Source organism: Cetorhinus maximus, unplaced genomic scaffold, assembly GCF_964194155.1.
Source record: "Cetorhinus maximus unplaced genomic scaffold, sCetMax3.hap1.1 HAP1_SCAFFOLD_603, whole genome shotgun sequence".
Classification (NCBI taxonomy): Eukaryota; Metazoa; Chordata; class Chondrichthyes; order Lamniformes; family Cetorhinidae; genus Cetorhinus; species Cetorhinus maximus.
Genome location: NW_027596545.1, coordinates 63,211 through 135,299, shown reverse-complemented (window position 1 = coordinate 135,299; position 72,089 = coordinate 63,211). Strand labels below are relative to the sequence as shown.

At 53.0% G+C, this 72,089-nt stretch overlaps 2 protein-coding genes and 1 pseudogene across 2 annotated transcripts; all 3 read left to right on the top strand.

Moving 5' to 3' along the window:
• Positions 1-5,306: 5,306 nt before the first annotated feature.
• Positions 5,307-11,733, top strand: LOC144674271 (erythroblast NAD(P)(+)--arginine ADP-ribosyltransferase-like; annotated as a pseudogene).
• A 14,547-nt stretch (positions 11,734-26,280) lies between these two features.
• Positions 26,281-28,745, top strand: LOC144674270 (erythroblast NAD(P)(+)--arginine ADP-ribosyltransferase-like; the record flags this gene model as incomplete). The annotated part of the gene is made up of 2 exons (XM_078535697.1): positions 26,281-26,344; positions 27,889-28,745. Coding segments are annotated over exons 1-2 (921 nt in total), but the record flags the coding sequence as incomplete, so codon positions are not given.
• Positions 28,746-41,762: 13,017 nt separating this feature from the next.
• On the top strand, positions 41,763-47,975 carry LOC144674276 (GPI-linked NAD(P)(+)--arginine ADP-ribosyltransferase 1-like). Its single transcript, XM_078535703.1, has 2 exons — positions 41,763-41,826; positions 47,206-47,975. The coding sequence occupies exons 1-2, from the start codon at positions 41,763-41,765 to the stop codon at positions 47,973-47,975; spliced, it is 834 nt and encodes a 277-aa protein (XP_078391829.1).
• Positions 47,976-72,089: the final 24,114 nt, after the last annotated feature.

Here is a 72,089-nt window from a genome sequence, read left to right as displayed (position 1 = left end):
CTAACCCAGGGATCACTGGACAGTGATCAGGAGCAGGAACCCTGGCTGATTTCCTCTCTCTCTCTAACCCAGGGATCACTGGACAGTGATCAGGAGCAGGAACCCTGGCTGATTCCCTCTCTCTCTCTCTCTCACTCTCTCTCACTCTCTCTCACCCTCTCTCACTCTCTCTCACTCTCTCTCACTCTCTCTCACTCTCTCTCACCCTCTCTCACCCTCTCTCACTCTCTCTCACTCTCTCTCACTCTCTCTCACTCTCTATGACCCAGACATCACTGGACAGTGATCAGGAGTAGGAACCCTGGCTGATTTCCCCTCTCTCTCTAACCCAGGGATCACTGGACAGTGATCAGGAGCAGTTTTGATCTCCCTCTAGTGTCCGATCATTGCCAGGGCAGGTACAGGACATTGATAAGGAGTAAAGCTCCATCAACACTCAGCACATCCAACGCATCAAACCCACCTTCCTCTGATTTCCCCAACTCCCACTTTCTCCCCATGATCCTCAATCCCACCTGCTCCTCATATCCTTCATTCCCACCTTACGACACATCCCTCAATCCCAGCATCTCCCAGTATCCCTCAATCCCACCTTCTCCCCGTATCCCTCAATCCCACCTTCTCCCCATATCCCTCAATCCCACCTTCTCCCCATATCTCTCAATCCCACCTTCTCTCCATATCCCTCAATCCCACCTTCTCCACATATCCCACAATCCCACCTTCTCTCCATATCCCTCAATCCCACCTTCTCTCCATATCCCTCAATCCCACCTTCTCTCCATATCCCTCAATCCCATCTTCTCCCCGTATCCCTCAATCCCACCTTCTCCCCATATCCCTCAATCCCACCTTCTCCCCATATCCTTCAATCCCACCTTCTCCCCACGTCCCTCAATCTCACCTTCTCCCCATATCCCTCAATCCCACCTTCTCCCCATATCCCTCAATCCCACCTTCGCCCCACGCCCCTCATTCCCACCTTCTCCCCACGCCCCTCAATCCCACCTTCTCCCAACGCCCCTCAATCCCACCTTCTCCCCATATCCCTCAATCCCACCTTCTCCCCATATCCCTCAATACCACCTTCTCCCCGTATCCCTCAATCCCACCATCTCTCCATATCCCTCAATCCCACCTTATCTCCATATCCCTCAATCCCACCTTCTCTACAAATCCCTCAATCCCACCTTCTCCCCATATCCCTCAATCCCAACTTCCCCCCCACGCCCCTCAATCCCTCCTTCTCTCCATATCCCTCAATCCCACCTTCTCACCATTACGTGTGTTTTGGACACTATCATTTTTTGCTTCCATTTCTGTTCACCTCCAGGTGAAGCACAGATTCTGTCTTTGAAACTGGATAAGGTTATTCCCTGGAAACTGGCTCCATTTTTCCGATATGAAGGATCTCTCAGCACTCCGCCCTGTACGGAGAATGTCGTTTGGACTGTTATGGAGTGCCCCATGTCTATGAGTATCTCACAGGTACAGTTCTGTTAGCAACCCTCCGCACGTCCGCGACAGAGACCAGGGGAGAGATCGATGCATTGGGGTAACTTCAGATCATGTGGAGAGAGGAACAGGAGGAGGCCATTCAGCCCCTCCAGCCTGATGTCTCTTCCATTCGGCCACGGCTCTTAACCCCAAGATTTCCAGCAGAGGGTCCGATGATCTTCTCCTGCCCCGAGAGACAGGTCAGGCATTTACCGACCTCACTGAGTGAGACTCAGTGCAGAGGAAAACTCTGGCTCATTCCAGGCAGTTTGTGGAGAGCTCACCTGAGATAACACAGCCTGATGTACACCATTGCATCGAGGTGGTCACAGACAGCATGCTCCCAAAGACGTGGAATATCATCACCTTCCTACAGGATAACCACAGTCGAATGGATACAGCCTATGGGTAGCCTATGCTCATGTGTTAAGGGGTGATCGTGCTAACCACTCCCTCTATAACCAGGTCATTGCTTGAAATGCACTCAAATCCTCCTCACCTCCTCAACTCCTCCTCACCTCCTCAACTCCTCCTCACCTCCTCAACTCCTCCTCACCTCCTCAACTCCTCCTCACTGAATTGGACTAGCCATGTAAATACTGGGGCTACAAACGCAGTTCAGGGGTTGGGAATCCTGTGGTCAGTAACTCACCTCCTGTCTCCCCAAAGCCTGTCCACCATCTACAAGGCACAAGTCAGGATTGTGATGGGATACTCCCCACTTGCCTGGATGAGTGCAGCTCCCACAACACTCAAGAAGCTCGACACCGTCCAGGACAAAGCAGCCCCGCTTGATGGGCACCCCATCCACAAACATTCACTCCCTCCACCAACCCAGCATCCGAGGGTTTCCAACCTCCAATCTCCAAGACCTCGTCTTGAGGGCACTCGCTTGAGGGGGCAGGCGGAGGCAGAGAGTGTGCGCTGGGCGCCGGCAGTCGGAGGGCTGCTGGAGACCAGGGCCATGCTGGGTCGAAACCAGCTGATGAGCCTCTGGAGTTGTCCGTTAGGCGTCAGATGCTGGATGTGCAGTGGGATGTCCGGGAGGATCTGGTGGAGATCCGTGTGGGTCTGAGTGTCAGGCTCTCTGCTGTGGAGGAGTCCATGTGGAGCATGATCACTGCGTTGACCCTCACGGCCGAGCGCCCTGACTCCACCATTGAGAGAGCGGCCACTCTCATGGAGAGGCAGCACCAGCGACAGAATCAGGGGTTACTGGGGTTGCGCTCGGACCTGCAAGCCCTCAACACAGGCACTGACCTCAGGTGGGCAGTGCCCGTGTGGGAGATGGATGAGGCACACAGTATCCCAGTGAGGTGCCCGTCCATCAATGGTGAGCCGGGAGGTCCAGAACGACCTCGCGTTGGTGCACAAGCTGTCTGACATCTCTGCGGGCTCCTCTGTGACCTTCAGAGCCACTGGCATTGGGTGTCCACCCTCACAGTCAGAGCTGATCCCAGTCCCACTCGTCTGTCCAAATGGAGGTCACTGTCTCCCTGGAGAGAAGAAGCCTCCTTCGGCACTGCACCTCGGACATATTGAGGTAGCTGCATCGCCGCCTGGAAACTCTGGCAGCAGGATAGCAGCGCTCTCTGCGGACCCTTCCGCCTTAGACTACCAGCTGGCCCTGCTCCCCTTGTGCCAGCGCCTCTCCTCCCCACAGGTACCCTCCCCTGGAAGCTGCATTGGGATACCCGGCCTCCTCTCCCTTCTTCCCCTCTCTCCCTCCTCAGGCGGGGTGCGTCCAGCGGAGACCACAATCCCCATTCCCAGGGTGATGGAAGGCTGTCTGGTACCCGGAAGGGTCCCACACGGTCTGAATCCTCCGGGGTCCTTGGAGACACCAATGAGGCCTGAAATGAAGCCTGGAAATGCTCAGAATGAAACCCCGAATGGAGATGAAGCGACCAAGTACCAAAAACACACCAACAGCAAACGATCTCCTGAACTCCTCACGACTCGCGCTGGCAATGCTGCTGACCCTTTTTATCCCACCCGTGGAGGAGGGTTTTGAAAATGTCGGCTGCCCACCTGCCCGTTTTGCCCATGCGACAAGGGCAAAATCGCACTCTGGCAACGCGGAATCGGATTTTAACGGCTTAAGTGACCTTTTAATTGATGGCGGGCGGGTTTTTTTCTGACTTTTCTATGTTTCTAACTGGACTCCTGTTGCTAGGTAACAGCACAGTTTTTTTTCCTACCTTGTGCTAGTGAGACCTTCCCTTCAAGTGTCGTAAAACCTCATTAGTAATGCAGGTATACAAACAGAGCTTAGAAATGCCATCTCCACTGAAAAATGAAACTGGGCCACAGGTTTCATCTTTTAACCCACAAATAGGGAAAAATATACATTAAACTATCTCTAGATCCTAACACCTTGAGCAAACTGACCCCTCCTGGACCATATAGAGTCCAGGATACAATCCCCGCTCGGATCAATTCCTGCCATGTCTGTGAGCTATGCTTCGTTCAACTTTGACCTTTCTCCTCGTCTGACCTCCTGTTGAAACCACTCAGTGAGAGACGTGCTCAGTTCCTGTCTCCACAAACTGTGCTGAAACCACAAGTGCTGGCCCATGACCAGGACTCCACTTCACCTGTGTCTCTCCCCTATCTCATCTGCTCCATGAAACTGATTCTCTGTTTATATCTCGCTCTCTCATTCCCCCCACCACCAGCCATCCCAATCGCTCACCAGGGCAGTCTCTCTGTCACATCCAGGACCTACAAACATCCCCATCTCTACAACCAAATCCAGCCCCTACAACCCTCCCTATCTCTACAACTAACTCCAGCCCCTACAACACCCACTATCTCTACAACCTCTTCCAGCCGCTACAACCCCCGCAATCTCTGAAGTCTCCTCCAGCCCCTACAACACCCCCTATCTCTGAAGCCTCCTCCTGTCCCTACAACTCTCCCTATCTCTATAACCTCCTCCAGATCCTACAACCCTCCCTATCTCAGCAACCTCCTCCAGATCCTACAACACTCCCTATCTCTGTAACCTCCTCCAGATCCTACAACCCTCCCTATCTCTGTAACCTCCTCCAGCCCCTACAACCCTCCCTATCTCTGTAACCTCCTCCAGCCCCTACAACCCTCCCTATCTCGGTAACCTCCTCCAGCCCCGACAAAGTCTCTCTGTCTCAGTAACCCTCCTCCAGCACCTATAAACCCTCCCTGTCTCTGCAACATTCTCCAACCCCAACAACCATCCCTGTCTCTGTAACCGCCTCCAGCCCCCTACAACCCTCCCTATCTCGGAAACCTCCTCCAGCCCCTACAAACCCTCCCTGTCTCTGTAAACCTCCTCCAGCCCCTACAAACCCTCCCTGTCTCTGTAACCTTCTCCAGCCCCTACAACCCTCCCTATCTCTGTAACCTCCTCCAGGCCCTACAACCCTCACTAACTCTGTAACCTCCTCCAGCCCCCTACAACCCTCCCTATCTCTGTAACCTCCTCCAGCCCCTACAACCCTCCCTATCTCTGTAACCTCCTCCAGCCCCTACAACCCTTCCTATCTCTGTAACCTCCTCCTGCCCATACAACCCTCCCTATCTCTGTAACCTCCTCCAGCCCCTACAACCCTCCCTATCTCTGTAACCTCCTCCAGCCCCTCTTGTTTACACACGAATCGGGGTTCCAGGAAGTACAGTGCACCGAAGGGTGGTGCACGTTTCTCATTGTGTGGGTTAAACAAACTATCACAAAATGTAGGTGCAGCTCAGAGCCAGGTACTGGTCACGTACAAGATCGGAAATGATAAAATCAGAGTGAGGTCCATTTCCAGGACTGTGAAAGTTTAATGCATCAAATGTGGAGATTATCCAAGATGAGGTGGTTCATTTACGTTTACCTCCTGATAGGCTGTGAGTATTTACACACTGACTGCAAACCTCAAAAGAATCCGTCCCATAACTTTGAGGGGGTTATCTTTACAACATTTTGGTGTCTATCTCACTGGGTTTTACTGTCCCTCTCTCTCCCTCGTAAAGGTGACTCTGAAACTGGTGGGTTTGGGACCTGCACAGTGACAAGTCCAGACAGACATCCCCAGGCACTTTCTGATGGGGGTTCATACGGACTCGAAACGTTAACCTGGCTCCACTCTCCACACACGCTGCCACATCTGCTGAGTTATTCCAGCATCTTCCGTCTTTATTTCACATTTCCATCATCAGCTGGATTATGCTGCCTGTACTGAGGGAATGCAGCACTGTCGGAGGGTCAGTACTGAGGGGGTGCAGCACTGTCGGAGGGACAGTACTGAGGGAGTGCTGCACTGTCGGAGGGACAGTATTGAGGGATGCCGCACTGTCGGACGGAAAGTACTGAGGGAGTGCAGCACAGTCGGAGAGTCAGTGCTGAGGGAGTGCAACACTGTCGGAGGGACAGTACTGAGGGAGGGCCGCACTGTCGGAGGGTCAGTACTGGGGGAGTGCTGCACTGTCAGTGGGTCAGTACTGAGGGAGTGCCGCACTGTCAGAGGGTCAGTACTGAGGGAGTGCCGCACTGTCGGAGGGTCAGTACTGAGGGAGTGCTGCACTGTCAGTGGGTCAGTACTGAGGGAGTGCCGCACTGTCGGAGGGTCAGTACTGAGGGAGTGCCGCACTTTCCGAGGGTCAGTACTGAGGGAGTGCTTCCTTGTAGAAGGGCCAGGAATCAATGGACACTGCACTGCAATGCACTATCTCTGTAACCTTCCTCCAGACCCTACAACCCTCCCTATCTCTGTAACCTCCTCCAGTCCCTCTTGTTTACACACGAATCGGGGTTCCAGGAAGTACAGTGCACCGAAGGATTGTGCAGGTTTCTCAGTGTGTGGGTTAAACAAACTATCACAAAATGTAGGTGCAGCTCAGAGCCAGGTACTGGTCACGTCCAAGATCGGAAATGAGAAAATCAGAGTGAGGTCCATTTCCAGGACTGTGAAAGTTTAATGCATCAAATGTGGAGATTATACAAGATGAGGTGGTTCATTTACGTTTACCTCCTGATAGGCTGTGAGTATTTACACACTGACTGCAAACCTCAAAAGAATCCGTCCCTTAACTTTGAGGTGGTTATCTTTACAACATTTTGGTGTCTATCTCACTGGGTTTTACTGTCCCTCTCTCTCTCTCGTAAACGTGACTCTGAAACTGGTGGATTTGGGACCTGCACAGTGACAAGTCCAGACAGACATCCCCAGGCATTTTCTGATGGGGGTTCATACGACTCGAAACGTTAACCTGGCTCCACTCTCCACACACGCTGCCAGATCTGCTGAGTTATTCCAGCATCTTCCGTCTTTATTTCACATTTCCATCATCAGCTGGATTATGCTGCCTGTACTGAGGGAGTGCAGCACTGTCGGAGGGACAGTACTGAGGGAGTGCCGCACTGTCGGACGGTTAGTACTGAGGGAGTGCAGCACTGTCGGAGGGTCAGCACTGAGGGAGTGCAGCACTGTCGGAGGGTCAGTACTGAGGGAGTGCAGCACTGTCGGAGGGTCAGTACTGAGGGAGTGCCGCACTGTCGGAGAGTCAGTACTGAGGGAGTGCCGCACTGTCGGAGGGCCAGTACTGAGGGAGTGCAGCACTGTCGGGGGGACAGTACTGAAGGAGTGCTGCACTGTCGGAGGGACAGTACTGAGGGAGTGCTGCACTGTCGGATTGACAGTATTGAGGAAGAGCAGCACTTTCGCTGGGTCAGTACTGAGGGAGCGCCGCATTGTCGGAGGGTCAGTACTGAGGGAGTGCTGCACTGTCAGTGGGACAGTACTGAGGGAGTGCTGCACTGTCAGTGGGTCAGTACTGAGGGAGTGCTGCACTGGCGGAGGGTCAGTACTGAGGGAGTGCCGCACTGTCGGAAAGTCAGTACTGAGGGACTGCTTCCATGTAGAAGGGCCAGGAATCAGTGGACACTGCACTGCAATGCACTATCTCTGTAACCTTCCTTCAGACTCTACAGCCCTCCATATCTCTGTAACCTCTTCCAGCCCCTACAACACTCCCTATCTCTGTAACCTCCTCCAGCCCCTCTTTTTTACACACGAATCGGGGTTCCAGGAAGTACAGTGCACCGAAGGATTTTGCACGTTTCTCAGTGTGTGGGTTAAACAAACTATCACAAAATGTAGGTGCAGCTCAGAGCCAGGTACTGGTCACGTACAAGATCGGAAATGAGAAAATCAGAGTGAGGTCCATTTCCAGGAATGTGAAAGTTTATTGCATCAAATGTGGAGATTATCCAAGATGAGGTGGTTCATTTACGTTTACCTCCTGATAGGCTGTGAGTATTTACACAATGACTGCAAACCTCAAAAGAATCCGTCCCTTAACTTTGAGGTGGTTATCTTTACAACATTTTGGTGTCTATCTCACTGGGTTTTACTGTCCCTCTCTCTCTCTCGTAAACGTGACTCTGAAACTGGTGGGTTTGGGACCTGCACAGTGACAAGTCCAGACAGACATCCCCAGGCATTTTCTGATGGGGGTTCATACGGACTCGAAACGTTAACCTGGCTCCACTCTCCACACACGCTGCCAGATCTGCTGAGTTATTCCAGCATCTTCCGTCTTTATTTCACATTTCCATCATCAGCTGGATTATGCTGCCTGTACTGAGGGAGTGCAGCACTGTCGGAGGGACAGTACAGAGGGAGTGCCGCACTGTCGGAGGGTTAGTACTGAGGGAGTGCAGCACTGTCGGAGGGTCAGCACTGAGGGAGTGCAGCACTGTCGGAGGGTCAGTACTGAGGGAGTGCAGCATTGTCGGAGGGTCAGTACTGAGGGAGTGCCGCACTGTCGGAGGGTCAGTACTGAGGGAGTGCCGCACTGTCGGAGGGCCAGTACTGAGGGAGTGCAGCACTGTCGGGGGGACAGTACTGAAGGAGTGCTACACTGTCGGAGGGACAGTACTGAGGGAGTGCTGCACTGTCGGATTGACAGTATTGAGAAAGAGCAGCACTTTCGGTGGGTCAGTACTGAGGGAGCGCCGCACTGTCGGAGGGTCAGTACTGAGGGAGTGCTGCACTGTCAGTGGGTCAGTACTGAGGGAGTGCTGCACTGTCAGTGGGTCAGTACTGAGGGAGTGCTGCACTGGCGGAGGGTCAGTACTGAGGGAGTGCTGCACTGTCAGTGGGTCAGAACTGAGGGAGTGCCGCACTGTCGGAGGGTCAGTACTGAGGGAGCGCCGCACTGTCGGAGGGTCAGTACTGAGGGAGTGCTGCACTGTCAGTGGGTCAGTACTGAGGGAGTGCCGCACTCTCGGAGGGTCAGTACTGAGGGAGCGCTCCACTGTCAGAGGGTCAGCATTGAGGGAGTGCTGCACTGTCGGAGGGTCAGTACTGAGGCAGCACCGCACTGTCGGAGGTTCAGTACTGAGGGAGTGCCGCACTGTTGGAAAGTCAGTACTGAGGGACTGCTTCCTTGTAGAAGGGCCAGGAATCAGTGGACACTGAACTGCAATGCACTATCTCTGTAACCTTCCTTCAGACTCTACAACCCTCCCTATCTCTGTAACCTCCTCCAGCCCCTACAACCCTCCCTATCTCTGTAACCTCCTCCAGCCCCTCTTGTTTACACACGAATCGGGGTTCCAGGAAGTACAGTGCACCGAAGGATTTTGCACGTTTCTCAGTGTGTGGGTTAAACAAACTATCACAAAATGTAGGTGCAGCTCAGAGCCAGTTACTGGTCACGTACAAGATCGGAAATGAGAAAATCAGAGTGAGGTCCATTTCCAGGAATGTGAAAGTTTATTGCATCAAATGTGGAGATTATCCAAGATGAGGTGGTTCATTTACGTTTACCTCCTGATAGGCTGTGAGTATTTACACACTGACTGCAAACCTCAAAAGAATCCGTCCCTTATCTTTGAGGTGGTTATCTTTACAACATTTTGGTCTCTATCTCACTGGGTTTTACTGTCCCTCTCTCTCTCTCGTAAACGTGACTCTGAAACTGGTGGGTTTGGGACCTGCACAGTGACAAGTCCAGACAGACATCCCCAGGCAATTTCTGATGGGGGTTCATACGGACTCGAAACGTTAACCTGGCTCCACTCTCCACACACGCTGCCAGATCTGCTGAGTTATTCCAGCATCTTCCGTCTTTATTTCACATTTCCATCATCAGCAGGATTATGCTGCCTGTACTGAGGGAGTGCAGCACTGTCGGAGGGTCAGTACTGAGGGAGTGCCGCACTGTCGGAGGGTCAGTGCTGAGGGAGTGCAACACTGTCGGAGGGTCAGTACTGAGGGAGGGCCGCACTGTCGGAGGGTCAGTACTGAGGGAGTGCCGCACTGTCGGAGGGTCAGTACTGAGGGTGTGCCGCACTGTCGGAGGGACAGTTCTGAGGGGGTGCAGCACTATCGGATTGACATTATTGAGGAAGTGCAGCACTGTCGGAGGGCCAGTACTGAGGGAGTGCAGCACTATCGGAGGGTCAGTACTGGGGGAGTGCTGCACTGTCAGTGGGTCAGTACTGAGGGAGTGCTGCACTGTCAGTGGGTCAGTACTGAGGGAATGCAGCTCTGTCAGTGGGTCAGTACTGAGGGAGTGCCGCACTGTCGGAGGGTCAGTACTGAGGGAGTGCCGCACTGTCGGAGGGTCAGTACTGAGGGAGTACCGCACTGTCGGAGGGTCAGTACTGAGGGAGTGCTTCCTTGTAGAAGGGCCAGGATTCAGAGAACACTGCACTTCAATGCACTATCTCTGTAAGCTTCCTTCAGACGCTACAACCCTTGCGAAATCTGACACCTCCCCCAGTCTGTACAACCCTACTTATCTCTGTAACCTCCTCCAGCCCCTACAACCCTCCCTATCTCTGTAACCTCCTCCAGCCCCTACAACCCTCCCTATCTCTGTAACCTCCTCCAGCCCCTACGCCCCTCCCTATCTCTGTAACCTCCTCCAGCCCCTACAACCCTCCCTATCTCTGTAACACTCCTACGACCCTCTGAGATCTCTGCACTCCTCCAATTCCGGCCTCTTGACCATCCCCCCATTCCCATCGCTCCACCATCGGCGGCCGTGCCTTCAGCTGCCTGGGGTCCCCTGAGCTCTGGAATTCCCTCCCTAAACCTCTCCTCCTGTTTCCCTCCCGTCCGACTGCCTTTCCAATCTCTCTCTCTCTCTCTCTCTCTCTGAGTGATCTCTCCCTGAAATCCCCTTCTGTCTTTCCGTGTCATGGTGGGTTTCTGATACAAACTGTCACTGCTGTGAGGCGTTGGCTCATTGTGTTGTTGTGGAAGAGACTGTATCACTGGGACTTGTCTCACTCTCTCTCTCTGATTCACAGCACAGGGACTGGTCACTTCCCTGGTCAGCGATGGGGAAAGCTGTGGGATCCACACGGGTCGCAATGGGCTGGATATGGAAGAGAACTCGGCCGCGTATTGGATCACACGGAGTGAAGATTGGGACAACTTGGCGATCGAGTGTTTGATTGAAGAACTGAAGAGAAACAAGACATTCATGAATGTTTGGGATTTGGCAAGATAGTTTTGGAATTGGCGCACCATTCCCCACGGTCTCCTTAAGGAGAACATGATCGTGGTCACTATGTACACCCATAATGTACCATTGTACAAGGCATTTAACGATGAGGTTCAGGAATATGGAAATATCAACGAATACAACTCCAAATTTAAACTGAAGGGTTTCCACTATCTCCTAACCATCGCTCTCCAGGCATTGAGAGATCATTCCAAACAGTTACACGCTTATCGCGGGTTGAACATTCCCAAGTCTGGGAGACGGGGCCAGGAGCTGAGGTTTGGGAGATTCGCCTCCACCTCCCACAAGAGAAGAGTGTCCGAGGGATTTGGAAACAGGACTTTCTTTGTGCTAAACACGACTTACGGTGTCAAGATCCCCAATTACTCGTTCTTTAAGGAGGAAGATGAGATCTTAATCCCTCCCTACGAGAAATTTGAGATTGTAAAGGCCGAGGGCTCAGGGGGAAACTGCAACTTCACCCTCCGCTCGGGAGGCTACGAGGGAGTTGAGGTGGGGCTGGAGAGGGACGGTAGTGACTGTCTGAGAGTTTACCGGGAGACCCTACTCTGGTGGGTCTGGTTTCTGATCGCCTTGGGGATCTTGGTCACTCTGGGGGGGTTAGGTGCATTTCTCTACAAGGGCTTCTCCCAGGAATATATTCCAATTTCCCAACATCTCCCCAACCCTCAACCCCCATCCAATACCCCTCAAACACCCTCAACCGCACCCCAACTCCCCAAACCTTAACCCCCATCCCTCCCCTCACACACCCTCAACCCCTCCCCAACTCCCCAAACCTTAACCCCATCCCTCCCCTCACACACCCTCAACCCCTCCCCACCCCCCAACGCTCAACCCCATCCCTCCCCTCACACACCCTCAACCCCTCCCCACCTCCCCAACCCTCAACACCCATCCCTCCCCTCACACACCCTCAACACCTCCCCACCTCCCCAACCCTCAACATCATCCCTCCCCTCACACACCCTCATCCCCTCCCCACCTCCCCAACCCTCAACCCCCATTCCTCCCCTCAACCCCTCCCCACCTCCCCAACCCTCAACGCCCATCCCTCCCCTCACACACCCTCAACCCCTCCCCACCTCCCCAACCCTCAACCCCCCTCCCTCCCCTCACATACCCTCAACCCCTCCCCAACCTCGCACACCATCAACCCTCACGCGCCTAATGATCTAAACTCTGCCCTCATAATCCCTAACCATGTTCCCCGCATGTCAAATGATCAGGTCTGAGGGGCTGAATGGCCTCCTCCTCTTCCTATCTGTGCAAACTGTATATTAAGGTCATGTTTGATAGAATGACAGTGTTTTAAATGTTGAATTAACAATGTTGACCTCAAATTAAAATAATTTGTGCTCTATCCTTTTCACAAGCAATATTTCAATAAAAACTAACGAGCAACTATCCAAATATCTCTGATCATTGTAACTTATTGGAATCTTGCTGTGCAGACTCTATACGTTGAACTGGTGAAGTGGGCAGGCAGATGGCAATTGCAGTTTAACGTAGAGAGTGAAGTGGTTCATTTTGGGAGGAAGAATTTGGAGAGACAATATCAAATAAAGGGTACAATTCTAAAGGGGGACAGGTTGAGTGAGCGGGTAATAAAGCAGACAGTATCCTGGGCTTTATTAATAGGGGTATAGATTACAAGAGCAGGGAGGTTATGTTAAACGTGTATAAAACACTGGCTCAGCCTCAGCAAGAGAATTGTGTCCAGTTCCAGGCATCACACTTCAGGGAGGATGAAAAAGGCTTCAGGGAGAGGGCAGAAAAGATTCAGAGAATGGTTCCAGGGATGAGGAAATTCAGGAATGGGAGATCAAAGGACAGTGATCAGGAGCAGGAACCCTGGCTGATTTCCCCTCTCTCTCTCTAACCCAGGGATCACTGGACAGTGATCAGGAGCAGGAACCCTGGCTGATTTCCCCTCTCCCTCTCTAACCCAGGGATCACTGGACAGTGATCAGGAGCAGGAACCCTGGCTGATTTCCCCTCTCTCTCTAACCCAGGGATCACTGGACAGTGATCAGGAGCGGGAACCCTGGCTTATTTCCGCTCTCTCTCTCTAACCCAGGGATCACTGGACAGTGATCGGGAGCAGGAACCCTGACTGATTTTCCCATTTCCATCTAACACTGGTACCACTGGTCAGTGATCAGGAGCTGGAACCCTGGCTGATTTCCCCTCTGTCTCAAACCCCAGGATCACTGGACAGTGAGCAGGCAAAGGAATCCTGGCTGATTTCCCATCTCCATCTTACACAGGAACAACTGGACAGTGATCAGGAGCAGGAACCCTGGCTGATTTCCCCTCTCTCTCTCTCTCTAACCCAGGGATCACTGGACAGTGGTCAGGAGCGGGGGCCCTGGTTGATTTCTCCTCTTAACTTTAACCCAGGTATCACTGGACAGTGATCAGAACAGGAACACTGGCTGATTTCCCTTTCTGTCTCTTTCTCTCTCTCTGACCCAGACATTAGAGGACAGTGATCGAGATGATTTCCCCTCTCTCTCTAACCCAGGGATCACTGGACAGTGATCAGGAGCGGGAACCCTGGCTTATTTCCGCTCTCTCTCTCTAACCCAGGGATCACTGGACAGTGATCGGGAGCAGGAACCCTGACTGATTTTCCCATTTCCATCTAACACTGGTACCACTGGTCAGTGATCAGGAGCTGGAACCCTGGCTGATTTCCCCTCTGTCTCAAACCCCAGGATCACTGGACAGTGATCAGGCAAAGGAATCCTGGCTGATTTCCCATCTCCATCTTACACAGGAACAACTGGACAGTGATCAGGAGCAGGAACCCTGGCTGATTTCCCCTCTCTCTCTCTCTCTAACCCAGGGATCACTGGACAGTGGTCAGGAGCGGGGGCCCTGGTTGATTTCTCCTCTTAACTTTAACCCAGGTATCACTGGACAGTGATCAGAACAGGAACACTGGCTGATTTCCCTTTCTGTCTCTTTCTCTCTCTCTGACCCAGACATTAGAGGACAGTGATCGGGATGTTTTCCGCTCTGTCTCCAGCCCTGGGATCACTGGACAGTGATCAGGAGCAGGAACCCGGGCTGATTTCCCCTCTCTCTCTAACCCAGAGATCACTGGTCATTGATCAGGAAAAGGAAGCCTGGCTGATTTCCCGTCTCTCTCTAACCCATTACACAGTGTTCAAGAGCAGGAACCCTGGATGATTTCCTGTCTCTGTCTCTGTCTCTGTCTCTGTCACTCTGTGCCAGACATCACTGGACAGTGATCAGGAGCAGGAACACTGGCTGCTTACCCATCTCCATCTAACACAGGTACCACTGGACAGTGATCAGGAGCAGGAACCCTGGCTGATTTCCACCCTCTCTCTAACCCAGGGATCACTGGACAGTGATCAGGAGCAGGAACCCTGGCTGATTTCCCCTCTCTCTATCTAACCCGGGATCACTGGACAGTGATCAGGAGCAGGAACCCTGGCTGATTTCACCTCTCTCTCGCTCTCTAACCCAGGGATCACTGGACAGTTTTAAGGAGCGGGGGCCCTGGTTGATTTCTCTTCTCTAACTTTAACCCAGGTATCACTGGACAGTGATCAGAACAGGAACACTGGCTGATTTCCCTTTCTGTCTCTTTCTGTCTCTCTGACCCAGACATTAGAGGACAGTGATCGAGATGATTTCCCCTCTCTCTCTAACCCAGGGATCACTGGTCATTGATCAGGAAAAGGAAGCCTGGCTGATTTCCCGTCTCTCTCTAACCCATTACACAGTGTTCAAGAGCAGGAACCCTGGATGATTTCCTGTCTCTGTCTCTGACTCTGTTTCTGTCTCTGTCTTTGTCACTCTGTGCCAGACATCACTGGTCACTGATCAGGAGCAGGAACCCTGGCTGCTTTCCCATCTCCATCTAACACAGGTACCACTGGACAGTGATCAGGAACAGGAACCCTGGCTGATTTCCCCTCTGTATCTAACCCGGGATCACTGGACAGTGATCAGGGGCAGAAAACCTGGCTGATTTCCTCTTTCTCTCTCTAACTCAGGGATCACTGGACAGTGATCAGGATCAGGAACACTGGCTGATTCCCCCTCTCTCTTTCTAACCCAGGGATCACTGGACAGTGATCGGGAGCAGGAACCCTGACTGATTTTCCCATTTCCATCTAACACTGGTACCACTGGTCAGTGATCAGGAGCAGGAACCCTGGATAGATTTCCCTCTTTCTCTAACCCAGGGATCACTGGACAGTGATCAGGAGCAGGAACCCTGGCTGATTTCCTCTCTCTCACTCTCTCTCACTCACTCTCTCTCGCATTTTCTCTCTTACACTCACTCACTCACTCTCTCTCACTCACTCTCTCTCACTCACTCTCTCTCACTCACTCTCTCTCTCATTTTCTCTCTTACACTCACTCACTCACTCTCTCTCACTCACTCTCTCTCACTCACTCTCTCTCACTCACTCTCTCTCACTCACTCTCTCTCACTCACTCTCTCTCACTCACTCTCTCTCACTCACTCTCTCACTCTCACTCTGATTCCAACATCATTGGGCAGTGATCGGCAGCAAGATCCCTGGCTGATTTCCCAACTCCATCTAACACAGGAACCAATGGACAGTGATCAGGAGCAGGAACCCTGGCTGATTTCCCCTCTCTCTCTAACCCAGGGATCACTGGAAAGTGATCAGGAGCAGGAACCCTGGCTGATTTCCCCTCTCTCTCTCTAACCCAGGGATCACTGGACAGTGATAAGGAGCGGGGGCCCTGGCTGATTTCACCTCTCTCTCTCTCTCTAATCCAGAGATCACTGGACAGTGATAAGGAGCAGGAACCCTGGCTGATTTCTCCTCTTAACTTTAACCCAGGTATCACTGGACAGTGATCAGAACAGGAACACTGGCTGATTTCCCTTTCTGTCTCTTTCTCTCTCTCTGACCCAGACATTAGAGGACAGTGATCGGGATGATTTCCGCTCTGTCCCTAGCCCTGGGATCACTGGACAGTGATCAGGAGCAGGAACCCGGGCTGATGTCCCCTCTCTCTCTAACCCAGGGATCACTGGTCATTGATCAGGAAAAGGAAGCCTGGCTGATTTCCCGTCTCTCTCTAACCCATTACACAGTGTTCAAGAGCAGGAACCCTGGCTGATTTCCCCTCTCTCTCTAACCCAGGGACCACTGGACAGTGATCAGGAGCAGGAACCCTGGCTGATTTCCACTCTCTCACTCTCTCTCACTCACTCTCTCTCAGTCATTCTCTCTCACTCACTCTCTCTCACTGATTCTCTCTCACTCACTCTCTCTCACTGATTCTCTCTCACTCACTCTCTCTCACTCACTCTCTCTCACTCACTCTCTCTCACTCACTCTCTCTCACTCACTCTCTCTCTCTCACTCTGATTCCAACATCATTGGACAGTGATCGGCAGCAAGATCTCTGGCTGATTTCCCAACTCCATCTAACACAGGAACCAATGGACAGTGATCAGGAGAAGGAACCCTGGCTGATTTCCACCCTCTCTAACCCGGGATCACTGGACAGTGATCAGGAGCAGGAACCCTGGCTGATTTCCCCTCTCTCTCTCTCTAACCCGGGATCACTGGACAGTCATCGGGAGCAGGAACCCTGGTTGATTTCACATCTCCATCTAACCAAGGGATCACTGGACAGTGATCAGGAGCAGGAACCCTGGCTGATTTCACCCCTCTCTCTCTAACCCAGGGATCACTGGACAGTGATGAGGAGCAGGATCCTGGCTGATTTCCTCTCTCTCTCTCTACCCCAGGGATCACTGGACAGTGATCAGGAGCAGGAACCCTGGCTGATTTCCCCTCTCTCTCTAACCCAGGGATCACTGGACAGTGATCAGGAGCAGGAACCCTGGTTGATTTCACATCTCCATCTAACCAAGGGATCACTGGACAGTGATCAGGAGCAGGAACCCTGGCTGATTCCCCCTCTCTCTCTAACCCATGGATCACTGGACAGTGATCAGGAGCAGGAACCCTGCCTGATTCCCCCTCTCTCTCTAACCCAGGGATCACTGTACAGTGATCAGGAGCAGGAACAATGGCTGATTCCCTCTCTCACTCTCTCTCACTCTCTCTCACTCTCTCTCACCCTCTCTCACCCTCTCTCACCCTCTCTCACCCTCTCTCACTCTCTCTCACCCTCTCTCACCCTCTCTCAACCATTCTCACCCTCTCTCAACCTCTCTCACCCTCTCTCACCCTCTCTCACCCTCTCTCACCCTCTCTCACTCTCTCTCACTCTCTATGACCCAGACATCACTGTACAGTGATCGGGAGCAGGAACCCTGGCTGATTTCCAATCTCCATCTAACCCAGAGACCACTGGACAGTGATAAGGAGCAGGAACCCTGGCTGATTTCCACAGTCAATCTAACCCGGGGATTCACTGGACAGTGATAAGGAACAGGGGTCCTGGCTGATATCTCCTCTCTCTCTAAACCCAGGTGCCCACAGGACAGTGATCAGGGCCACGAGTCCTGGCGGATATCCCTTCTGTCTCTCTCTATCTCTCTCTAGCCCAGGGATCACATTACAGTGATCGGGAGCAGGAACCCTGGATAGATTTCCCTCTCTCTCTAACCCAGGGATCACTGGACAGTGATCGGGAGCAGGAACCCTGGATAGATTTCCCTCTCTCTCTAACCCAGGGATCACTGGACAGTGATCAGGAGCAGGAAACCTGGTTGATTCCCCCAATCACTCTAACCCAGGGATCACTGGACAGTGATCAGGAGCAGGAACCCTGGCTGATTTCCCCTCTCTCTCTAACCCAGGGATCACTGGACAGTGATCAGGACCACGAACCCTGGCTGATTTCCTCTCTCTCTCACTAACCCAGGGATCACTGGACAGTGATCAGGAGCAGGAACCCTGGCTGATTTCCCCTCTCTCACTAACCCAGACATCACTGGACAGTGATCAGGAGCAGGAACCCTGGCTGATTTCCCCTCTCTCTCTCTAACCCAGGTATCACTGGATAGTGATCAGGAGCAGGAACCCTGGCTGATTTCTCCTCTCTATCTCTAACCCAGGGATCACTGGACAGTGATCAGGAGTTGGAAACCTGGCTGATTTCCTCTCTCTTTCTAACCCAGGGATCACTGGACAGTGATCAGGAGCAGGAACCTTGGCTGATTTCCCCTCTCTCTTTCTAACCCAGGGATCACTGGACAGTGATCAGGAGCAGGAACCCTGGCTGATTTCCTCTCTCTCTCTAACCCAGGGATCACTGGACAGTGATCAGGAGCAGTTTTGATCTCCCTCTAGTGTCAGAACATTGCCAGGGCAGGTACCGGACATTAATAAGGAGTAAAGCTCCATCAACACTCTGCACATCCAACGCATCAAACCCACCTTCCTCTGATTTCCCCAACTCCCACTTTCTCACCATCATCCTCAATCCCACCTGCTCCTCATATCCTTCATTCCCACTTTACGAAACATCCCTCAATCCCAGCATCTCCCCGTATCCCTCAATCCCACTTTCTCCCCGTAGCCCTCCATCCCACCTTCTCCCCATATCCCTCAATCCCACCTTCTCCCCATATCCCTCAATCCCACCTTCTACTCATATCCCACAATCCCACCTTCTCTCCATAACCCTCAATCCCACCTTCTCTCCATATCCCTCAATCCCACCTTCTCTCCATATCCCTCAATCCCACCTTCTCCCCGTATCCCTCAATCCCACCTTCTCCCCATATCCCTCAATCCCACCTTCTCCCCATATCCCTCAATCCCACCTTCTCCCCACGCCCCTCAATCCCACCTTCTCCCCATATCCCTCAATCCCACCTTCTCCCCATGTCCCTCAATCCCACCTTCGCCCCACGCCCCTCATTCCCACCTTCTCCCCATGCCCCTCAATCCCACCTTCTCCCCACGCCCCTCAATCCCACCTTCTCCCCATATCCCTCAATCCCACCTTCTCCCCATATCCTTCAATCCCACCTTCTCCCCATATGCCTCAATCCCACCTTCTCCCCACGCCCCTCAATCCCACCTTCTCCCCACGCCCCTCAATCCCACCTTCTCTCCATATCCCTCAATCCCAGCATCTCCCCGTATCCCAAAATCCCACCTTCATCCCAAATCTCTCAATACCACCTTCTCCCCACTCTCCTCAATCCCACCTTCTCCCCATAGCCCTCAATCCCTCCTTCTCTCCATATCCCTCAATCCCACCTTCTCACCATTATGTGTGTTTTGGACACTAACATTTTTTGCTTCCATTTCTGTTCACCTCCAGGTGAAGCACAGATTCTGTCTTTGAAACTGGATAAGGTTATTCCCTGGATACTGGCTCCATTTTTCCGATATGAAGGATCTCTCAGCACTCCGCCCTGTACAGAGAATGTCGTTTGGACTTTTATCGAGCGCCCCATGTCTAAGAGTATCTCACAGGTACAGTTCTGTTAGCAACCCTCCGCACGTCCGCGACAGAGACCAAGGGAGAGATCGATGCATTGGGGTAACTTCAGATCATGTGGAGAGAGGAACAGGAGGAGGCCATTCAGCCCCTCGAGCCTGATGTCTCTTCCATTCGGCCACGGCTCTGAACCCCAAGATTTCCAGCAGAGGGTCCGATGATCTTCTCCTGCCCTGAGAGACAGGTCAGGCATTTACCGACCTCACTGAGTGAGACTCAGTGCAGAGGAAGACTCTGGCTCATTCCAGGCAATTTGTGGAGAGCTCACCTGAGATAACGCAGCCTGATGTACACCATTGCATCGAGGTGGTCACAGACACCATGTTCCCAAAGACGTGGAATATCATCACCTTCCTACAGGATAACCACAGTCGAATGGATACAGCCTATGGGTAGCCTATGCTCATGTGTTAAGGGGTGATCGTGCTAACCACTCGCTCTATAAACAGGTCATTGCTTGAAATGCACACAACTCCTCCTCACCTCCTCAATTCCTCCTCAACTCCTCAACTCCTCCTCACTTCCTCAACTCCTCCTCACCTCCTCAACTCCTCCTCACCTCCTCAACTCCTCATCACCCTCTCAACTCCTCCTCACCTCCTCAACTCCTCCTCACCTCCTCAACTCCTCCTCACCTCCTCAACTCCTCATCACCCTCTCAACTCCTCCTCACCTCCTCAACTCCTCCTCACCTCCTCAACTCCTCCTCACCTCCTCAACTCCTCCTCACCTCCTCAACTCCTCCTCACTGAACTGGACTAGCCATTTAAATTCTGTGGCTACAAACGCAGGTCATGGGTTTGGAATCCTGCAGTGAGTAACTCACCTCCTGTCTCCCCAAAGCCTGTCCACCATCTACAAGGCACAAGTCAGGATTGTGATGGGATACTCCCCACTTGCCTGGATGAGTGCAGCTCCCACAACACTCAAGAAGCTCGACACCGTCCAGGACAAAGCAGCCCCGCTTGATGGGCACCCCATCCACAAACATTCACTCCCTCCACCAACCCAGCATCCAAGGCTTTCCAACCTCCAATCTCCAAGACCTCGTCTTGAGGGCACTCGCTTGAGGGGGCAGGCGGAGGCAGAGAGTGTGCGCTGGGCGCCGGCAGTCGGAGGGCTGCTGGAGACCATGACCATGCTGGGTCGAAACCAGCTGATGAGCCTCTGGAGTTGTCCGTCAGGCGGCAGATGCTGGATGTCCAGTGGGATGTCCGGGAGGATCTGGTGGAGATCCTTGTGGGTCTGAGTGCCAGGCTCTCTGCTGTGGAGGAGTCCATGTGGAGCATGATCACTGCGTTAACCCTCACGGCCGAGCACCCTGACTCCTCCATTGAGAGAGCGGCCACTCACATGGAGAGGCAGCACCAGCGACAGAATCAGGGGTTACTGGGGTTGCGCTCGGACCTGCAAGACCTCAAGACAGGCACTGACCTCAGGTGGTCAGTGCCCGTGTGGGAGATGGATGAGGCACCCAGTATCCCAGTGAGGTGCCCGTCCATCAATGGTGAGCCGGGAGGTCCAGAACGACCTCGCGTTGGCGCACAAGCTGTCTGACATCTCTGCGGGCTCCTCTGTGACCTTCAGAGCCACTGGCATTGGGTGTCCACCCACACAGTCAGAGCTGATCCCAGTCCCACTCATCTGTCCAAATGGAGGTCACTGTCTCCCTGGAGAGAAGAAGCCTCCTTCGGCACTGCACCTCGGACATATTGAGGTAGCTGCATCGCCGCCTGGAAACTCTGGCAGCAGGATAGCAGCGCTCTCTGCGGATCCTCCAGCCTTAGACTACCAGCTGGCCCTGCTCCCCTTGTGCCAGCACCTCTCCTCCCCACAGGTACCCTCCCCTGGAAGCTGCATTGGGATATCCGGCCTCCTCTCCCTTCTGCCCCTCTCTCCCTCCTCAGGGGGTGTGCGTCCAGCGGAGACCACAATCCCCATTCCCAGGGTGATGGAAGGCTGTCTGGTAACTGGAAGGGTCCCACACGGTCTGAAACCTCCGGGGTCCTTGGAGACACCAATGAGGCCTGAAATGAAGCCTGGAAATGCTCAGAATGAAGCCCCGAATGGAGATGAAGCTACCAAGTACCAAAAACACACCAACAGCAAACGATCTCCTGAACTCCTCACGACTCGCGCTGGCAATGCTGCTGACCCTTTTTATCCAACCCGTGGAGGAGGGTTTTGAAATTGTCGGCTGCCCACCTGCCCGTTTTGCCCATGCGACAAGGGCAAATTCGCACTCTGGTAACGCGGAATCGGATTTTAACGGCTTAAGTGACCTTTTAATTGATGGCGGGTGGGTTTTTTCTGACTTTTCTCTCTTTCTAACTGGACTCCTGTTGCTAGGTAACAGCACAGTTTTTTTTTCTACCTTGTGCTTGTGAGACCTTCCCTTCAAGTGTCGTAAAACCTCATTAGTAATGCAGGTATACAAACAGAGCTTAGAGATTCCATCTCCACTGAAAAATGAAACTGGACCACAGGTTTCATCTTTTAACCCACAAATAGGGAAAAATATACATTAAACTATCTCTAGATCCTAACACCTTGAGCAAACTGACCCCTCCTGGACCATATAGAGTCCAGGATACACTCCCCGCTCGGATCAATTCCTGCCATGTCTGTGAGCAGTGCTTCGTTCAACTTTGACCTTTCTCCTCGTCTGACCTCCTGGTTAAACCACTCAGTGAGAGACGTGCTCAGTTCCTGTCTCCACAAACTGTGCTGAAACCACAAGTGCTGGGCCATGACCAGGTCTCCACTTCACCTGTGTCTCTCCCCTATCTCATCTGCTCCATGAAACTGATTCTCTGTTTATATCTCGCTCTCTCATTCCCCCCACCACCAGCAATCCCAATCGCTCACCCGGGCTATCTCTCTGTCACATCCAGGACCTACAAACATCCCCATCTCTACAACCAAATCCAGCCCCTACAACCCTCCCTATCTCTGTAACCTCCAGCCCCTACAACACCCAATATCTCTACAACCTCTTCCAGCCGCTACAACCCCCGCAATCTCTGAAGTCTCCTCCAGCCCCTAAAACACCCCCTATCTCTGAAGCCTCCTCCTGACCCTACAACACTCCCTATCTCTATAGCCTCCTTCAGCCCCTACGACCCTCCCTATCTCTGAAACCTCCTACAACCCTCCCTGTCTCTATAACCTCCTCCAGATCCTACAACCCTCCCTATCTCTGTAACCTCCTCCAGATCCTACAACCCTCCCTATCTCTGTAACCTCCTCCAGATCCTACAACCCTCCCTATCTCTGTAACCTCCTCCAGACCTTACAACACTCCCTATCTCTGTAACCTCCTCCAGCCCCTGCAACCCTCCCTATCTCTGTAACCTTATCCAGACCCTACAATCCTCCCTGTCTCTGAAACATTCTACAGCCCTCCCTATCTCTGTAACCTCCTCTAAGCCCCTAAAACCCTCCCTATCTCTGTAACCTCCTCCAGCCCCTACAACCCTACCTATCTCGGTAACCTCCTCCAGCCCCTACAAAGTCTCTCTGTCTCTGTAACCCTCCTCCAGCCCCTACAAACCCTCCGTGTCTCTGTAACCTTCTCCAACCCCAACAACCATCCCTGTCTCTGTAACCGCCTCCAGCCCCTACAACCCTCCCTATCTCGGAAACCTCCTCCAGCCCCTAAAACCCTCGCTGTCTCCGTAAACCTCCTCCAGCCCCTACAAACCCTCCCTGTCTCTTTAACCTTCTCCAGCACCTACAAACCTCCCTATCTCTGTAACCTCCTCCAGCCCCTACAACCCTCCCTAACTTTGTAACCTCCTCCAGCCCATACAACCATCCCTATCTCTGTAATCTCCTCCAGCCCCTACAACCCTCCCTATCTCTGTAACCTCCTTCAGCCCCTCTTGTTTACACACGAATCGGGGTTCCAGGAAGTACAGTGCACCGAAGGATTGTGCAGGTTTCTCAGTGTGTGGGTTAAACAAACTATCACAAAATGTAGGTGCAGCTCAGAGCCAGGTACTGGTCACGTACAAGATCAGAAATGAGAAAATCAGAGTGAGGTCCATTTCCAGGAATGTGAAAGTTTAATGCATCAAATGTGGAGATTATACAAGATGAGGTGGTTCATTTACGTTTACCTCCTGATAGGCTGTGAGTATTTACACACTGACTGCAAACCTCAAAAGAATCCGTCCCTTATCTTTGAGGTGGTTATCTTTACAACATTTTGGTCTCTATCTCACTGGGTTTTACTGTCCCTCTCTCTCTCTCGTAAACGTGACTCTGAAACTGGTGGGTTCGGGACCTGCACAGTGACAAGTCCAGACAGACATCCCCAGGCATTTTCTGATGGGGGTTCATACGGACTCGAAACGTTAACCTGGCTCCACTCTCCACACACGCTGCCAGATCTGCTGAGTTATTCCAGCATCTTCCGTCTTTATTTCACATTTCCATCATCAGCAGGATTATGCTGCGTGTATTGAGGGAGTGCCGCACTGTCGGTGGGTCAGTACTGAGTGAGTGCAGCGCTGTCGGAGGGTCAGTGCTGAGGGAGTGCTGCACTGTCGGAGGGTCAGTACTGAGGGAGTGCAGCGCTGTCGGAGGGTCAGTACTGAGGGAGTGCCGCACTGTCAGAGGGTCAGCACTGAGGGAGTGCCGCACTGTCGGAGGGTCAGTACTGAGGGAGTGCTGCACTGTCGGAGGGTCAGTACTGAGGGAGTGCTGCACTGTCAGAGGGTCAGTACTGAGGGAGTGCCGCACTGTCGGAGGGTCAGTACTGAGGGAGTGCTGCACTGTCGGAGGGTCAGTGCTGAGGGAGTGCTGCACTGTCGGAGGAACAGTACTGAAGGAGTGCAGCACTGATGGAGGGTCAGTGCTGAGGGAGTGCAGCACTGTCGGAGGGACGGCACTGAGGGAGTGCAGCACTTTTGGAGTGTCAGTGCTTAGGGAGTGCAGCACTGTCGGAGGAACAGTACTGAGGGAGTGCCGCATTGTCGGAGGGACGGTACTGAGGGAGTATAGCACTGTTGGAGGGTCAGTACTGAGGGAGTGCTGCACTGTCGGAGGGACAGTAGAGAGGGAGTGCAGCAGTGTCGGGGGGAAGGTACTGAGTGAGTCCAGTGCTGTGGGAGGAACAGTATTAAGGGAGTACAGCACTGTTGGAGTGACGCTATTGTGGGAGTGCAGCACTATCGGTGGGTCAGTACTGAGGGAATGCAAGACTGTGGAAGGGACGGTACTGAGGGAGTGCCGCACTGTTGGAGGGACAGCATTGAGGGAGTGCAGCACTGTCGGATGGTCAGTGCTGAGGGAATGCAGCACTGTCGGAGAGTTAGTACTGCGAGAGTGCTGCACTGTCGGAGGGTCAGTACTGAGGGAGTGCTGCACTGTCGAAGGGTCAGTACTGAGGGAGTGCTGCACTGTCAGAGGATCAGTACTGAGGGAGTGCCGCACTGTCGGAGGGTCAGTAATGAGGGAGTGCAGCACTGTCGGAGGGTCAGTACTGAGGGAGTGTTGCACTGTCGGAGGGTCAGTACTGAGGGAGTGCCGCACTGTCGGAGGGTCAGTACTGAGGGAGTGCTGCACTGTCGGAGGGTGAGTAATGAGGGAGTGCCGCTCTGTCGGAGGGTCAGTACTGAGTGAGTGCTGCACTGTCGGAGGGTCAGTACTGAGGGAGTGTTGCACTGTCGGACGGTCAGTACTGAGGGAGTGGTGCACTGTCGGAGGGTCAGTAGTGAGGGAGTGCTGCACTGTCGGAGTGTCAGTACTGAGGGAGTGCCGCACTGTCGGAGGGTCAGTACTAAGGGAGTGCTGCACTGTCGGAGGGTCAGTACTGAGGGAGCGCCGCACTGTCGGAGGTTCAGTACTGAGGGAGTGCCGCACTGTCGGAGGGTCAGTACGGAGGGAGTGCTGCACTGTCGGAGGGTCAGTACTGAGGGAGTGCTGCACTGTCGGAGGGTCAGCACTGAGGGAGCGCCGCTCTGTCGGAGGGTCAGTACTGAGGGAGTGCCGCACTGTCGGAGGGTTAGTACTGAGGAAGTGCTTCCTTGTAGAAGGGCCAGGAATCAGAGGACAATGCACTGCAATGCACTATCTCTGTAATCTTCCTTCAGACGCTACAACACTTGCTACATCTGACACCTCCCCCGGATTGTACAACCCTACTTATCTCTGTAACCTCATCCAGCCCCTACAAACATCCCTATCTCTGTAAGCTCCTCCAGCCCCCTGCAACCCTCCCTATCTCTGTAACCTCCTCCAGCCCCCTACAACCCTCCCTATCTCTGTAACCTCCTCCAGCCCCCTACAACCCTCCCTATCTCTGTAACCTCCTCCAGCCCCTACAACCCTCCCTTTCTCTGTAAAATCCTCCAGCCTCTACAACCCTCCCTAACTCTGTAACCTCCTCCAGCCCCTACAACCCTATCTCTGTAACCTCCTCCAGCAACTACAACCCTCCCTATCTCTGTAAACTTCTCCAGCACCTACACCCCACCCTATCTCTGTAACCTACCATAGCCACCTACAAACCTCCCTATCTCTGTAACCACCTCCAGCCCCTACAACCCTCCCTATCTCTGTAACCTCCTCCAGCCCCTACAACCCTCCCTATCTCTGTAATCTCCTCCAGCCCCTCTTGTTTACACACGAATCGGGGTTTCAGGAAGTACAGTGCACCGAAGTATTGTGCAGGTTTCTCATTGTGTGGGTTAAACAAACTATCATAAAATGTAGGTGCAGCTCTGAGCAAAGTGCTGATCACGTACAAGATCAGAAATGAGAAAATCAGAGTGAGGTCCATTTCCAGGACTGTGAATCCTTCTACGACTAAGTTTAATGCATCAAATGTGGAGATTATCCAAGATGAACTGGTTCATTTACGTTTACCTCCTGATAGGCTGTGAGTATTTACACACTGACTGCAAACCTCAAAAGAATTCGTCCCTTAACTTTGAGGTGGTTATCTTTACAACATTTTGGTGTCTATCTCACTGGGTTTTACTGTCCCTCTCTCTCTCTCGTAAATGTGACTCTGAAACTGGTGGGTTTGGGACCTGCACAGTGACAAGTCCAGACAGACATCCCCAGGCATTTTCTGATGGGGGTTCATACGGACTCGAAACGTTAACCCGGGTCCACTCTCCACACACGCTGCCAGATCTGCTGAGTTATTCCAGCATCTTCCGTCTTTATTTCACATTTCCATCATCAGCAGGATTATGCTGCCTGTACTGAGGGAGTGCCACACTGTCGGAGGGTCAGTACTGAGGGAGTGCAGCACTGTCGGAGGGTCAGTACTGAGGGAGTGCAGCACTGTCGGAGGGTCAGTACTGAGGGAGTGCAGCACTGTCGGAGGGTCAGTACTGAGGGAGTGCAGCACTGTCGGAGGGACAGTACTGAGGGAGTGCAGCACAGTCGGAGGGTCAGTACTGAGGGAGTGCAGCACGGTCGGAGGGACAGTACTGAGGGAGTGCAGCACTGTCGGAAGGTCAGTACTGAGGGAGTGCAGCACTATCGGAGGGTCAGTACCGAGGGAGTGCCGCACTGTCGGAGAGTCAGTACTGATGGAGTGCCGCACTGTCGGAGAGTCAGTACTGATGGAGTGCCGCACTGTCGGAGGTTCAGTACTGAGGGAGTGCTGCACTGTCGGAGGGTCAGTACTGAGGGAGTGCAGCACTGTCGGAGGGTCAGTACTGAGGGAGTGCCGCACTGTCGGATGGTCAGTACTGAGGGAGTGCCGCACTGTCGGAGGGTCAGTACTGAGGGAGTGCTGCACTGTCGGAGGGTCAGTACTGAGGGAGTGCTTCCTTGTAGAAGGGCCAGGATTCAGAGAACACTGCACTTCAATGCACTATCTCTGTAACCTTCCTTCAGACGCTACAACCCTTGCTATATCTGACACCTCCACCAGACTGTACAATTCTCCCTATCTCTGTAACCTCCTCCAGCCCCTACGACCCTCCCTATCTCTGTAACCTCCTCCAGCCCCTACAACCCTCCCTATCTCTGTAACCTCCTCCAGCCCTTACAACCCTCCCTATCTCTGTAACCTCCTCCAGCCCTTACAACCCTCCCTATCTCTGTAACACTCCTACGACCCTCTGAGATCTCTGCACTCCTCCAATTCCGGCCACTTGACCATCCCCCCATTCCCATCGCTCCACCATCGGCGGCCGTGCCATCAGCTGCCTGGGGTCCCCGAGCTCTGGAATTCCCTCCCTAAACCTCTCCACCTGTTTCCCTCCTGTCCGACTGCCTTTCCAATCTCTCTCTCTCTCTCTCTCTCTCTTTGAGCGATCTCTCCCTGAAATCCCCTTCTGTCTTTCCGTGTCATGGTGGGTTTGTGATACAAACTGTCACTGCTGTGAGGCGTTGGCTCATTGTGTTGTTGTGGAAGAGACTGTATCACTGGGATTTGTCTCACTCTCTCTCTCTGATTCACAGCACAGGGACTGGTCACCTCCCTGGTCAGCGATGGGGAAAGCTGTGGGATCCACACGGGTGGCAATGGGCTGGATATGGAAGAGAACTCGGCCGCGTATTGGTTCACACGGAGTGAAGATTGGGACAACTTGGCGATCGAGTGTTTGAATGAAGAACTGAAGAGAAACAAGACATTCATGAATGTTTGGGATTTGGCAAGAAAGTTTTGGAATGGGCGCACCATTCCCCACGGTCTCCTTAAGGAGCACATGATCGTGGTCACTATGTACACCCATGATGGACCATTGTACAAGGCATTTAACGATGAGGTTCAGGAATATGGAAATATCAACATATACAACTCCAAATTTAAACTGAAGGGTTTCCACTATCTCCTAACCATCGCTCTCCAGGCATTGAGAGATCATTCCAAACAGTTACACGCTTATCGCGGGTTGAACATTCCCATGTCTGGGAGACGGGGCCAGGAGCTGAGGTTTGGGAGATTCGCCTCCACCTCCCTCAACAGAAGAGTTGCCGAGGGATTTGGAAACAGGACTTTCTTTGTGCTAAACACGGCTTACGGTGTCAAGATCCCCAATTACTCGTTCTTTAAGGAGGAAGATGAGATCTTAATCCCTCCCTATGAGAAATTTGAGATTGTAAAGGCCGAGGGCTCAGGGGGAAACTGCAACTTCACCCTCCGCTCGGGAGACTACGAGGGAGTTGAGGTGGGGCTGGAGAGGGACGGTAGTGACTGTCTGAGAGTTTACCGGGAGACCCTACCCTGGTGGGTCTGGTTTCTGATCGCCTTGGGGATCTTGGTCACTCTGGGGGGGTTAGGTGCATTTCTCTACAAGGGCTTCTCCCAGGAATATATTCCAATTTCCCAACATCTCCCCAACCCTCAACCCCCATCCAATACCCCTCAAACACCCTCAACCCCTCCCCAACTCCCCAAACCTTAACCCCCATCCCTCCCCTCACACACCCTCAACCCCTCCCCATCACCCCAAACCTGAACCCCCATCCCTCCCCTCACACACCCTCAACCCCTCCCCATCTCCCCAAACCTGAACCCCCATCACTCCCCTCACACACCATCAAACCCACCCCACCTCCCGAACCCTCAAGCCCCATCCCTCCCCTCACACACCCTCAACCCCTCCCCACCTCCCCAACCCTCACCCCCCATCTCTCCCCTCACACACCCTCAAACCCTCCCCACCTCCCCAACCCTCAACCCCCATCCCTCACCTCACACACCCTCAACCCCTCCCCACCTCCCCAACCCTCAACCCCCATCCCTCCCCTCAACCCCTCCCCACCTCCCTAACCCTCAACCCCATCCCTCACCTCACACACCCTCAACCCCTCCCCACCTCCCCAACCCTCAACCCCCATCCCTCCCCACAACCCCTCCCCACCTCCCTAACCCTCAATCCCCATCCCTCCCCTCACGTACCCTCAACCACTCCCCACCGCCCCAACGCTCAACCCCATCCCTCCCCTCACACACCCTCAACCACTCTCCACCTCCCCAATCCTCAACCCCCATCCCTCCCCTCACACACCCTCACCCCTCCCCTCCACCCCAACCCTCAACCCCCATCCATCCCCTCAACCCCTCCACAACCCTCAACCCCCATCCCTTCCCTCACACACCCTCAACCCCTCCCCACCTCCCCAACCCTCAATCCCAATCCCTCCCCTCACACACCCTCAACCCCTTCCCACCTCCCCAGCCCTCAACCCCCATCCCTCCCCTCACACACACCAACCCTTCCCCACCTCCCCAACCCTCAACCCCCATCCCTCCCCTCAACCACTCCGCACCTCCCCAACGCTCAAACCCCATCCCTCTCCTCACACACCCTCAATCCCTCCCCACCTCCGCGACCCTCAACCCCCATCCCTCCCCTCACACACCCTCAACCCCTCCCCACCTCCCCAACCATCAACCCCAATCCATCCCCTCAACCCCACCCCACCTCCCCAACCCTCAACCCCCATCCCTCCCCTCACACACCCTCAATCCCTCCCCACCTCCGCGACCCTCAACCCCCCTCCCTCCCCTCACACACTCAACCCCTCCCCAACCTCGCACACCATCAACCCTCACCCGCCTAATGATCAATACTCTGCCCTCACGCTCCCTAACCATGTTCCCCACATGGCAAACGATCAGGTCTGAGGGGCTGAATGGCCTCCTCCTCTTCCTATCTGTGCAAACTGTATATTAAGGTCATGTTTGATAGATTGACAGTGTTTTAAATGTTGAATTAACAATGTTGACCTCAAATTAAAATAATTTGTGCTCTATCCTTTTCACAAGCAATATTTCAATAAAAACTAACGAGCAACTATCCAAATATCTCTGATCATTGTAACTTATTGGAATCTTGCTGTGCACACTCTATACGTTGAACTGGTGAAGTGGGCAGGCAGATGGCAATTGCAGGTTAACGTAGAGAGTGAAGTGGTTCATTTTGGGAGGAAGAATTTGGAGAGACAATATCAAATAAAGGGTACAATTCTAAAGGGGGTCAGGGTGAGTGAGCGGGTAATAAAGCAGACAGTATCCTGGGCTTTATTAATAGGGGTATAGATTACAAGAGCAGGGAGGTTATGTTAAACGTGTATAAAACACTGGCTCAGCCTCAACAAGAGAATTGTGTCCAGTTCCAGGCATCACACTTCAGGGAGGATGAAAAAGGCTTCAGGGAGAGGGCAGAAAAGATTCAGAGAATGGTTCCAGGGGTGAGGAAATTCAGGAATGGGAGATCAACGGGCTGTGATCAGGAGCAGGAACCCTGGCTGATTTCCCCTCTGTCTCTAACCCCAGGATGACAGGACAGTGATCAGGAAAAGGAATCCAGGCTGATTTCCCATCTCACTCAAACCCAGGGATCACTACACAGTGGATCAGGAGCAGGAAACCTGGCTTATTTCCCCCCTCTCTCTTTCTAACCCAGGGATCACTGGACAGTGATCAGGAGCAGGAACCCTGGCTGATTTCCCCTCTCTCTCTCTAACCCAGGGGTCACTGGACAGTGATCAGGAGCAGGAACCCTGGCTGATTTCCCCTCTCTCTCTCTAACCCAGGGATCACTGCACAGTGATCAGGAGCAGGAACTCTGGCTGATTTCCCCTCTCTCTCTAACACAGGGATCACTGGGCAGTGATCAGGAACAGGAACTCTGGCTGATTTACCCTCTGACACTAAACCCGGCATCACTGGACAGTGATCAGGAAAAGGAATCCAGGCTGATTTCCCATCTCACTCTAACCCAGTGATCACTACACAGTGATCAGGAGCAGGAACCCTGGCTGATTACCCTTTCTCTCTCTTTCTCTCTCCCTGAACTAGACATCACTTGACAGTGATCTGGAGCAGGAAACCTGGTTGATTTCCCCTCTCTCTCTAACCAGGGATCACTGGACAGTGATCAGGAGCAGGATCCCTGGTTGATTTCCCCTATGTCTCTAATCAGGGATCACTGGACAGTGATCAGGAGCAGGAACCCTGACTAATTTCCCCTCTCTCTCTAACCCAGGGACCACTGGACAGTGATCAGGAGCAGGAACCCTGGCTGATTTCCACTCTCTCACTCTCTCTCACTCACTCTCTCTCTCATTTTCTCTCTTACACTCACTCACTCACTCTCTCTCACTCACTCTCTCTCACTCATTCTCTCTCACTCACTCTCTCTCACTGATTCTCTCTCACTCACTCTCTCTCACTCACTCTCTCTCACTCACTCTCTCTCACTCACACTCTCTCACTCACTCTCTCTCTCTCACTCTGATTCCAACATCATTGGACAGTGATCGGCAGCAAGATCCCTGGCTGATTTCCCAACTCCATCTAACACAGGAACCAATGGACAGTGATCAGGAGCAGGAACCCTGGCTGATTTCCATCCTCTCTCTAACCTGGAATCACTGGACAGTGATCAGGAGCAGGAACCCTGGCTGATTTCACCTCTCTCTCTCTAACCCAGGGATCACTGGACAGTGATAAGGAGCGGGGGCCCTGGTTGATTTCTCTTCTCTAACTTTAACCCAAGTATCACTGGACAGTGATCAGAACAGGAACACTGGCTGATTTCCCTTTCTGTTTCTTTCTCTCTCTCTGACCCAGACATTAGAGGACAGTGATCTGGATGTTTTCCGCTCTGTCTCCAGCCCTGGGATCACTGGACAGTGATCAGGAGCAGGAACCCGGGCTGATTTCCCCTCTCTCTCTAACCCAATGATCACTGGTCATTGATCAGGAAAAGGAAGCCTGGCTGACTTCCCGTCTCTCTCTAACCCATTACACAGTGTTCAAGAGCAGGAACCCTGGATGATTTCCTGTCTCTGTCTCTGTCTCTGTCTCTGTCACTCTGTGCCAGACATCAGTGGACAGTGATCAGGAGCAGGAACCCTGGCTGATTTCCACTCTCTCTCTCTAACCCGGGATCACTGCACAGTGATCAGGGGCAGAAAACCTGGCTGATTTCCCCTCTCTCTCTAACCCAGGGATCATTGGAAAGAGATCGGGAGCAGGAACCCTGGTTGATTACACATCTCCATCTAACCCAGGGATCACTGGACAGTGATCAGGAGCAGGAACCCTGGCTGATTTCCCCATCTCTCTCTACCCCAGGGATCACTGGACAGTGATCAGGAGCAGGAACCCTGGCTGATTTCCCCTCTCTCTCTCTAACCCAAGGATCACTGGACAGTGATCAGGAGCAGGAACCCTGGCTGATTTCCCCTCTCTCTCTCTCTCTAACCCAGGGATCACTGGACAGTGATCAGGAGCAGGAACCCTGGCTGATTTCCTCTCTCTCTCTCTACCCCAGGGATCACTGGACAGTGATCAGGAGCAGGTACCCTGGCAGATTTCCCCTCTCTCTCTCTAACCCAGGGATCACTGCACAGTGATCAGGAGCAGGAACCCTGGCTGATTTCCCCTCTCTCTCTAACCCAGGGATCACTGCACAGTGATCAGGAGCAGGAACCCTGGCTGATTTCCCCTCTCTCTCTAACACAGGGATCACTGGACAGTGATCAGGAGCAAGAACTCTGGCTGATTTACCCTCTGACTCTAAACCCGGGATCACTGGACAGTGATCGGGAGCAGGAACCCTGGCTGATTTCCCCTCTCTCTCTCTAACCCAGGGGTCACTGGACAGTGATCAGGAGCAGGAAACCTGGCTGATTTCCCCTCTCTCTCTAACTCAGGGATCACTGGACAGTGATCAGGATCAGGAACACTGGCTGATTTCCCCTCTCTCTCTCTAACTCAGGGATCACAGGACAGTGATCAGGATCAGGAACACTGGCTGATTCCCCTATCTATTTCTCTCTCTCCCCCTCTCTCTCTCTCTAACCCAGACATCACTGGACAATGATCGGGAGCAGGAACCCTGGCTGATTTTCCCATTTCCATCTAACACCGGTACCACTGGTCAGTGATCAGGAGCAGGAACCCTGGCTGATTTTCCCATTTCCATCTAACACTGGTACCACTGGTCAGTGATCAGGAGCAGGAACCTTGGCTGATTTCCCCTCTGTCTCAAACCCCAGGATCACTGGACAGTGATCAGGCAAAGGAATCCTGGCTGATTTCCCATCTCCATCTTACACAGGAACAACTGGACAGTGATCAGGAGCAGGAATCCTGGCTGATTTCCTGTCTCACTCTAACCCAGTGATCACTACACAGTGATCAGGAGCAGGAACCCTGGCTGATTTCCCCTCTCTCTCTAACCCAGGGATCACTGGACATTGATAAGGAGCAGGAACCCTGGCTGATTTCCCCTCTCTCTCTAACCCAGGGACCACTGGACAGTGATCAGGAGCAGGAACCCTGGCTGATTTCCTCTCTTTCACTCTCTCTCACTCACTCTCTCTCTCATTTTCTCTCTTTCACTCACTCACTCACTCACTCTATCTAACTCACTCTCTCTCACTCTCTCTCTCTCACTCTGATTCTAACATCATTGGACAGTGATCGGCAGCAAGATCCCTGGCTGATTTCCCAACTCCATCTGACAGAGGAACCAATTGGCAGTGATCAGGAGCAGGAACCCTGGCTGATTTCACCTCTCCCTCTCTAACCCAGGGATCACTGGACAGTGATCAGGAGCAGGAACCCTGGCTGATTTCCTCTCTCTCTCTAACCCAGGGATCACTGGACAGTGATCAGGAGCAGGAACCCGGGCTGATTTCCCCTCTCTCTCTAACCCAGAGATCACTGGTCATTGATCAGGAAAAGGAAGCCTGGCTGATTTCCCGTCTCTCTCTAACCCATTACACAGTGTTCAAGAGCAGGAACCCTGGATGATTTCCTGTCTCAGTCTCTGTCTCTGTCTCTGTCTTTGTCACTCTGTACCAGACATCACTGGACAGTGATCAGGAGCAGGAACCCTGGCTGATTTCCCATCTGTACCTAACCCGGGATCACTGGACAGTGATCAGGGGCAGAAAACCTGGCTGATTTCCCCTCTCTCTCTAACCCAGGGATCATTGGAAAGAGATCAGGAGCAAGAACGCAGGCTGATTTCCCCTCTGTCTCTCTAACCCAGACATCACTGGACAGTCATCGGGAGCAGGAACCCTGGTTGATTTCACATCTCCATCTAACCCAGGGATCACTGGACAGTGATCAGGAGCAGGAACCCTGCCTGATTCCCCGTCTCTCTCTAACCCAGGGATCACTGGACAGTGATCAGGAGCAGGAACCCTGGCTGATTTCCCCTCTCTCTCTAACCCAGGGATCACTGGACAGTGATCAGGAGCAGGAACCCTGGCTGATTTCCCCTCTCTCTCTAACCCAGGGATCACTGGACAGTGATCAGGAGCAGGAACCCTGGCTGATTTCCCATCTGTACCTAACCCGGGATCACTGGACAGTGATCAGGGGCAGAAAACCTGGCTGATTTCCCCTCTCTCTCTAACCCAGGGATCATTGGAAAGAGATCAGGAGCAAGAACGCAGGCTGATTTCCCCTCTGTCTCTCTAACCCAGACATCACTGGACAGTCATCGGGAGCAGGAACCCTGGTTGATTTCACATCTCCATCTAACCCAGGGATCACTGGACAGTGATCAGGAGCAGGAACCCTGCCTGATTCCCCGTCTCTCTCTAACCCAGGGATCACTGGACAGTGATCAGGAGCAGGAACCCTGGCTGATTTCCCCTCTCTCTCTAACCCAGGGATCACTGGACAGTGATCAGGAGCAGGAACCCTGGCTGATTTCCCCTCTCTCTCTAACCCAGGGATCACTGGACAGTGATCAGGAGCAGGAACCCTGGCTTATTTCCTCTCTCTCTCTAACCCATGGACCACTGGACAGTGATCAGGAGCAGGAACCCTGGCTGATTCCCCCTCTCTCTCTAACCCAGGGATCACTGGACAGTGATCAGGAGCAGGAACCCTGCCTGATTCCCTCTCTCTCTCTAACCCAGGGACCACTGGACAGTGATCAGGAGCAGGAACCCTGTGTGATTTCCTCTATCTCTCTAACCCAGGAACCACTGTACAGTGATCAGGAGCAGGAACCCTGCCTGATTCCCTCTCTCACTCTCTCTCACTCCCTCTCACTCTCTCTCACCCTCTCTCACCCTCTCTCACTCTCTCTCACTCTCTCTCACCCTCCCTCACCCTCTCTCACTCTCTCTCACCCTCTCTCACTCTCTCTCACCCTCTCTCACCCTTTCTCACCCTCTCTCACCCTCTCTCACCCTCTCTCACCCTCTCTCACTCTCTCTCACTCTCTATGACCCAGACATCACAGTACAGTGATCGGGAGCAGGAACCCTGGCTGATTTCCAATCTCCATCTAACCCAGAGACCACTGGACAGTGATAAGGAGCAGGAACCCTGGCTGATTTCCACAGTCAATCTAACCCGGGGATTCACTGGACAGTGATAAGGAACAGGGGTCCTGGCTGATATCTCCTCTCTCTCTAAACCCAGGTGCCCACAGGACAGTGATCAGGGCCACGAGTCCTGTCGGATATCCCTTCTGTCTCTCTCTATCTCTCTCTAGCCCAGGGATCACATTACAGTGATCGGGAGCAGGAACCCTGGATAGATTTCCCTCTCTCTCTGCCCCAGGGATCACTAGACAGTGATCAGGAGCAGGAACCCTGGCTGATTTCCCCTCTCTCTCTCTAACCCAGGGATCACTGGACAGTGATCAGGAGCAGGAAACCTGGCTGATTTCCCCTCTCTCTCTCTAACCCAGGGATCACTGGACAGTGATCAGGAGCAGGAACCCTGGCTGATTTCCCCAATCACTCTAACCCAGGGATCACTGGACAGTGATCAGGAGCAGGAACCCTGGCTGATTTCCCCTCTCTCTCTCTAACCCAGGGATCACTGGACAGTGATCAGGAGCAGGAACCCTGGCTGATTTCCCCTCTCTCTCTCTAACCTAGGGGTCACTGGACAGTGATCAGGAGCAGGAACCCTGGCTGATTCCCCCAATCTCTCTCTCTAACCCAGGGATCACTGGACAGTGATCAGGAGCAGGAACCCTGGCTGATTTCCTCTCTCTCTCTCTAACCCAGGGATCACTGGACAGTGATCAGGAGCAGGAACCCTGGCTGATTTCCCCTCTCTCTCTCTAACCCAGGGATCACTGGACAGTGATCAGGAGCAGGAACCCTGGCTGATTTACCCTCTCTCACTAACCCAGGTATCACTAGACAGTGATCAGGAGCAGGATCTCTGGCTGAATTCCCGCTCTCTTCTTATCCCAGGTATCACTGGATAGTGATCAGGAGCAGGAACCCTGGCTGATTTCTCCTCTCTATCTCTAACCCAGGGATCACTGGACAGTGATCAGGAGCAGGAACCCTGGCTGATTTCTCCTCTCTATCTCTAACCCAGGGATCACTGGACAGTGATCAGGAGTTGGAAACCTGGCTGATTTCCTCTCTCTTTCTAACCCAGGGATCACTGGGCAGTGATCACGAGCAGGAACCTTGGCTGATTTCCCCTCTCTCTTTCTTACCCAGGGATCACTGGACAGTGATCGGGAGCAGGAACCTTGGCTGATTTCCACTCTCTCTCTAACCCAGTGATCACTGGACAGTGATCAGGAGCAGTTTTGATCTCCCTCTAGTGTCCGAACATTGCCAGGGCAGGTACAGGACATTGATAAGGAGTAAAGCTCCATCAACACTCTACACATCCAACGCATCAAACCCACCTTCCTATGATTTCCCCAACTCCCACTTTCTCCCCATGATCCTCAATCCCACCTGCTCCTCATATCCTTCATTCCCACCTTACGACACATCCCTCAATCCCAGCATCTCCCAGTATCCCTCAATCCCACCTTCTCCCCATATCCCTCAATCCCACCTTCTCCCCATATCACTCAATCCCACCTTCTCTCCATATCCCTCAATCCCACCTTCTCCCCGTATCCCTCAATCCCACCTTCTCCCCATATCCCTCAATCCCACCTTCTCCCCACGCCCCTTAATCTCACCATCTCCCCATATCCCTCAATCCCACCTTCTCCCCATACCCCTCAATCCCACCTTCGCCCCACGCCCCTCATTCCCACCTTCTCCCCACGCCCCTCAATCCCACCTTCTCCCAACGCCCCTCAATCCCACCTTCTCCCCATATCCCTCAATCCCACCTTCTCCCCATATCCCTCAATCCCACCATCTCCCCGTATCACTTAATCGCACCATCTCTCCATATCCCTCAATCCCACCTTCTCTCCATATCCCTCAATCCCACCTTCTCTCCAAATCCCTCAATCCCACCTTCTCTCCATATCCCTCAATCCCAGCATCTCCCCGTATCCCTCAATCCCACCTTCTCCCCATATCCCTCAATCCCAACATCCCCCCCACGCCCCTCAATCCCTCCTTCTCTCCATATCCCTCAATCCCACCTTCTCACCATTACGTGTGTTTTGGACACTATCATTTTTTGCCTCCATTTCTATTCACCTTCAGGTGAAGCACAGATTCTGTCTTTGAAACTGGATAAGGTTATTCCCTGGAAACTGGCTCCATTTTTCCGAGATGAAGGATCTCTCAGCACTCCGCCCTGTACGGAGAATGTCGTTTGGACTGTTATGGAGTGCCCCATGTCTATGAGTATCTCACAGGTACAGTTCTGTTAGCAACCCTCCGCACGTCCGCGACAGAGACCAAGGGAGAGATCGATGCATTGGGGTAACTTCAGATCATGTGGAGAGAGGAACAGGAGGAGGCCATTCAACCCCTCCAGCCTGATGTCTCTTCCAATCGGCCATGGCTCTGAACCCCCAGATTTTCAGCAGAGGGTCCGATGATCTTCTCCTGCCCCGAGAGACAGGTCAGGCATTTACCGACCTCACTGAGTGAGACTCAGTGCAGAGGAAGACTCTGGCTCATTCCAGGGAGTTTGTGGAGAGCCCACCTGAGATAACACAGCCTGATGTACACCATTGCATCGAGGTGGTCACAGACACCATGTTCCCAAAGACGTGGAATATCATCACCTTCCTACAGGATAACCACAGTCGAATGGATACAGCCTATGGGTAGCCTATGCTCATGTGTTAAGGGGTGATCGTGCTAACCACTCGCTCTATAAACAGGTCATTTCATGAAATGCACTCAACTCCTCCTCAGCTCCTCAACTCCTCCTCACCTCCTCAACTCCTCCTCACCTCCTCAACTCCTCCTCACTGAACTGGACTAGCCATGTAAATACTGTGGCTACAAACGCAGTTCAGCGGTTGGGAATCCTGTGGTCAGTAACTCACCTCCTGTCTCCCCAAAGCCTGTCCACCATCTACAAGGCAACAAGTCAGGAGTGTGATGGGATACTCCCCACTTGCCTGGATGAGTGCAGCTCCCACAACACTCAAGAAGCTCGACACCGTCCAGGACAAAGCAGCCCCGCTTGATTGGCACCACATCCACAAACATTCACTCCCTCCACCAACCCAGCATCCAAGGGTTTCACTACCTCCACTCTCCAAGACCTCGTCATGAGGGACCTCGCTTGAGGGCGCAGGCGGAGGCAGAGAGTGTGCGCAGGGCGCCGGCAGTCGGAGGGCTGCTGGAGACCATGACCATGCTGGGTCGAAACCAGATGATGAGCCTCTGGGGTTGTCCGTTAGGCGTCAGATGCTGGATGTGCAGTGGGATGTCCGGGAGGATCTGGTGGAGATCCGTGTGGGTCTGAGTGCCAGGCTCTCTGCTGTGGAGGAGTCCATGTGAAGCATGATCACTGCGTTAACCCTCACGGCCGAGCACCCTGACTCCTCCATTGAGAGAGCGGCCACTCTCATGGAGAGGCAGCTCCAGCGACAGAATCAGGGGTTCCTGGGGTTGCGCTCGGACCTGCAAGCCCTCAACACAGTCACTGACGTCAGGTGGTCAGTGCCCGTGTGGGAGATGGATGAGGCACCCAGTATCCCAGTGAGGTGCCCGTCCATCAATGGTGAGCCGGGAGGTGCAGAACGACCTCGCGTTGGCGCACAAGCTGTCTGACATCTCTGCGGGCTCCTCTGTGACCTTCAGAGCCACTGGCATTGGGTGTCCACCCACACAGTCAGAGCTGATCCCAGTCCCACTCGTCTGTCCAAATGGAGGTCACTGTCTCCCTGGAGAGACGAAGCCTCCTTCGGCACTGCACCTCGGACATATTGAGGTAGCTGCATCGCCGCCTGGAAACTCTGGCAGCAGGATAGCAGTGCTCTCTGCGGACCCTTCCGCCTTAGACTACCAGCTGGCCCTGCTCTCCTTGTGCCAGCGCCTCTCCTCCCCACAGGTACCCTCCCCTTGAAGCTGCATTGGGATACCCGGCCTCCTCTCCCTTCTGCCCCTCTCTCCCTCCTCAGGGGGTGTGCGCCCAGCGGAGACCACAATCCCCATTCCCAGGGTGATGGAAGGCTGCCTGGTACCTGGAAGGTTCCCACACGGTCTGAATCCTCCGGGGTCCTTGGAGACACCAATGAGGCCTGAAATGAAGCCTGGAAATGCTCAGAATGAAACCCCGAATGGAGATGAAGCTACCAAGTACCAAAAACACACCAACAGCAAACGATCTACTGAACCCCTCCCGACTCGCGCTGGCAATGCTGCTGACCCTTTTTATCCCACCCGTGGAGGAGGGTTTTGAAATTGTCGGCTGCCCACCTGCCCGTTTTGCCCATGCGACAAGGGCAAAATCGCACTCAGGCAACGCGGAATCGGATTTTAACGGCTTAAGTGACCTTTTAATTGATGGCGGGTGGGTTTTTTTCTGACTTTTCTCTCTTTCTAACTGGACTCCTGTTGCTAGGTAACAGCACAGTTTTTTTTTCTACCTTGTGCTTGTGAGACCTTCCCTTCAAGTGTCGTAAAACCTCATTAGTAATGCAGGTATACAAACAGAGCTTAGAGATGCAATCTCCACTGAAAAATGAAACTGGGCCACTGGTTTCATCTTTTATCCCACAAATAGAGAAAAATATACATTAAACTATCTCTAGATCCTAACACCTTGAGCTAACTGACCCCTCCTGGACCATATAGAGTCCAGGATACAATCCCCGCTCGGATCACTTCCAGCCATGTCTGTGAGCAATGCTTCGTTCAACTTTGACCTTTCTCCTCGTCTGACCTCCTGGTTAAACCACTCAGTGAGAGACATGCTCAGTTCCTGTCTCCACAAACTGTGCTGAAACCACAAGTGCTGGGCCATGACCAGGTCTCCACTTCACCTGTGTCTCTCCCCTATCTCATCTGCTCCATGAAACTGATTCTCTGTTTATATCTCGCTCTCTCATTCCCCCCACCACCAGCCATCCCAATCGCTCACCAGGGCAGTCTCTCTGTCACATCCAGGACCAACAACCCTCCCTATCTCTACAACTAACTCCAGCCCCTACAACACCCACTATCTCTAAAACCTCTTCCAGCCGCTACAACCCCCGCAATCTCTGAAGTCTCCTCCAGCCCCTACAACACCCCCTATCTCTGAAGCCTCCTCCTGTCCCTACAACTCTCCCTATCTCTATAACCTCCTCCAGATCCTACAACCCTCCCTATCTCAGCAACATCCTCCAGATCCTACAACCCTCCCTATCTCTGTAACCTCCTCCAGATCCTACAACCCTCCCTATCTCTGTAACCTCCTCCAGCCCCTACAACCCTCCCTATCTCTGTAACCCCCTCCAGCCCCTACAACCCTCCCTATCTCGGTAACCTCCTCCAGCCCCTACAAAGTCTCTCTGTCTCATTAACCCTCCTCCAGCCCCTATAAACCCTCCCTGTCTCTGTAACATTCTCCAACCCCAACAACCATCCCTGTCTCTGTAACCTCCTCCAGCCCCTACAACCCTCCCTATCTCGGAAAACTCCTCCAGCCCCTACAAACCCTCCCTGTCTCTGTAAACCTCCTCCAGCCCCTACAAACCCTCCCTGTCTCTGTAACCTTCTCCAGCCCCTACAACCCTCCCTATCTCTGTAACCTCCTCCAGCCCCTACAACCCTCCCTATCTCTGTAACCTCCTCCAGCCCCTACAACCCTCCCTATCTCTGTAACCTCCTCCAGCCCCTACAACCCTCCCTATCTCTGTAACCTCCTCCAGCCCCTACAACCCTCCCTATCTCTGTAACCTCCTCCAGCCCCTACAACCCTTCCTATCTCTGTAACCTCCTCCAGCCCATACAACCCTCCCTATCTCTGTAACCTCCTCCAGCACCTCTTGTTTACACACGAATCGGGGTTCCAGGAAGTACAGTGCACCGAAGGGTGGTGCACGTTTCTCATTGTGTGGGTTAAACAAACTATCACAAAATGTAGGTGCAGCTCAGAGCCAGGTACTGGTCACGTACAAGATCAGAAATGAGAAAATCAGAGTGAGGTCCATTTCCAGGAATGTGAAAGTTTAATGCATCAAATGTGGAGATTATCCAAGATGAGGTGGTTCATTTACGTTTACCTCCTGATAGGCTGTGAGTATTTACACACTGACTGCAAACCTCAAAAGATTCCGTCCCTTAACTTTGAGGTGGTTATCTTTACAACATTTTGGTGTCTATCTCACTGGGTTTTACTTTCCCTCTCTCTCTCTCGTAAACGTGACTCTGAAACTGGTGGGTTTGGGACCTGCACAGTGACAAGTCCAGACAGACATCCCCAGGCATTTTCTGATGGGGGTTCATACGGACTCGAAACGTTAACCTGGCTCCACTCTCCACACACGCTGCCACATCTGCTGAGTTATTCCAGCATCTTCCGTCTTTATTTCACATTTCCATCATCAGCAGGATTATGCTGCCTGTACTGAGGGAGTGCAGCACTGTCGGAGAGTCAGTGCTGAGGGAGTGCAGCACTGTCGGAGGGACAGTACTGAGAGAGTGCTGCACTGTCGGAGGGACAGTATTGAGGGAGTGCCGCACTGTCGGACGGAAAGTACTGAGGGAGTGCAGCACAGTCGGAGAGTCAGTGCTGAGGGAGTGCAGCACTGTCGGAGGGACAGTACTGAGGGAGCGCCGCACTGTCGGAGGGTCAGTACTGGGGGAGTGCTGCACTGTCAGTGGGTCAGTACTGAGGGAGTGCCGCACTGTCAGAGGGTCAGTACTGAGGGAATGCAGCTCTGTCAGTGGGTCAGTACTGAGGGAGTGCCGCACTTTCGGAGGGTCAGTACTGAGGGAGTGCTTCCTTGTAGAAGGGCCAGGAATCATTGGACACTGCACTGCAATGCACTATCTCTGTAACCTTCCTCCAGACCCTACAACCGTCCCTATCTCTGTAACCTCCTTCAGCCCCTCTTGTTTACACACGAATCGGGGTTCCAGGAAGTACAGTGCACCAAAGGATTGTGCACGTTTCTCAGTGTGTGGGTTAAACAAACTATCACAAAATGTAGGTGCAGCTCAGAGCCAGGTACTGGTCACGTACAAGATCGGAAATGAGAAAATCAGAGTGAGGTCCATTTCCAGGACTGTGAAAGTTTATTGCATCAAATGTGGAGATTATGCAAGATGAGGTGGTTCATTTACGTTTACCTCCTGATAGGCTGTGAGTATTTACACACTGACTGCAAACCTCAAAAGAATCCGTCCCTTAACTTTGAGGTGGTTATCTTTACAACATTTTGGTCTCTATCTCACTGGGTTTTACTGTCCCTCTCTCTCTCTCGTAAACGTGACTCTGAAACTGGTGGGTTTGGGACCTGCACAGTGACAAGTCCAGACAGACATCCCCAGGCATTTTCTGATGGGGGTTCATACGGACTCGAAACGTTAACCTGGCTCCACTCTCCACACACGCTGCCACATCTGCTGAGTTATTCCAGCATCTTCCGTCTTTATTTCACATTTCCATCATCAGCTGGATTATGCTGCCTGTACTGAGGGAGTGCAGCACTGTCGGAGGGACAGTACTGAGGGAGTGCCGCACTGTCGGAGGGTCAGTACTGAGGGAGTGCAGCACTGTCGGAGGGTCAGTACTGAGGGAGTGCAGCACTGTCGGAGGGTCAGTACTGAGGGAGTGCCGCACTGTCGGAGGGTCAGTACTGAGGGAGTGCCGCACTGTCGGAGGGCCAGTACTGAGGGAGTGCAGCACTGTCGGGGGAAAGTACTGAAGGAGTGCTGCACTGTCGGAGGGACAGTACTGAGGGAGTGCTGCACTGTCGGATTGACAGTATTTAGGAAGAGCAGCACTTTCGGTGGGTCAGTACTGAGGGAGCGCCGCACTGTCGGAGGGTCAGTACTGAGGGAGCGCCGCACTGTCGGAGGGTCAGTACTGAGGGAGTGCTGCACTGTCAGTGGGTCAGTACTGAGGGAGTGCTGCACTGTCAGTGGGTCAGTACTGAGGGAGTGCTGCACTGGCGGAGGGTCAGTACTGAGGGAGTGCTGCACTGACATTGGGTCAGTACTGAGGGAGTGCCGCACTGTCAGAGGGTCAGTACTGAGGGAGCGCTCCACTGTCAGAGGGTCAGCACTGAGGGAGTGCTGCACTGTCGGAGGGTCAGTACTGAGGGAGTGCTGCACTGTCGGAGGGTCAGTACTGAGGCAGCACCGCACTGTCGGAGGTTCAGTATTGAGGGAGTGCCGCACTGTCGGACGGAAAGTACTGAGGGAGTGCAGCACTGTCGGAGAGTCAGTAGGTCAGTACTGAGGGAGTGCCGCACTGTCAGAGGGTCAGTACTGAGGGAATGCAGCTCTGTCAGTGGGTCAGTACTGAGGGAGTGCCGCACTTTCGGAGGGTCACTACTGAGGGAGTGCTTCCTTGTAGAAGGGCCAGGAATCAGTGGACACTGCACTGCAATGCACTATCTCTGTAACCTTCCTTCAGACTCTACAGCCCTCCATATCTCTGTAACCTCCTCCAGCCCCTACAACACTCCCTATCTCTGTAACCTCCTCCAGCCCCTCTTGTTTACACACGAATCGGGGTTCCAGGAAGTACAGTGCACCGAAGGATTGTGCACGTTTCTCAGTGTGTGGGTTAAACAAACTATCACAAAATGTAGGTGCAGCTCAGAGCCAGGTACTGGTGACGTACAAGATCGGAAATGAGAAAATCAGAGTGAGGTCCATTTCCAGGAATGTGAAAGTTTATTGCATCAAATGTGGAGATTATCCAAGATGAGGTGGTTCATTTACGTTTACCTCCTGATAGGCTGTGAGTATTTACACACTGACTGCAAACCTCAAAAGAATCCGTCCCTTAACTTTGAGGTGGTTATCTTTACAACATTTTGGTCTCTATCTCACTGGGTTTTACTGTCCCTCTCTCTCTCTCGTAAACGTGACTCTGAAACTGGTGGATTTGGGACCTGCACAGTGACAAGTCCAGACTGACATCCCCAGGCATTTTCTGATGGGGGTTCATACGGACTCGAAACGTTAACCTGGCTCCACTCTCCACACACGCTGCCACATCTGCTGAGTTATTCCAGCATCTTCCGTCTTTATTTCACATTTCCATCATCAGCTGGATTATGCTGCCTGTACTGAGGGAGTGCAGCACTGTCGGAGGGACAGTACTGAGGGAGTGCCGCACTGTCGGAGGGTCAGTACTGAGGGAGTGCAGCACTGTCGGAGGGTCAGTACTGAGGGAGTGCAGCACTGTCGGAGGGTCAGTACTGAGGGAGTGCCGCACTGTCGGAGGGTCAGTACTGAGGGAGTGCCGCACTGTCGGAGGGCCAGTACTGAGGGAGTGCAGCACTGTCGGGGGGACAGTACTGAAGGAGTGCTGCACTGTCGGAGGGGCAGTACTGAGGGAGTGCTGCACTGTCGGATTGACAGTATTGAGGAAGAGCAGCACTTTCGGTGGGTCAGTACTGAGGGAGCGCCGCACTGTCGGAGGGTCAGTACTGAGGGAGTGCTGCACTGTCAGTGGGTCAGTACTGAGGGACTTCTGCACTGTCAGTGGGTCAGTACTGAGGGAGTGCTGCACTGGCGGAGGGTCAGTACTGAGGGAGTGCTGCACTGTCGGAGGGTCAGTACTGAGGGAGTGCTGCACTGTCAGTGGGTCAGTACTGAGGGAGTGCTGCAATGTCAGTGTGTCAGTACTGAGGGAGTGCTGCACTGTCGGAGGGTCAGTACTGAGGGAGTGCTGCACTGACAGTGGGTCAGTACTGAGGGAGTTCCGCACTGTCGGAGGGTCAGTACTGAGGGAGCGCTCCACTGTCAGAGGGTCAGCACTGAGGGAGTGCTGCACTGTCGGACGGTCAGTACTGAGGCAGCACTGCACTGTCGGAGGTTCAGTACTGAGGGAGTGCCGCACTGTCGGAAAGTCAGTACTGAGGGACTGCTTCCTTGTAGAAGGGCCAGGAATCAGTGGACACTGCACTGCAATGCACTATCTCTGTTACCTCCTCCAGCCCCTACAACACTCCCTATCTCTGAAACCTCCTCCAGCCCCTCTTGTTTACACACGAATCGGGGTTCCAGGAAGTACAGTGCACCGAAGGATTTTGCACGTTTCTCAGTGTGTGGGTTAAACAAACTATCACAAAATGTAGGTGCAGCTCAGAGCCAGGTACTGGTGACGTCCAAGATCGGAAATGCGAAAATCAGAGTGAGGTCCATTTCCAGGAATGTGAAAGTTTATTGCATCAAATGTGGAGATTATCCAAGATGAGGTGGTTCATTTACGTTTACCTCCTGATAGGCTGTGAGTATTTACACACTGACTGCAAACCTCAAAAGAATCCGTCCCTTAACTTTGAGGTGGTTATCTTTACAACATTTTGGTGTCTATCTCACTGGGTTTTACTGTCCCTCTCTCTCTCTCGTAAACGTGACTCTGAAACTGGTGGGTTTGGGACCTGCACAGTGACAAGTCCAGACAGACATCCCCAGGCATTTTCTGATGGGGGTTCATACGGACTCGAAACGTTAACCTGGCTCCACTCTCCACACACGCTGCCACATCTGCTGAGTTATTCCAGCATCTTCCGTCTTTATTTCACATTTCCATCATCAGCAGGATTATGCTGCCTGTACTGAGGGAGTGCAGCACTGTCGGAGGGTCAGTACTGAGGGAGTGCCGCACTGTCGGAGGGTCAGTGCTGAGGGAGTGCAACACTGTCGGAGGGACAGTACTGAGGGAGTGCAGCACTATCGGAGGGTCAGTACTGGGGGAGTGCTGCACTGTCAGTGGGTCAGTACTGAGGGAGTGCTGCACTGTCAGAGGGTCAGTACTGAGGGAATGCAGCTCTGTCAGTGGGTCAATACTGAGGGAGTGCCGCACTGTCGGAGGGTCAGTACTGAGGGAGTGCTTCCTTGTAGAAGGGCCAGGATTCAGAGAACACTGCACTTCAATGCACTATCTCTGTAACCTTCCTTCAGACGCTACAACCCTTGCTATATCTGACACCTCCACCAGACTGTACAATTCTCCCTATCTCTGTAACCTCCTCCAGCCCCTACAACCCTCCCTATCTCTGTAACCTCCTCCAGCCCCTACGACCCTCCCTATCTCTGTAACCTCCTCCAGCCCCTACAACCCTCCCTATCTCTGTAACACTCCTACGACCCTCTGAGATCTCTGCGTTCCTCCAATTCCGGCCACTTGACCATCCCCCCATTCCCATCGCTCCACCATCGGCGGCCGTGCCTTCAGCTGCCTGGGGTCCCCTGAGCTCTGGAATTCCCTCCCTAAACCTCTCCACCTGTTTCCCTCCTGTCCGACTGCCTTTCCAATCTCTCTCTCTCTCTCTCTTTGAGCGATCTCTCCCTGAAATCCCCTTCTGTCTTTCCGTGTCATGGTGGGTTTCTGATACAAACTGTCACTGCTGTGAGGCGTTGGCTCATTGTGTTGTTGTGGAAGAGACTGTATCACTGGGACTTGTCTCTCTCTCTCTCTCTGATTCACAGCACAGGGACTGGTCACCTCCCTGGTCAGCGATGGGGAAAGCTGTGGGATCCACACGGGTGGCAATGGGCTGGATATGGAAGAGAACTCGGCCGCGTATTGGTTCACACGGAGTGAAGATTGGGACAACTTGGCGATCGAGTGTTTGAATGAAGAACTGAAGAGAAACAAGACATTCATGAATGTTTGGGATTTGGCAAGAAAGTTTTGGAATGGGCGCACCATTCCCCACGGTCTCCTTAAGGAGCACATGATCGTGGTCACTATGTACACCCATAATGGACCATTGTACAAGGCATTTAACGATGAGGTTCATGAATATGGAAATATCAACATATACAACTCCAAATTTAAACTGAAGGGTTTCCACTATCTCCTAACCATCGCTCTCCAGGTATTGAGAGATCATTCCAAACAGTTACACGCTTATCGCGGGTTGAACATTCCCAAGTCTGGGAGATGGGGCCAGGAGATGAGGTTTGGGAGATTCGCCTCCACCTCCCTCAAGAGAAGAGTGGCCGAGGGATTTGGAAACAGGACTTTCTTTGTGCTAAACACGGCTTACGGTGTTAATATCCGCAATTACTCGTTCTTTAAGAGGGAAGATGAGATCTTAATCCCACCCTACGAGAAGTTTGAGATTGTAAAGGCCGAGGGCTCAGGGGGAAACTGCAACTTCACCCTCCGCTCGGGAGGCTACGAGGGAGTTGAGGTGGGGCTGGAGAGGGACGGTAGTGACTGTCTGAGAGTTTACCGGGAGACCCTACCCTAGTGGGCCGGGTTTCTGATCGCCTTGGGGATCTTGGTCACTCTGGGGGGGTTAGGTGCATTTCTCTACAAGGGCTTCTCCCAGGAATAGATTCCAATTTCCCAACATCTCCCCGACCCTCAACCCCCATCCAATACTCCTCAAACACCCTCAAACCCTCCCCAACTCCCCAAACCTTAACCCCCATCCCTCCCCTCACACACCCTCAACCCCTCCCCACCTCCCCAACCCTCAACCCCCATCACTCCCCTCACACAACCTCAAACCCTCCCCACCTCCCCAACCCTCAACCCCCATCCCTCCACTCACACACCCTCAACCCCTCCTCACCTCCCCAACCCTCAACCCCCATCTCTCCTCTCACACACCCTCAAACCCTCCCCAACCTCGCACACCATCAACCCCCATCCCTCCCCTCAACCCCTCCCCACCTCCCCTTACCTTCAATCCCCATCCCTCCACTCACATACCCTCAACCCCTCCCCACCTCCCCAACGCTCAACCCCCATCCCTCCCCTCCCACACGCTCAACCACTCCCCACCTCCCCAACCCTCAACCACCATCCCTCCCCTCACACAACCTCAACCCCTCCCCACCTCCCCAACCCTCAACCCCCATCCCTCCCCTCAACCCCTCCACAACCCTCAACCCCGATCCCTCCCCTCACACACCCTCAACCCCTCCCCACCTCCACAACCCTCAACCCCCATCCTCCCCTCAAACACCCTCAACACCTCCCCACCTCCCCAACCCTCAATCCCCATCCCTCCCCTCACACACCCTCAACCCCTCCCCACCTCCGCAACCCTCAACCCCCATCCCTCCCCTCACACACCCTCAACCCCTCCCCACCTCCCCAACCCTCAACTCCCATCCCTCCCCTCACACACCCTCAACCCCTCCCGACCTTCCCAACCCTCAACCCCCATTCCTCCCCTCACACACCCTCAACTACTCACCACCTCCCCAACCCTCAACCCCCATCCCTCCCCTCACACACCCTCAACCCCTCCCCACCTCCCCAAACCTCAACCCCCATCCCTCCCCTCAATCCCTCCCCACCTCCCCAACCCTCAACCCCCATCCCTCCCCTCACACACCCTCAACCCCTCCCCACCTCCCCAACCCTCAACCCCCATCCCTCCCCTCAACCCCTCCCTACCTCCGCATCCCTCAACCCCCATCCCTCCCCTCACACACCCTCAACCCCTCCCCACATCCCCAACCATCAACCCCCATCCATCCCCTCAACCCCACCCTTCATCCCCAACACTCAACCCCCATCCTTCCACTCACACACCCTCAATCCCTCCCCACCTCCGCAACCCTCAACCCCCCTCCCTCCCCTCACACACCCTCAACCCCTCCCCAACCTCGCACACCATCAACCCTCACGCGCCTAATGATCTAAACTCTGCCCTCATAATCCCTAACCATGTTCCCCGCATGGCAAACGATCAGGTCTGAGGGGCTGAATGGCCTCCTCCTCTTGCTATCTGTGCAAACTGTATATTAAGGTCATGTTTGATAGATTGACAGTGTTTTAAATGTTGAATTAACAATGTTGACCTCAAATTAAAATAATTTGTGCTCTATCCTTTTCACAAGCAATATTTCAATAAAAACTAACGAGCAACTATCCAAATATCTCTGATCATTGTAACTTATTGGAATCTTGCTGTGCACACTCTATACGTTGAACTGGTGAAGTGGGCAGGCAGATGGCAATTGCAGGTTAACGTAGAGAGTGAAGTGGTTCATTTTGGGAGGAAGAATTTGGAGAGACAATATCAAATAAAGGGTACAATTCTAAAGGGGGTCAGGGTGAGTGAGCGGGTAATAAAGCAGACAGTATCCTGGGCTTTATTAATAGGGGTATAGATTACAAGGGCAGGGAGGTTATGTTAAACGTGTTTAAAACACTGGCTCAGCCTCAGCAAGAGAATTGTGTCCAGTTCCAGGCATCACACTTCAGGGAGGATGAAAAAGGCTTCAGGGAGAGGGCAGAAAAGATTCAGAGAATGGTTCCAGGGATGAGGAAATTCAGGAATGGGAGATCAAAGGACAGTGATCAGGAGCAGGAACCCTGGCTGATTTCCCCTCTGTCTCTAACCCCAGGATGACAGGACAGTGATCAGGAAAAGGAATCCAGGCTGATTTCCCATCTCACTCAAATCCAGGGATCACTACACAGTGGATCAGAAGCAGGAACACTGGGTGATTTCCCCCCTCTCTCTCTCTAACCCAGGGATCACTGGACAGTGATCAGGAGCAGGAACCCTGCTGATTTCCTCTCTCTCTCTCTAACCCAGGGATCACTGGACAGTGATCAGGAGCAGGAACCCTGGTTGATTTACCCTCTGACTCTAAACCCGGGATCACTGGACAGTGATCAGGAGCAGGAACCCTGGCTGATTTCCCCTCTCTCTCTCTAACCCAGGGATCACTGGACAGTGATCAGGAGCAGGAACCCTGGCTGATTTCCTCTCTCTCTCTCTAACCCAGGGATCACTGGACAATGATTGGGAGCAGGAACCCTGGCTGATTTCCCCTCTCTCTCTCTAACCCAGGGATCACTGGACAGTGATCAGGAGCAGGAACCCTGGCTGATTTCCTCTCTCTCTCTCTAACCCAGGGATCACTGGACAGTGATCAGGAGCAGGAACCCTGGCTGATTTCCCCTCTCTCTCTCTAACTCAGGGATCACTTGACAGTGATCAGGAGCAGGAACCCTGGCTGATTTCCCCTCTCTCTCTCTAACTCAGGGATCACTTGACAATGATCGGGAGCAGGAACCCTGGCTGATTTTCCCATTTCCATCTAACACCGGTACCACTGGTCAGTGATCAGGCAAAGGAACCCTGGCTGATTTCCCCTCTGTCTCAAACCCCAGGATCACTGGACAGTGATCAGGCAAAGGAATCCTGGCTGATTTCCCATCTCCATCTTACACAGGAACAACTGGACAGTGATCAGGAGCAGGAACCCTGGCTGATTTCCCCTCTCTCTCTCTCTCTAACCCAGGGATCACTGGACAGTGATCAGGAGCAGGAACCCTGGCTGATTTCCCCTCTCTCTCTCTCTCTAACCCAGGGATCACTGGACAGTGATAAGGAGCAGGAACCCTGGCTGATTTCCCCTCTCTCTCTCTCTCTAACCCAGGGATCACTGGACAGTGATCAGGAGCAGGAAACCTGGCTGATTTCCTGTCTCACTCTAACCCAGTGATCACTGGACAGTGATCAGGAGCAGGAACCCTGGCTGATTTCACCTCTCTCTCTCTCTCTAACCCAGGGATCACTGGACAGTGATAAGGAGCAGGAACCATGGCTGATTTCACCTCTCTCTCTCTCTCTAATCCAGGGATCACTGGACAGTGATAAGGAGCAGGAACCCTGGCTGATTTCACCTCTCTCTCTCTCTCTAACCCAGGGATCACTGGACAGTGATAAGGAGCGGGGGCCCTGGTTGATTTCTCCTCTTAACTTTAACCCAGGTATCACTGGACAGTGATCAGAACAGGAACACTGGCTGATTTCCCTTTCTGTCTCTTTCTCTCTCTCTGACCCAGATATTAGAGGACAGTGCTCGGGATGATTTCCGCTCTGTCTCTAGCCCTGGGATCACTGGACAGTGATCAGGAGCAGGAACCCGGGCTGATTTCCCCTCTCTCTCTAACCCAGGGATTACTGGTCATTGATCAGGAAAAGGAAGCCTGGCTGATTTCCCGTCTCTCTCTAACCCATTACACAGTGTTCAAGAGCAGGAACCCTGGCTGATTTCCCCTCTCTCTCTAACCCAGGGATCACTGGACAGTGATCAGGAGCAGGAACCCTGGCTGATTTCCCCTCTCTTTCTAACCCAGGGATCACTGATCATTGATCAGGAAAAGGAAGCCTGGCTGATTTCCCGTCTCTCTCTAACCCATTACACAGTGTTCAAGAGCAGGAACCCTGGATGATTTCCTGTCTCTGTCTCTGTCTCTGTCTCTGTCACTCTGTGCCAGACATCACTGGACAGTGATCAGGAGCAGGAACACTGGCTGCTTACCCATCTCCATCTAACACAGGTACCACTGGACAGTGATCAGGAGCAGGAACCCTGGCTGATTTCCACCCTCTCTCTAACCCGGGATCACTGGACAGTGATCAGGAGCAGGAACCCTGGCTGATTTCCCCTCTCTCTCTCTAACCCGGGATCACTGGACAGTGATCAGGAGCAGGAACCCTGGCTGATTTCACCTCTCTCTCACTCTCTAACCCAGGGATCACTGGACAGTTTTAAGGAGCGGGGGCCCTGGTTGATTTCTCTTCTCTAACTTTAACCCAGGTATCACTGGACAGTGATCAGAACAGGAACACTGGCTGATTTCCCTTTCTGTCTCTTTCTGTCTCTCTGACGCAGACATTAGAGGACAGTGATCGAGATGATTTCCCCTCTCTTTCTAACCCAGGGATCACTGGTCATTGATCAGGAAAAGGAAGCCTGGCTGATTTCCCGTCTCTCTCTAACCCATTACACAGTGTTCAAGAGCAGGAACCCTGGATGATTTCCTGTCTCTGTCTCTGACTCTGTCTCTGTCTCTGTCTTTGTCACTCTGTGCCAGACATCACTGGTCACTGATCAGGAGCAGGAACCCTGGCTGCTTTCCCATCTCCATCTAACACAGTTACCACTGGACAGTGATCAGGAACAGGAACCCTGGCTGATTTCCCCTCTGTATCTAACCCGGGATCACTGGACAGTGATCAAGGGCAGAAAACCTGGCTGATTTCCCCTCTCTCTCTAACCCAGGGATCATTGGACAGTCATCGGGAGCAGGAACCCTGGTTGATTTCACATCTCCATCTAACCCAGGGATCACTGGACAGTGATCAGGAGCAGGAACCCTGGCTGATTTCCCCTCTCTCTCTCTAACCCAGGGATCACTGGACAGTGATCAGGAGCAGGAACCCTGGCTAATTTCCCCTCTCTCTCTCTAACTCAGGGATCACTGGAAAGTTATCACGAGAAGGAACCCTGGCTGATTTACCCTCTCTCTCTAACCCGGGATCACCGGGCAGTGATCAGGAGCAGGAACCCTGGGTGATTCCCCCTCTCTCTCTAACCCAGGGATCACTGGACAGTGATCAGGAGCAGGAACCCTGGCTGATTTCCTCTCTCTCTCTCTAACCCATGGACCACTGGACAGTGATCATGAGCAGGAACCCTTGCTGATTCCCCCTCTCTCTCTAACCCAGGGATCACTGGACAGTGATCAGGAGCAGGAACCCTGCCTGATTCCCTCTCTCTCTCTAACCCAGGGATCACTGGACAGTGATCAGGAGCAGGAACCCTGGCTGATTCCCCCTCTCTCTCTAACCCAGGGACCACTGTACAGTGATCAGGAGCAGGAACCCTGCCTGTTTCCCTCTCTCACTCTCTCTCACTCTCTCTCACTCTCTCTCACCCTCTCTCACCCTCTCTCACTCTCTCTCACTCTCTCTCACCCTCCCTCACCCTCTCTCACCCTCTCTCACCCTCTCTCACTCTCTCTCACCCTCTCTCACCCTTTCTCACCCTCTCTCACCCTCTCTCACCCTCTCTCACCCTCTCTCACTCTCTCTCACTCTCTATGAGTCAGACATCACTGTACAGTGATCGGGAGCAGGAACCCTGGCTGATTTCCAATCTCCATCTAACCCAGAGACCACTGGACATTGATAAGGAGCAGGAACCCTGGCTGATTTCCCCAGTCAATCTAACCCGGGGATTCACTGGACAGTGATAAGGAACAGGGGTCCTGGCTGATATCTCCTCTCTCTCTAAACCCAGGTGCCCACAGGACAGTGATCAGGGCCACGAGTCCTGTCGAATATCCCTTCTGTCTCTCTCTATCTCTCTCTAGCCCAGGGATCACATTACAGTGATCGGGAGCAGGAACCCTGGATAGATTTCCCTCTCTCTCTAACCTAGGGATCACTGGACAGTGATCAGGAGCAGGAACCCTGGCTGATTTCCCCACTCCCTCCAACTAGGGATCACTGGACAGTGATCAGGAGCAGGTACCCTGGCTTATTTCCCCTTTCGATCCAACCCAGTGTTCATTAAACAGTGATAAGTAGCAGGAGCACTGGCTGGTTTCACATCTCTCTCTCTAACCCAGGGCTCATTGGACAGTGATCAGGAGTAGGAAACCTGGCTGATTTCCCCACTTGCTCTAACCCGGGGATTCACTGGACAGTGATAAGGAGCAGGGGTCCTGGCTGATAGCTCCTCTCTCTCTATCTCTCTCTAGCCCAGGGATCACATTACAGTGATGGGGAGCAGTAACCCTGGCTGATTTACACTCTCTCTCTCTAACCTACTGACCACTGGACAGTGATCAGGAGCAGTAACCCTGGCTGATTTACACTCTCTCTCTCTAACCTACTGACCACTGGACAGTGATCAGGAGCAGGAACCCTGGCTGATTTCCCCTCTCTCTCTAACCCAGGGATCACTGGACAGTGATCAGGAGCAGGAACCCTGGCTGATTTACACTCTCTCTCTCTAACCTACTGACCACTGGACAGTGATCAGGAGCAGGAACCCTGGCTGATTTCCCCTCTCTCTCTAACCCAGGGATCACTGGACAGTGATCAGGAGCAGGAACCCTGGCTGATTTACACTCTCTCTCTCTAACCTACTGACCACTGGACAGTGATCAGGAGCAGGAACCCTGGCTGATTTCCCCTCTCTCTCTAACCCAGACATAACTGGACAGTGATCAGGAGCAGTAACCCTGGCTGATTTACACTCTCTCTCTCTAACCTACTGACCACTGGACAGTGATCAGGAGCAGGAACCCTGGCTGATTTCCCCTCTCTCTCTAACCCAGACATCACTGGACAGTGATCAGGAGCAGGAACCCTGGCTGATTTCCCCTCTCTCTCTAACCCAGACATCACTGGACAGTGATCAGGAGCAGGAGACCTGGCTGATTTCCCCTCTATCTCTCTAACCCAGGGATCACTGGACAGTGATCAGGAGCAGGAACCCTGGCTGATTTCCCCTCTCTCTCTCTAACCCAGGGATCACTGGACAGTGATCAGGAGCAGGAACGGTAGCTGATTTCCTCTCTCTCTAACCCAGGTATCACTAGACAGTGATCAGGAGCAGGATCTCTGGCTGAATTCCCGCTCTCTTCTTATCCCAGGTATCACTGGATAGTGATCAGGAGCAGGAACCCTGGCTGATTTCCCCTCTCTCTCTAACCCAGGGATCACTGGACAGTGATCAGGAGTTGGAAACCTGGCTGATTTCCTCTCTCTTTCTAACCCAGGGATCACTGGGCAGTGATCACGAGCAGGAACCCTGGCTGATTTCCCCTCTTTCTTTCTAACCCAGGGATCACTGGACAGTGATCAGGAGCAGGAACCCTGGCTGATTTCCTCTCTCTCTCTAACCCAGTGATCACTAGACAGTGATCAGGAGCAGGATCTCTGGCTGAATTCCCGCTCTCTTCTTATCCCAGGTATCACTGGATAGTGATCAGGAGCAGGAACCCTGGCTGATTTCCCCTCTCTCTCTAACCCAGGGATCACTGGACAGTGATCAGGAGTTGGAAACCTGGCTGATTTCCTCTCTCTTTCTAACCCAGGGATCACTGGGCAGTGATCACGAGCAGGAACCCTGGCTGATTTCCCCTCTTTCTTTCTAACCCAGGGATCACTGGACAGTGATCAGGAGCAGGAACCCTGGCTGATTTCCTCTCTCTCTCTAACCCAGTGATCACTGGACAGTGATCAGGAGCAGTTTTGATCTCCCTCTAGTGTCCCAACATTGCCAGGGCAGGTACAGGACAGTGATAAGGAGTAAAGCTCCATCAACACTCAGCACATCCAACGCATCAAACCCACCTTCCTATGATTTCCCCAACTCCCACTTTCTCCCCATGATCCTCAATCCCACCTGCTCCTCATATCATTCATTCCCACCTTACGACACATCCCTCAATCCAAGCATCTCCCAGTATCCCTCAATCCCACCTTCTCCCCGTATCCCTCAATCCCACCTTCTCCCCATATCCCTCAATCCCACCTTCTCCCCATATCTCTCAATCCCACCTTCTCTCCATATCCCTCAATCCCACCTTCTCCCCATATCCCACAATCCCACCTTCTCTCCATATCCCTCAATCCCATCTTCTCCCCGTATCCCTCAATCCCACCTTCTCCCCATATCCCTCAATCCCACCTTCTCCCCATATCCTTCAATCCCACCTTCTCCCCACGTCCCTCAATCTCACCTTCTCCCCATATCCCTCAATCCCACCTTCTCCCCATATCCCTCAATCCCACCTTCGCCCCACGCCCCTCATTCCCACCTTCTCCCCACGCCCCTCAATCCCACCTTCTCCCAACGCCCCTCAATCCCACCTTCTCCCCATATCCCTCAATCCCACCTTCTCCCCATATCCCTCAATACCACCTTCTCCCCGTATCCCTCAATCCCACCATCTCTCCATATCCCTCAATCCCACCTTCTCTCCATATCCCTCAATCCCACCTTCTCTACAAATCCCTCAATCCCACCTTCTCTCCATATCCCTCAATCCCAGCATCTCCCCGTATCCCTCAATCCCACCTTCTCCCCATATCCCTCAATCCCAACTTCCCCCCCACGCCCCTCAATCCCTCCTTCTCTCCATATCCCTCAATCCCACCTTCTCACCATTACGTGTGTTTTGGACACTATCATTTTTTGCTTCCATTTCTGTTCACCTCCAGGTGAAGCACAGATTCTGTCTTTGAAACTGGATAAGGTTATTCCCTGCAAACTGGCTCCATTTTTCCGATATGAAGGATCTCTCAGCACTCCGCCCTGTACAGAGAATGTCGTTTGGACTGTAATGGAGTGCCCCATGTCTATGAGTATCTCACAGGTACAGTTCTGTTAGCAACCCTCCGCACGTCCGCGACAGAGACCAAGGGAGAGATCGATGCATTGGGGTAACTTCAGATCATGTGGAGAGAGGAACAGGAGGAGGCCATTCAGCCCCTCCAGCCTGATGTCTCTTCCATTCGGCCACGGCTCTTAACCCCAAGATTTCCAGCAGAGGGTCCGATGATCTTCTCCTGCCCCGAGAGACAGGTCTGGCATTTACCGACCTCACTGAGTGAGACTCAGTGCAGAGGAAAACTCTGGCTCATTCCAGGCAGTTTGTGGAGAGCTCACATGAGATAACACAGCCTGATGTACACCATTGCATCGAGGTGGTCACAGACACCATGTTCCCAAAGACGTGGAATATCATCACCTTCCTACAGGATAACCACAGTCGAATGGATACAGCCTATGGGTAGCCTATGCTCATGTGTTAAGGGGTGATCGTGCTAACCACTCACTCTATAACCAGGTCATTGCTTGAAATGCACTCAAATCCTCCTCACCTCCTCAACTCCTCCTCACCTCCTCAACTCCTCCTCACCTCCTCAACTCCTCCTCACCTCCTCAACTCCTCATCAGCCCCTCAACTCCTCCTCGCCTCCTCAACTCCTCCTCACCTCCTCAACTCCTCCTCACTGAACTGGACTAGCCATGTAAATACTGGGGCTACAAACGCAGTTCAGGGGTGGGGAATCCTGTGGTCAGTAACTCACCTCCTGTCTCCCCAAAGCCTGTCCACCATCTACAAGGCACAAGTCAGGATTGTGATGGGATACTCCCCACTTGCCTGGATGAGTGCAGCTCCCACAACACTCAAGAAGCTTGACACCGTCCAGGACAAAGCAGCCCCGCTTGATGGGCACCCCATCCACAAACATTCACTCCCTCCACCATCCCAGCATCCGAGGGTTTCCAACCTCCAATCTCCAAGACCTCGTCTTGAGGGCACTCGCTTGAGGGGGCAGGCGGAGGCAGAGAGTGTGCGCTGGGCGCCGGCAGTCGGAGGGCTGCTGGAGACCATGACCATGCTGGGTCGAAACCAGATGATGAGCCTCTGGGGTTGTCCGTTAGGCGGCAGATGCTGGATGTGCAGTGGGATGTCCGGGAGGATCTGGTGGAGATCCGTGTGGGTCTGAGTGCCAGGCTCTCTGCTGTGGTGGAGTCCATGTGGAGCATGATCACTGCGTTGACCCTCACGGCCGAGCGCCCTGACTCCACCATTGAGAGAGCGGCCACTCACATGGAGAGGCAGCTCCAGCGACAGAATCAGGGGTTCCTGGGGATGCGCTCGGACCTGCAAGACCTCAACACAGGCACTGACCTCAGGTGGTCAGTGCCCGTGTGGGAGATGGATGAGGCACCCAGTATCCCAGTGAGGTGCCCGTCCATCAATGGTGAGCCGGGAGGTGCAGAACGACCTCGCGTTGGTGCACAAGCTTGTCTGACATCTCTGCGGGCTCCTCTGTGACCTTCAGAGCCACTGGCATTGGGTGTCCACCCACACAGTCAGAGCTGATCCCAGTCCCACTCATCTGTCCAAATGGAGGTCACTGTCTCCCTGGAGAGACGAAGCCTCCTTCGGCACTGCACCTCGGACATATTGAGGTAGCTGCATCGCCGCCTGTAAACTCTGGCAGCAGGATAGCAGTGCTCTCTGCGGACCCTTCCGCCTTAGACTACCAGCTGGCCCTGCTCCCCTTGTGCCAGCGCCTCTCCTCCCCACAGGTACCCTCCCCTGGAAGCTGCATTGGGATATCCGGCCTCCTCTCCCTTCTGCCCCTCTCTCCCTCCTCAGGGGGTGTGCGCCCAGCGGAGACCACAATCCCCATTCCCAGGGTGATGGAAGGCTGCCTGGTACCCGGAAGGGTCCCACACGGTCTGAATCATTCTGGGGCCCTTGGAGACACCAATGAGGCCTGAAATGAAGCCTGGAAATGCTCAGAATGAAACCCCGAATGGAGATGAAGCTACCAAGTACCAAAAACACACCAACAGCAAACGATCTCCTGAACTCCTCACGACTCGCGCTGGCAATGCTGCTGACCCTTTTCATCCCACCCGTGGAGGAGGGTTTTGAAATTGTCGGCTGCCCACCTGCCCGTTTTGCCCATGCGACAAGGGCAAAATCGCACTCAGGCAACGCGGAATCGGATTTTAACGGCTTAAGTGACCTTTTAATTGATGGCGGGCGGGTTTTTTTCTGACTTTTCTCTCTTTCTAACTGGACTCCTGTTGCTAGGTAACAGCACAGTTTTTTTTTCTACCTTGTGCTTGTGAGACCTTCCCTTCAAGTGTCGTAAAACCTCATTAGTAATGCAGGTATACAAACAGAGCTTAGAGATGCAATCTCCACTGAAAAATGAAACTGGGCCACTGGTTTCATCTTTTAACCCACAAATAGAGAAAAATATACATTAAACTATCTCTAGATCCTAACACCTTGAGCTAACTGACCCCTCCTGGACCATATAGAGTCCAGGATACAATCCCCGCTCGGATCAATTCCTGCCATGTCTGTGAGCTATGCTTCGTTCAACTTTGACCTTTCTCCTCGCCTGACCTCCTGGTTAAACCACTCAGTGAGAGACGTGCTCAGTTCCTGTCTCCACAAACTGTGCTGAAACAACCAGTGCTGGGCCATGACCAGGTCTCCACTTCACCTGTGTCTCTCCCCTATCTCATCTGCTCCATGAAACTGATTCTCTGTTTATATCTCGCTCTCTCATTCCCCCCACCACCAGCAATCCCAATCGCTCAACCGGGCTATCTCTCTGTCACATCCAGGACCTACAACCCTCCATATCTCTACAACTAACTCCAGCCCTTACAACACCCAGTATCTCAACAACCTCTTCCAGCCGCTACAACCCCCGCTATCTCTGAAGTCTCCTCCAGCCCCTACAACACACCCTATCTCTGAAACCTCCTCCTGTCCCTACAACTCTCCCTATCTCTATAACCTCCTCCAGATCCTACAACCCTCCCTATCTCGGCAACCTCCTCCAGATCCTACAACCCTCCCTATCTCTGTAACCTCCTCCAGATCCTACAACCCTACCTATCTCGGTAACCTCCTCCAGACCCTACAAAGTCTCTCTGTCTCAGTAACCCTCCTCCAGCCCCTATAAACCCTCCCTGTCTCTGTAACCTTCTCCAACCCCAACAACCATCCCTGTCTCTGTAACCTCCTCCAGCCCCTACAACCCTCCCTATCTCGGAAACCTCCTCCAGCCCCTACAAACCCTCCCTGTCTCTGTAAACCTCCTCCAACCCCTACAAACCCTCCCTGTCTCTGTAACCTTCTCCAGCCCCTACAACCCTCCCTATCTCTGTAACCTCCTCCAGCCCCTACAACCCTCCCTAACTCTGTAACCTCCTCCAGCCCCCTACAACCCTCCCTATCTCTGTAACCTCCTCCAGCCCCTATAACCCTCCCTATCTCTGTAACCTCCTCCAGCCCCTACAACCCTTCCTATCTCTGTAACCTCCTCCAGCCCCTACAACCCTCCCTATCTCTGTAACCTCCTCCAGCACCTCTTGTTTACCCACGAATCGGGGTTCCAGGAAGTACAGTGCACCGAAGGGTGTTGCACGTTTCTCATTGTGTGGGTTAAACAAACTATCACAGAATGTAGGTGCAGCTCAGAGCCAGGTACTGGTCACGTACAAGATCAGAAATGATAAAATCAGAGTGAGGTCCATTTCCAGGAATGTGAAAGTTTAATGCATCAAATGTGGAGATTATCCAAGATGAGCTGTTTCATTTACATTTACCTCCTGATAGGCTGTGAGTATTTACACACTGACTGCAAACCTCAAAAGAATCCGTCCCTTAACTTTGAGGGGGTTATCTTTACAACATTTTGGTGTCTATCTCACTGGGTTTTACTGTCCCTCTCTCTCTCTCGTAAACGTGACTCTGAAACTGGTGGGTTTGGGACCTGCACAGTGACAAGTCCAGACAGACATCCCCAGGCATTTTCTGATGGGGGTTCATACGGACTCGAAACGTTAACCTGGCTCCACTCTCCACACACGCTGCCAGATCTGCTGAGTTATTCCAGCATCTTCCGTCTTTATTTCACATTTCCATCATCAGCAGGATTATGCTGCCTGTACTGAGGGAGTGAAGCACTGTCGGAGAGTCAGTACTGAGGGAGTGCTGCACTGTCGGAGGGTCAGTACTGAGGGAGTGCAGCACTGTCGGAGGGACAGTACTGAGAGAGTGCTGCACTGTCGGAGGGACAGTATTGAGGGAGTGCCGCACTGTCGGACGGAAAGTACTGAGGGAGTGCAGCACTGTCGGAGGGACAGAATTGAGGGAGTGCCGCACTGTCAGAGGGTCAGTACTGAGGGAATGCCGCACTGTCGGAGGGACAGTACTGAGGGAGTGCCGCACTTTCAGAGGGACAGTACTGAGGGAGTGCAGCACTGTCGGAGGGACAGTATTGAGGGAGTGCCGCACTGTCAGAGGGACAGTACTGAGGGAGTGCAGCACTGTCGGAGGGACAGTATTGAGGGAGTGCAGCACAGTCGGAGGGACAGTACTGAGGTAGTGCAGCACTGTCGGCGGGACAGTATTGAGGGAGTGCAGCACTGTCGGAGGGTCAGTATTGAGGGAGTGCCGCACTGTCGGACGGAAAGTACTGAGGAGTGCCGCACTGTCAGAGGGTCAGTACTGAGGGAGTGCTGCACTGTCAGAGTGTCAGTACTGAGGGAATGCAGCTCTGTCAGTGGGTCAGTACTGAGGGAGTGCCGCACTGTCGGAGGGTCAGTACTGAGGGAGTGCCGCACTTTCGGAGGGTCAGTACTGAGGGAGTGCTTCCTTGTAGAAGGGCCAGGAATCAGTGGACACTGCACTGCAATGCACTATCTCTGTAACCTTCCTCCAGACCCTACAACCCTCCCTATCTCTGTAACCTCCTCCAGTCTCTCTTGTTTACACACGAATCGGTGTTCCAGGAAGTACAGTGCACCGAAGGATTGTGCAGGTTTCTCAGTGTGTGGGTTAAACAAACTATCACAAAATGTAGGTGCAGCTCAGAGCCAGGTACTGGTCACGTCCAAGATCGGAAATGAGAAAATCAGAGAGAGGTCCATTTCCAGGACTGTGAAAGTTTAATGCATCAAATGTGGAGATTATACAAGATGAGGTGGTTCATTTACGTTTACCTCCTGATAGGCTGTGAGTATTTACACACTGACTGCAAACCTCAAAAGAATCCGTCCCTTAACTTTGAGGTGGTTACCTTTACAACATTTTGGTGTCTATCTCACTGGGTTTTACTGTCCCTCTCTCTCTCTCGTAAACGTGACTCTGAAACTGGTGGGTTTGGGACCTGCACAGTGACAAGTCCAGACAGACATCCCCAGGCATTTTCTGATGGGGGTTCATACGGACTCGAAACGTTAACCTGGCTCCACTCTCCACACACGCTGCCAGATCTGCTGAGTTATTCCAGCATCTTCCGTCTTTATTTCACATTTTCATCGTCAGCTGGATTATGCTGCCTGTACTGAGGGAGTGCAGCACTGTCGGAGGGTCAGTACTGAGGGAGTGCAGCACTGTCGGAGGGACAGTACTGAGGGAGTGCCGCACTGTCGGAGGGTTAGTACTGAGGGAGTGCAGCACTGTCGGAGGGTCAGTACTGAGGGAGTGCAGCACTGTCGGAGGGTCAGTACTGAGGGAGTGCAGCATTGTCGGAGGGTCAGTACTGAGGGAGTGCCGCACTGTCGGAGGGTCAGTACTGAGGGAGTGCCGCACTGTCGGAGGGCCAGTACTGAGGGAGTGCAGCACTGTCGAGGGGACAGTACTGAAGGAGTGCTGCACTGTCGGAGGGACAGTACTGAGGGAGTGCTGCACTGTCGGATTGACAGTATTGAGGAAGAGCAGCACTTTCGGTGGGTCAGTACTGAGGGAGCGCCGCACTGTCGGAGGGTCAGTACTGAGGGAGTGCTGCACTGTCAGTGGGTCAGTACTGAGGGAGTGCTGCACTGTCAGTGGGTCAGTACTGAGGGAGTGCTGCACTGGCGGAGGGTCAGTACTGAGGGAGTGCTGCACTGTCAGTGGGTCAGTACTGAGGGAGTGCCGCACTGTCGGCGGGTCAGTACTGAGGGAGCGCCGCACTGTCGGAGGGTCAGTACTGAGGGAGTGCTGCACTGTCAGTGGGTCAGTACTGAGGGAGTGCTGCAATGTCAGTGGGTCAGTACTGAGGGAGTGCTGCACTGGCGGAGTGTCAGTACTGAGGGAGTGCTGCACTGACAGTGGGTCAGTACTGAGGGAGTGCCGCACTGTCGGAGGGTCAGTACTGAGGGAGCGCTCCACTGTCAGAGGGTCAGCATTGAGGGAGTGCTGCACTGTCGGAGGGTCAGTACTGAGGCAGCACCGCACTGTCGGAGGTTCAGTACTGAGGGAGTGCCGCACTGTTGGAAAGTCAGTACTGAGGGACTGCTTCCTTGTAGAAGGGCCAGGAATCAGTGGACACTGCACTGCAATGCACTATCTCTGTAACCTTCCTTCAGACTCTACAACCCTCCCTATCTCTGTAACCTCCTCCAGCCCCTACAACACTCCCTATCTCTGTAACCTCCTGCAGCCCCTCTTGTTTACACACGAATCGGGGTTCCAGGAAGTACATTGCACCGAAGGATTTTGCACGTTTCTCAGTGTGTGGGTTAAACAAACTATCACAAAATGTAGGTGCAGCTCAGAGCCAGGTACTGGTGACGTACAAGATCGGAAATGAGAAAATCAGAGTGAGGTCCATTTCCAGGAATGTGAAAGTTTATTGCATCAAATGTGGAGATTATCCAAGGTGAGGTGGTTCATTTACGTTTACCTCCTGATAGGCTGTGAGTATTTACACACTGACTGCAAACCTCAAAAGAATCCGTCCCTTATCTTTGAGGTGGTTATCTTTACAACATTTTGGTCTCTATCTCACTGGGTTTTACTGTCCCTCTCTCTCTCTCGTAAACGTGACTCTGAAACTGGTGGGTTTGGGACCTGCACAGTGACAAGTCCAGACAGACATCCCCAGGCATTTTCTGATGGGGGTTCATACGGACTCGAAACGTTAACCTGGCTCCACTCTCCACACACGCTGCCAGATCTGCTGAGTTATTCCAGCATCTTCCGTCTTTATTTCACATTTCCATCATCGGCAGGATTATGCTGCCTGTACTGAGGGAGTGCAGCACTGTCGGTGGGTCAGTACTGAGGGAGTGCCGCACTGTCGGAGGGTCAGTGCTGAGGGAGTGCAACACTGTCGGAGGGTCAGTACTGAGGGAGGACCGCACTGTCGGAGGGTCAGTACTGAGGGAGTGCCGCAATGTCGGAGGGACAGTACTGAGGGTGTGCAGCACTGTCGGAGGGACAGTACTGAGGGAGTGCCGCACTGTCAGAGGGTCAGTACTGAGGGAGTGCAGCACAGTCGGAGGGACAGTACTGAGGGGGTGCTGCACTGTCGGAGGGTCAGTACTGAGGGAGTGCAGCACTGTCGGAGGGACAGTGCTGAGGGGGTGCGGCACTATCGGATTGACAGTATTGAGGAAGTGCAGCACTGTCGGAGGGCCAGTACTGAGGGAGTGCAGCACTATCGGAGGGTCAGTACTGGGGGAGTGCTGCACTGTCAGTGGGTCAGTACTGAGGGAGTGCTGCACTGTCAGAGGGTCAGTACTGAGGGAATGCAGCTCTGTCGGAGGGTCAGTACTGGTGGAGTGCTGCACTGTCAGAGGGTCAGTACTGAGGGAGTGCCGCACTGTCGGCGGTTCAGTACTGAGGGAGTGCCGCACTGTCGGAGGGTCAGTACTGAGGCGTTGGTTCATTGTGTTGTTGGGGAAGAGACTGTATCACTGGGATTTGTCTCACTCTCTCTCTCTGATTCACAGCACAGCGGCTGGTCACCTCCCTGGTCAGCGATGGGGAAAGCTGTGGGATCCACACGGGTGGCAATGGGCTGGATATGGAAGAGAACTCGGCCGCGTATTGGTTCACACGGAGTGAAGATTGGGTGAACTTGGCGATCGAGTGTTTGAATGAAGAACTGAAGAGAAACAAGACATTCATGAATGTTTGGGATTTTGCAAGAAAGTTTTGGAATGGGCGCACCATTCCCCACGGTCTCCTTAAGGAGAACATGATCGTGGTCACTATGTACACCCATAATGGACCATTGTACAAGGCATTTAACGATGAGGTTCAGGAATATGGAAATAACGGTGTTAATATCCGCAATTACTCGTTCTTTAAGAGGGAAGATGAGATCTTAATCCCTCCCTACGAGAAGTTTGAGATTGTAAAGGCCGAGGGCTCAGGGGGAAACTGCAACTTCACCCTCCGCTCGGGAGGCTACGAGGGAGTTGAGGTGGGGCTGGAGAGGGACGGTAGTAACTGTCTGAGAGTTTACCGGGAGACCCTACCCTGGTGGGCCGGGTTTCTGATCGCCTTGGGGATCTTGGTCACTCTGGGGGGGTTAGGTGCATTTCTCTACAAGGGCTTCTCCCAGGAATAGATTCCAATTTCCCAACATCTCCCCGACCCTCAACCCCCATCCAATACCCCTCAAACACCGTCAAACCCTCCCCAACTCCCCAAACCTTAACCCCCATCCCTCCCCTCACACACCCTCAACCCCTCCCCACCTCCCCAACCCTCAACCCCCATCACTCCCCTCACACACCCTCAAACCCTCCCCACCTCCCCAACCCTCAACCCCCATCCCTCCACTCATACACCCTCAACCCCTCCCCACCTCCCCAACCCTCAACCCCCATCTCTCCCCTCACACACCCTCAAACCCTCCCCAACCTCGCACACCATCAACCCACATCCCTCCCCTCAACCCCTCCCCACCTCCCCTTACCTTCAATCCCCATCCCTCCACTCACATACCGTCAACCCCTCACCACCTCCCCAACGCTCAACCCCCATCCCTCCCCTCCCACACGCTCAACCACTCCCCACCTCCACAACCCTCAACCACCATCCCTCCCCTCACACAACCTCAACCCCTCCCCACCTCCCCAACCCTCAACCCCTATCCCTCCCCTCAACCCCTCCACAACCCTCAACCCCAATCCCTCCCCTCACACACCCTCAACCCCTCCCCACCTCTACAACCCTCAACCCCCATCCTCCCCTCACACACCCTCAACACCTCCCCACCTCCCCAAACCTCAATCCCCATCCCTCCCCTCACACACCCTCAACCACTCACCACCTCCCCAACCCTGAACCCCCATCGCTCCCCTCACACACCCTCAACCCCTCCCCACCTCCCCAACCCTCAACCCCCATCCCTCCCCTCACACACCCTCAACCCCTCCCCACATCCCCAACCATCAACCCCCATCCATCCCCTCAACCCCACCCTTCATCCCCAACACTCAACCCCCATCCTTCCACTCACACACCCTCAACCCCTCCCCAACCTCGCACACCATCAACCCTCACGCGCCTAATGATCTAAACTCTGCCCTCATAATCCCTAACCATGTTCCCCACATGGCAAACGATCAGGTCTGAGGGGCTGAATGGCCTCATCCTCTTGCTATCTGTGCAAACTGTATATTCAGGTCATGTTTGATAGATTGACAGTGTTTTAAATGTTGAATTAACAATGTTGACCTCAAATTAAAATAATTTGTGCTCTATCCTTTTCACAAGCAATATGTCAATAAAAACTAACGAGCAACTATCCAAATATCTCTGATCATTGTAACTTATCGGAATCTTGCTGTGCACACTCTATACGTTGAACTGGTGAAGTGGGCAGGCAGATGGCAATTGCAGTTTAACGTAGAGAGTGAAGTGGTTCATTTTGGGAGGAAGAATTTGGAGAGACAATATCAAATAAAGGGTACAATTCTAAAGGGGGTCAGGTTGAGTGAGCGGGTAATTAAGCAGACAGTATCCTGGGCTTTATTAATAGGGGTATAGATTACAAGAGCAGGGAGGTTATGTTAAACGTGTATAAAACACTGGCTCAGCCTCAACAAGAGAATTGTGTCCAGTTCCAGGCATCACACTTCAGGGAGGATGAAAAAGGCTTCAGGGAGAGGGCAGAAAAGATTCAGAGAATGGTTCCAGGGATGAGTAAATTCAGGAATGGGAGATCAAAGGACAGTGATCAGGAGCAGGAACCCTGCTGATTTCCCCTCTGTCTCTCTAACTCAGGGATCAATAGACAGTGATCAGGAGCAGGAACACTGGCTGATTTCCCTTCTCTCTCTCTAACTCAGGGATCACAGGACAGTGATCAGGAGCAGGAACACTGGCTGATTTCCCCTCTCTCTCTCTAACTCAGGGATCAATGGACAGTGATCAGGAGCAGGAACCCTGGTTGATTTACCCTCTGACTCTAAACCCGGGATCACTGGACAGTGATCAGGAGCAGGAAACCTGGCTGATTTCCCCTCTCTCTCTCTAACTCAGGGATCAATGGACAGTGATCAGGAGCAGGAACACTGGCTGATTCCCCTATCTATTTCTCTCTCTCCCTCTCTCTCTCTAACCCAGGGATCACTGGACAATGATCGGGAGCAGGAACCCTGACTGATTTTCCCATTTCCATCTAACACCGGTACCACTGGTCAGTGATCAGGAGCAGGAACCCTGGCTGATTTCCCCTCTGTCTCAAACCCCAGGATCACTGGACAGTGATCAGGAGCAGGAACCCTGGCTGATTTCCCCTCTGTCTCAAACCCCAGGATCACTGGACAGTGATCAGGCAAAGGAATCCTGGCTGATTTCCCATCTCCATCTTACACAGGAACAACTGGACAGTGATCAGGAGCAGGAACCCTGGCTGATTTCCTGTCTCACTCTAACCCAGTGATCACTACACAGTGATCAGGAGCAGGAACCCTGGCTGATTTCCCCTCTCTCTCTAACCCAGGGATCACTTGACAGTGATCAGGAGCAGGAACCCTGGCTGATTTCCCCTATGTCTCTAATCAGGGATCACTGGACAGTGATCAGGCAAAGGAATCCTGGCTGATTTCCCATCTCCATCTTACACAGGAACAACTGGACAGTGATCAGGAGCAGGAAACCTGACTAATTTCCCCTCTCTCTCTAACCCAGGGATCACTGGACAGTGATCAGGAGCACGAAACCTGGCTGATTTACCCTCTGACTCTAAACCCAGGATCACTGGACAGTGATCAGGAGCAGGAACCCTGGCTGATTTCCCCTCTCTCTCTCTAACTCAGGGATCACTTGACAGTGATCAGGATCAGGAACACTGGCTGATTTCCCCTCTCTCTTTCTAACCCAGGGATCACAGGACAGTGATCAGGAGCAGGAACCCTGGCTGATTTTCCCATTTCCATCTAACACCGGTACCAATGGTCAGTGATCAGGAGCAGGAACCCTGGCTGATTTCCCCTCTGTCTCAAACCCCAGGATCACTGGACAGTGATCAGGCAAAGGAATCCTGGCTGATTTCCCATCTCCATCTTACACAGGAACAACTGGACAGTGATCAGGAGCAGGAAAACTGGTTGATTTCCCCTCTCTCTCTCTAACCCAGGGATCACTGGACAGTGATCAGGAGCTGGAAACCTGGCTGATTTCCCCTCTCTCTCTAACCCAGGTTCCACTTGTCAGTGATCAGGAGCAGGAACCCTGGGTGATTTCCCCTCTCTCTCTCAAACCCAGGGATCACTGGACAGTGATAAGGAGCAGGAACCCTGGCTGATTTCCCCTCTCTCTCTCTAACCCAGGGATCACTGGACAGTGATCAGGAGCAGGAACCATGGCTGATTTCACCTCTCTCTCTCTAATCCAGGGATCACTGGACAGTGATCAGGAGCAGGAACCCTGGCTGATTTCCCCTCTCTCTCTCTAACCCAGGGATCACTGGACAGTGATCAGGAGCAGGAACCCGGGCTGATTTCCCCTCTCTCTCTCTAACCCAGGGATCACTGGACAGTGATCAGGAGCAGGAACCCTGGCTGATTTCCACCTTCTCTCTAACCCGGGATCACTGGACAGTGATCAGGAGCAGGAACCCTGGCTGATTTCCCCTCTCTCTCTCTAACCCAGGGATCACTGGACAGTCATAAGGAGCAGGAACCCTGGCTGATTTCACCTCTCTCTCTCTCTCTAATCCAGGGATCACTGGACAGTGATAAGGAGCAGGAACCCTGGCTGATTTCACCTCTCTCTCTCTCTCTAACCCAGGGATCACTGGACAGTGATAAGGAGCGGGGGCCCTGGTTGATTTCTCCTCTTAACTTTAACCCAGGTATCACTGGACAGTGATCAGAACAGGAACACTGGCTGATTTCCCTTTCTGTCTCTTTCTCTCTCTCTGACCCAGATATTAGAGGACAGTGCTCGGGATGATTTCCACTCTGTCTCTAGCCCTGGGATCACTGGACAGTGATCAGGAGCAGGAACCCGGGCTGATTTCCCCTCTCTCTCTCTCTAACCCAGGGATTACTGGTCATTGATCAGGAAAAGGAAGCCTGGCTGATTTCCCGTCTCTCTCTAACCCATTTCACAGTGTTCAAGAGCAGGAACCCTGGCTGATTTCCCCTCTCTCTCTAACCCAGGGATCACTGGACAGTGATCAGGAGCAGGAACCCTGGCTGATTTCCCCTCTCTTTCTAACCCAGGGACCACTGGACAGTGATCAGGAGCAGGAACCCTGGCTGATTTCCTCTCTCTCACTCTCTCTCACTCACTCTCTCTCTCATTTTCTCTCTTACACTCACTCACTCACTCTCTCTCACTCACTCTCTCTCACTCATTCTCTCTCACTCACTCTCTCTCACTCACTCTCTCTCACTCACTCTCTCCCTCTCACTCTCATTCCAACATCATTGGACAGTGATCGGCAGCAAGATCCCTGGCTGATTTCCCAACTCCATCTAACACAGGAACCAATGGACAGTGATCAGGAGCAGGAACCCTGGCTGATTTCCACCCTCTCTCTAACCCGGGATCACTGGACAGTGATCAGGAGCAGGAACCCTGGCTGATTTCCACCCTCTCTCTAACCCGGGATCACTGGACAGTGATCAGGAGCAGGAACCCTGGCTGATTTCCCCTCTCTCTCTCTAACCAGGGATCACTGGACAGTGATCAGGAGCTGGAAACCTGGTTGATTTCCCCTCTCTCTCTCTAACCCAGGGATCACTGGACAGTGATCAGGAGCAGGAACCCTGGCTGATTTCCCCTCTCTCTCTCAAACCCAGAGACCACTGGACAGTGATAAGGAGCAGGAACCCTGGCTGATTTCCACTCTCTCTCTAACCCTGTGAACACTGGACAGTGATCAGGAGCAGGAACCATGGCTGATTTCCCCTCTCTCTCTCTAACCCAGGGATCACTGGACAGTGATCAGGAGCAGGAACCCTGGCTGATTTCCACCTTCTCTCTAACCCGGGATCACTGGAGAGTGATCAGGAGCAGGAACCCTCTCTGATTTCACCTCTCTCTCTCTCTCTAACCCAGGGATCACATGGTCAGTGATAAGGAGCAGGAACCCTGGCTGATTTCCCCTCTCTCTCTAACCCTGTGACCACTGGACAGTGATCAGGAGCAGGAACCCTGGCTAATTTCACCTCTCTCTCTCTCATCCAGGGATCACTGGACAGTGATCAGGAGCAGGAACCCTGGCTGATTTCCACCTTCTCTCTAACCCGGGATCACTGGACAGTGATCAGGAGCAGGAACCCTGGCTGATTTCCCCTCTCTCTCTCTAACCCAGGGATCACTGGACAGTGATCAGGAGCAGGAACCCTGGCTGATTTCCACCTTCTCTCTAACCCGGGATCACTGGACAGTGATCAGGAGCAGGAACCCTGGCTGATTTCACCTCTCTCTCTCTCTCTAACCCAGGGATCACTGGACAGTCATAAGGAGCAGGAACCCTGGCTGATTTCACCGCTCTCTCTCTCTCTAATCCAGGGATCACTGGACAGTGATAAGGAGCAGGAACCCTGGCTGATTTCACCTCTCCCTCTCTCTCTAACCCAGGGATCACTGGACAGTGATAAGGAGCGGGGGCCCTGGTTGATTTCTCCTCTTAACTTTAACCCAGGTATCACTGGACAGTGATCAGAACAGGAACACTGGCTGATTTCCCTTTCTGTCTCTTTCTCTCTTTCTGACCCAGATATTAGAGGACAGTGCTCGGGATGATTTCCGCTCTGTCTCTAGCCCTGGGATCACTGGACAGTGATCAGGAGCAGGAACCCGGGCTGATTTCCCCTCTCTCTCTAACCCAGGGATTACTGGTCATTGATCAGGAAAAGGAAGCCTGGCTGATTTCCCGTCTCTCTCTAACCCATTTCACAGTGTTCAAGAGCAGGAACCCTGGCTGATTTCCCCTCTCTCTCTAACCCAGGGATCACTGGACAGTGATCAGGAGCAGGAACCCTGGCTGATTTCCCCTCTCTTTCTAACCCAGGGACCACTGGACAGTGATCAGGAGCAGGAACCCTGGCTGATTTCCTCTCTCTCACTCTCTCTCACTCACTTTCTCTCTCATTTTCTCTCTTACACTCACTCACTCACTCTCTCTCACTCACTCTCTCTCACTCATTCTCTCTCACTCACTCTCTCTCACTCACTCTCTCTCACTCACTCTCTCCCTCTCACTCTCATTCCAACATCATTGGACAGTGATCGGCAGCAAGATCCCTGGCTGATTTCCCAACTCCATCTAACACAGGAACCAATGGACAGTGATCAGGAGCAGGAACCCTGGCTGATTTCCACCCTCTCTCTAACCCGGGATCACTGGACAGTGATCAGGAGCAGGAACCCTGGCTGATTTCCACCCTCTCTCTAACCCGGGATCACTGGACAGTGATCAGGAGCAGGAACCCTGGCTGATTTCCCCTCTCTCTATCTAACCCGGGATCACTGGACAGTGATCAGGAGCAGCAACCCTGGCTGATTTCACCTCTCTCTCGCTCTCTAACCCAGGGATCACTGGACAGTGATAAGGAGCGGGGGCCCTGGTTGATTTCTCTTCTCTAACTTTAACCCAGGTATCACTGGACAGTGATCAGAACAGGAACACTGGCTGATTTCCCTTTCTGTCTCTTTCTGTCTCTCTGACGCAGACATTAGAGGACAGTGATCGAGGTGATTTCCCCTCTCTCTCTAACCCAGGGATCACTGGTCATTGATCAGGAAAAGGAAGCCTGGCTGATTTCCCGTCTCTCTCTAACCCATTACACAGTGT

Coding starts and splice junctions, on each gene's coding strand:
- LOC144674276 (XM_078535703.1), top strand. CDS start 41,763: ATGCATCAAATGTGGAGATTATCCAAGATGAGGTGGTTCATTTACGTT. Junction 41,827..47,205: donor CGTTTACCTCCTGATAGGCT/GTGAGTATTTAC, acceptor TCTGATTCACAG/CACAGGGACTGGTCACCTCC.